The sequence below is a fragment of the Miscanthus floridulus genome, chromosome 14 (assembly GCF_019320115.1).
Source record: "Miscanthus floridulus cultivar M001 chromosome 14, ASM1932011v1, whole genome shotgun sequence".
In the NCBI taxonomy this organism is placed as follows: Eukaryota; Viridiplantae; Streptophyta; class Magnoliopsida; order Poales; family Poaceae; genus Miscanthus; species Miscanthus floridulus.
In genome coordinates, this window is record NC_089593.1 from 53455334 (window position 1) to 53526965 (window position 71632).

General features: G+C 46.8%; 3 protein-coding genes across 4 annotated transcripts; 1 reads left to right on the top strand and 2 right to left on the bottom strand.

The window, feature by feature from the left end:
- The first annotated feature begins 6524 nt into the window (after positions 1 to 6524).
- On the top strand, positions 6525 to 18089 carry LOC136504803 (vacuolar protein sorting-associated protein 26A-like). Of its 2 annotated transcripts, XM_066499809.1 has the most exons (11): positions 6525 to 6691; positions 7493 to 7567; positions 7671 to 7745; positions 7827 to 7899; positions 8573 to 8617; positions 9304 to 9415; positions 10206 to 10272; positions 10467 to 10511; positions 16483 to 16538; positions 16637 to 16812; positions 17518 to 18089. In XM_066499809.1, the coding sequence occupies exons 1-11, from the start codon at positions 6689 to 6691 to the stop codon at positions 17703 to 17705; spliced, it is 915 nt and encodes a 304-aa protein (XP_066355906.1). In that variant the 5' UTR covers positions 6525 to 6688; the 3' UTR covers positions 17706 to 18089. The 2 variants fall into 2 exon arrangements, with proteins under 2 accessions (XP_066355906.1, XP_066355907.1); XM_066499810.1 differs by lacking the exon at positions 10467 to 10511.
- Positions 18090 to 18397: 308 nt separating this feature from the next.
- LOC136506086 (uncharacterized) lies at positions 18398 to 21049 on the bottom strand. The gene is made up of 3 exons (XM_066501211.1): positions 20659 to 21049; positions 20454 to 20527; positions 18398 to 18900 (listed from the first exon to the last, which is right to left on the bottom strand). Exons 1-3 carry the CDS (start codon positions 21005 to 21007, stop codon positions 18589 to 18591), a joined length of 735 nt encoding a protein of 244 aa, XP_066357308.1. The 5' UTR covers positions 21008 to 21049; the 3' UTR covers positions 18398 to 18588.
- A 4138-nt stretch (positions 21050 to 25187) lies between these two features.
- On the bottom strand, positions 25188 to 49146 carry LOC136502614 (MADS-box transcription factor 20-like). Its single transcript, XM_066497873.1, has 8 exons — positions 48956 to 49146; positions 46896 to 46980; positions 46705 to 46769; positions 26393 to 26492; positions 26242 to 26283; positions 25984 to 26022; positions 25388 to 25482; positions 25188 to 25274 (listed from the first exon to the last, which is right to left on the bottom strand). The coding sequence occupies exons 1-8, from the start codon at positions 49144 to 49146 to the stop codon at positions 25244 to 25246; spliced, it is 648 nt and encodes a 215-aa protein (XP_066353970.1). The 3' UTR covers positions 25188 to 25243.
- Between the last annotated feature and the right edge of the window lie 22486 nt (positions 49147 to 71632).

The following is a 71632-nucleotide window of genomic DNA, read 5'->3' on the forward strand; positions in this document are numbered from 1 at the left end:
TAGAGTACTCCTTTCTATGGCATTAGCATGGCTAAGTAGATACAATAGAGAAACAATTCCTAAGTCATTATTAACTACAAGTCAAAGCATACTATGATTAGTGCAATTATACTTAATAATCATGGCTAAGATCAACTCCATATCTACACATAAGGGATATTACTAAGTAAGATCAAGAACAGAGCATGACTTCCTTCGTAACTAGATCCTACTTGACCTATATTCTGGGAGTGGCCTACAAAGGACTCAATGAGAGTGTCACACTCTTGATCTACCACATGGCCTGAAATATAGGGTGCATCCATAGGTAAACAATGTATAAGCACCACACTTACACAATGTCAACCACTCACCCCGTGTACTTTAGAGCGAGCGCTATACGAACTTATGCTTGAACATAAAGACAATCTAGCTATACTAAGCATATAATCAAAGTAGACGATGAACATGATAACTAGGAACATGAATAATATTGAGAATAATATCATATCAATTGTAGCAAACACATGAAATATGAAAGATACAAGAGAGGATACAAGTGCTATACCGAGCCACACTCTTGACAAGATCAGGAATCCAAGCAAAGCTTGCCTCTCTCTAGATCTAACTTAGCTAGCTACGCCCTAGAATATTTGTGGAGCTCTAAGGTTCTTCTCTTCTGACTAGGGTTTCTAGATGAGATAATGATTAGGGTTATGCCTGTGGGGTGGTAGGGCCTAGTATATATAGGGGGAACCATCAATCTTAAGCCCTCGGATCAAACAGACTTAAAGCAATGGCGTAGATGCAATCCTTAAGGCGGTGGACAACCGACGTAACGAAACAGAGGCTAACTGGTGGGCCTAGGGGCCGACTGGCCCTACCTAGCAGCCACCTGCCCTCTGCCACGGTGAGTTGCTTTCTAGTGTCTTCTATAGTCTTCTGGAGTTGGTTTCGTCGCGTATAAGCGCAATTAAATCTGACAATTAGGTTCACCTTGACGGTTTTCTGGATAACCCTTGCAAAAAATATAGATTCACCAAAACTCATGGAATTTGTTAGCTTAAACCCCTAAACCTATGTTGGTGATCACTTTCATGCATTATATTGGTTTTTTATGGTTATTAACTACCGTCAACAGCGAGATCTAGCGCTGCTTCACGAAGAAGGTGCTGTTGTGCGACCTTGATCGCCCGCTCTATTGGACTCGCCTGGGGGATCGCCAATCCTTGTTGGTATGCGAGGCCTGGGAGCTAGCTCCAGGTCATGGTTTTGTGACGCGAGGCAGAGCTGGTCATGGCTTGGCCTCGGTTGATGGGATCGCTTGGACCCGGCTCTGTGCTCCCCTTGTCACCATTTCTAACCCTTGGGGGTCGTACTGCCTTGTCATGGGTAGGTTTAGTTTTTGCCCCACGTAGGGAGAGGCTTGTCCACCATAACCACATGGTCAAAGCGGTGCGCCTCGTTGGGGTCGATGGGTAATTCGAGCGGGACCTGATATCCTCCCTAATTGATGTGGAGTTCGGTTGTGCCTCGTCGAGAGATGTCCCATAAATCATCGGCCGTCAAACCTGTTGGTCCCCGACTGCCTCCGCAATGGCCAAAGGGCAAGATGCCTCCCCAGAGGGGGTCAACCTAGGTGACTTCGAAGTGGACGACTCAAACACAAGGAGAGGCGGTCGTGTGGCTCCGCACCACCGATAAGAGCCGTGGGGGACCATCTCACCCTGCCCCTATCCCTTTGTGGCCTCAAGCCCATCTAAGGATCGGCCCAAGAGTAAACTTCCTAAGCATGACGTGAGGTCATGTTCGCGGTGGGTTGCTCTGTGCCCGGATTCAAGGGTGTGTGGCCTCCTTAATCATGTCATGTTTACGACGCCTACTTGTGAGCAATAATGCACCCTTTGAACGAGGGTGCATAAACCAAAATGATATGGACAATGGGAATGCTCAGGGCTTACCTAGTTCAGGTTGTTGTGTGAGTGGCCATTGCACCGCCTTCCGTCCGATCGCCACACCTATTCTGCGAGATTATCAAAGTGGTTAGCAATGGTCACAGAGCGCATGTGGGCCTGGATCGCTTGCCAGGGTTATCTTTGTGGCTACAAATCTGCTGGGTCAGTGTGCAGTGGGAGGCATTCACTTCTGATCTCTCGCATCGCCTTCCTCTCTTTCCTACTCACATGCTTGTAGTTGTCCTTTTTGGTCATGGTGATGGGTCATAGGAGGCGCCAGCGGGAGGAGTCACCTGAGATCGATAAACCGCTATCGCACCTTCTTCCTTCCCTGTGAGATCAAGGGCAAGTGACTTTACATTATTTCCGAACCTGGTTGTGTTTGTATTGACTGGTTACGTGTTTTAGGATTATTCCCCTGCGGTGACGCTAGAGATTAGAGATTCTACCGACGTCGCCTACCTCGGGTCTGTTCCACCTCTGGAGCCAGCGAGCCCCCATTCCCTATCCTTTTCCACCAGTCAGCGGGGGGTATGGAACTTTATGCTCAAGAGGGACGAGGCTCGCCGGTTGCACTCAAACTCTTCTCATGAGGTAGTTCAGCTGAAGGCCCACCTAGACTATCTCTAGGCAGCCCTCTCGGTGGCGAAAGAAGAAGTTGCCGAGGCATGAGCGTTAGTTTCCAAGGTGTGAGCATTGGCTACCGCTGCTCGAGTGTGAGCATGTGGTAGGTTTTCTACTACCGTTAATTCCTTCTATCTGGTTTTTGTTCTTGGGCCTTAGTGGGATCCTCTTGGTTATAGTTCTGGAGGAGCAGCTCGCAATGTCCCGACGTGAGGTGGAGGAGGCTCATCTCCAAGAAGGCCTCTTGGGCGAGGATCACCGTCGAGGCGTGGCTCCTAGAGCCTGGCCAGAGGCTGGCTCTAGTGGATGATCTTGTCGCCGTTGCAGAAGCCGCTGCGGCGATTGTGAATATGGAGTGTGGTTTCTGTAGCTATAGCTAGGTTTCCTACATTGCGTTGGGCATTCCTTCTCTGCAAGCTTATGTGTTTCACCGATGGGCGAGGTTGTGAAGACTAAGTTTCCCATGTGCATGGCCTACCGATGATCTCATTGCTGGTTTTTGGTTCCCTTTTATTCATGCTAATGTGGTGCTCTTACTCTCTCTTGGTCCAGTGTTGGTAGGCATGTGACCCTCTCTTAATTTAGGGGTTGATTCCTCATGATGCGTAGACGTTGGCTAGAGGTCGCATGTCGTGCTGTGCTATAGGGTGCAGGCGATGAGGGCATGCAGGTAGCGAGTATGGCTTCCTATGGTGCCAGTGCATGCTGGTGGGGAGTCTCACATGCGCTCCCCCCACGGGTCAACGATATTGGTCGTGTGTGAAAAATGGGTCAAGCTGTCCGGAAGGTGGATACCTTCAAAATGAGCTGTGTGGATTTCGTGCCCCTTCATTCGTTCTACGCTTTGTTTTAGCCATTTAGGATTGTTGATGTATCTATGCACGTATGCAAATGCGATTGAGTAATGAAGAGAGAGATAGGATTGACATCACCGGTGGTCGTTCAGGGGGTAGATGTTCCTTCTGCTATTGTTGCTCGAGTTGCGGCGAGCCCCCAAGCACTTGCCTATGGCAGAGTTGTTGTAGTCCCTAGGCCATGAGCTGGTAAGGGTGCTTCTTTATTGCTCAGAGTGGTCATATCTAGTGTGGGTCGACCTCTCAGGCTGCCTTGGATCGATCCTTGCTGGCCCGTCATCCTCGGTGGGCTCGCAAGCCCCCAGGGATGGTTTCTTCGTATCCAGCTCGTTGAATTCCATGGCCGGGAGGGCTCGTGCATTCTAGTGAGCGAGCCCTCGTGGCACGACGACGTCATAGTCATCGTGTCTCTGCTTTTGGATGTGATTGCCGCTCTTGAGGAAGAGCCAGCATGACTTGTCGCTGTGGAAGTGGGTTCTAAGGGTGACACAGTTCAACCCGCTTGGCGCAGTGTATCGTGTGCTTAGGGGGCGCTTTCTCATATGCACGTGCCTCCATGTGAAAGCTAGCAGTTCATGGTGACATGATGGACAGCTAGTCCGTCATGAGGGATTTGTCCCTGGTTCCAGGATCGGCCTTGCTAGGCGTGGCGTCGGATAGCCACCTGATCACTAGCGACGATGCCGTGTGGCAGCGGGTGGTTTCGTCGCTCGTGTGCACCCTAATTTGCCATGTTCCACTGGGTGGCAGCATTGCTTAGGGCGTGGCTCAACTATAGGATCTAGGCCTCCCACGTGGTGGCCTAGACATGGTAGAGGCTAGTGATGGGTGTTAACCCATGGATGCGGATGATCTCGTGGTTTCCCAAAAGGATGTGCCTGTCGAGGGCCATTTCGTGGGTGAGCTCGCCATGAGCCATAGGCTTGTGGTTTCCCTAGTGGGAAACCTGGCCAATGCCGGTGATGAGAGAGGGTATTGGCCCCCCTATGTAGGTAAACTCTAGAATGCAGCCGCTGAGGGCAGTTTCCGAGAGTGTGTTCGTTGTAGGCCATGCGGTCTAGGTCTCTAGGGCAGAGGACCTGGCTATGGCCGAAGATAGACATGAGCACTGACCCTTCAACGCTGATGGATTTGGGGTTCCCGTGATGGATGTGGCCACCGTGGGCCATTCCGCGGGTGAATCCACCAATGGTGCGAGGAGCCATCGCTTCCTTCTCAACAATCAAGAGTGCGCGACTATCTCCTACCTGCGCGCTAACTGTCAGTGCTTTATAAACTGACTAGTGAATTTATACAAATATTGCACTGCTCCAAAAAGATGATGGTAGCATCCAAAAGACATAAGGAATTATACTGGTTCAGGCCGGAACCCTATGTCCAGTCTCTGAGATGATCGAGTGCGCATTCCTTGCTTGAATGCTATGAAGTTCTTACAATAGGGAGGTGCAAGAATGGTGGAAGAGGTAGGAGAGCTAGAGCTAAGAGATGGGCTGCCTGAAGGAAAGCTTCGAGAGCCTAAAAAGTGTGAAGATATCAAGATTGATCTTGAGAACGGTGCCCTGACTGTCCTTATATAGAGTCCGGGGCCAGATCATATACAAAGAAGAAGGTTCTCCTGGCCGAGGGGTTGTGAGCCTAAGGGAGGAGGCCTAGCTAACTTGGCTTGCAAGTAACGTCGTCTTGTGGTGCACGTCCGGGCGTGGCCATCGTCATGGTCTTATGCCCACGTCGCGACGTGGTGTGACATGGTGCCACAGTGCCAGTCATTGCAGCACTGTGGGCATGGTGGTGTTTTGCTAGCCGTCCTATACGATGTGGTCTCGTCGTGGCCTTCGTCATCACCTCCTAATCATCTAGGAGCGTCGTACAAGAGTCGGTAGCCGCCTCGAGTCGTCGACCGCCTTGCTGTTGGTGGAGTTAGTGGCCACGATCCTGGGCTCCGGGGTCATGGTCCTTGCTGGCTTAGGTAACCTCTAAGTTAAGGCCACTGTCATGGATCCCATCTCGTGGTGGGTGGAGTCGTACATATGTCTCGTCGGGCCGTATTTGGACGGTGGGTCTCCGTACTGGCTACCACCGCTTGGCAATGTTGTCTTGTCTCTACTGCGTGGTGCAGGGATGACGTCTGACCGGGCTGAGGTGACTGTTGTCCCCTCGGTCCTTGTGGGGTTAGTGCGGTGTGCCTGCTCCTGTTAGAGCAGGCGTGCTTGGTGGGCTCGATCTCTCCCCGTTCCTCCTAGGAGTCGAGACGGTGAGAGGTCATGAGTTATTGCGTAGCGTGCGGCTAAGGCAGAGGGAAAGGTGTCGTGTTGGACCCCGGCCTTAGTGTTTGGCCTGGTCCGCTCAGCTTAGCTGGGCCTCGATCGTTTGGCTTATACTAGCTGGCGTATCGTGGGCCGTCCGAGCGGCTATCTAATCGGTGACTTAAGATACCTGGGGTATCATAACCCTAACATTAGATGACCCAGAACCAAAGTAGCATTTAAACTATATCAACTAATGTGAAATATATTTTAATACTTTATTTATTTAATGTTATAGGTGTTAGTATATTTTATAAACTTGGTTAAAGTTAGACAATTTTGATTTATAATAAAATCAAAACAACGTATAATTTGAAACCTACAAACTAGGAGGAGAAATCATCCACCTCCATTGTCCATCCTTTTTCAAGTATATATATAATGAAGTAATTCCTCATTAATTCGATGCAAAACGTGCCAAGGAGAATTCACAGTAAAGCTAATGGTCAGTTTGGATCTCTTATACTATATAAGAAAAATAATGGGATCTACCCCCAAACCTATTATTTAGAGCTTTTATTATGCAAAAAGGAATAATTATTATAAGAATAAGAGCTAAGCATCTCATATTTTTTTCCTCTAGAATCCAGATTTTACAGACTACAGTCACTATCTAGAACCCAGAATCTAAACTAGAAGATCCAAAAAGACCCTAAATCAGAGTTGAAGACTCATCAGGACTGTGCAAAGTCCACGTCAGACACAGACGCTGGCCTGCCCTGCTGGCCTTCCCGTCCAGCTCAGATCGCGGAGTAGAAAGTCGGGCCCAGGAGTCAGCATCTCATACTCCACTTTCCTATGGCAGAGAAAGGGCAGGCGGCAGGCCCACCTCTGATCTCTCCCCTCGCCTCAGTGAGTTCGCGCGATCGATCTCCTCTGCCGCATCCGATCTCGATCCCCCCGACGCGGTGTCCTCCGGTCAGCGCCACCGCCTCCTCCCCTCGCCGGCCGCCGCTGCATCGCCGCAATCGCCATGGTTAGCAGCACCCCTCCCTTCCCTCCTCTTCCCTCCTTCGCCCACTTCCAACACCCTCGGATTAGCGATTTCATCGGAGCCGACCGAATTCGGCTCTCGGGGCGGCGCAACAGAGCCGCGGCTCGGCGGGGCGATCGGGACCACCCGTCTCGCTCCATATGGGCAGGGACCATGGGGGGGTTTGTTGTCCAACCTCGAACCTATAGTGGCTGTAGTTCTGGTGCGGCCGGTGCGATAAATTGCAGCGCGGGTCTCGTGCTGCGGGCTGCTGGATTCGGATGCTTGGCGCTCTGATTTCAGCGATAGCAGCGGCCTACGTTGAATCCAGCCGCTCAGTAAGGGAGGCTGCTGCTCGGTGGTGGGGGTCGCCCACGCTCATCAGTGGGCTGTAGCTCCTTTTTGTTTGCTAAATTTGATCTTAGTTCTGCCCTATGTGTGATCCTGGAACAACTTGTGCACCAGGGGGCCTCACCTATTTCACTCAAGATGATAAGTAGTTGTGGATTTTCACTTTTTCAGGTTCTGTTGTTTAGGCTGGGTACCTGAATTGCAAATGCAACTACTTCAGTTGCATCATAGAAAAGTTTGGCTCACATTCGCATGCCGGATACTTGACTATGACCTAGACAATATCCATGCTAATTTGTTTTTCCTTAGCATTGCTCTATAATTGATTGATTGTGACTAGACAATTATCTCATGAATAGTAATGCTCTGCATATAGAAGTTTCAGCTCTTAATCGTATTCCCATGTGGAAATGCTCCTCTGATCTTTTGTGATTTATGGGTGCGCCAATTCAGAATTATATCATTGGAGCATTCAAGCCACCATGTGACATCTCCATCACATTCTCTGACGCGAGGACCAGGAAGCAGGTTCAATTCTTCATATCCTTATATGCTGCTACCAGTTTGGGTTCAAACTTGAGTTCTGCTTATAGCTGACAAGTGGTCAGTTTCTGCTGTTATTATTTCACAGGTTTCGGTTAAGAAGGACAATGGGAAGACAACAATGGTCCCTGTTTTCCAGAGCCTGGAAACTATTTCTGGAGAAGTATGATTTCCTCATTCTCTTATTCTTTTCTATCTTGCTTGGTATCGAGCCTAGTACCAGCTTGGGTGAAATGGTTTTCAGGTATCAATAGCACCAGTCCCAGGTAAAAGGATTGAACACACAGGTGTCAAGATTGAGTTGCTCGGACAAATAGGTATGCTATGCTACCCTCTCTGCTGCTTGTTCTATCAGTTTCTGCAGCAAGTATTTATGAGAGAATGGTTTTTCTTCTACACATGCAATGGTTGCACTGGTATTCAGTTCTATAGATGCTGCTTAGGTTATATGACTTTACAATGCTAGTTATCTTTGTTTGAGTTCCTCATGAGCATTTACTTTCTTGTTATGGATTTATCTCATTTGGCTATTGTATTAAGATGCTGTTTATTCTGATGATTCTTACACACATTGGTAGTGCATACTGCATATGTGTTTTGCTATGGTGCTCTTAGATGGTTGTCATTCCCGATAATTTCTGATGCAAACTGGAAATTGTACTGCATGCACCAGTAGCTTTTATATTTGTGGTTGCTGAAATGTTGCTTTATACAGTTTTCTTTACATGTCCAGTTACAGCCTTCAGTTTTGCTTGACATATTTTTGCATTACATGTGGCTTCCATCCTGGTTGAAAGTACTGGATGTTTGTGCATTTATGGAATACATTTTACTGACTATTTACGAAATTACTTCCCATCTAGTTCCTCTGTTTTTAAATATGTGATGTTTAGGACAAGCATATATTTAAAAATCGGGTGGGAGTACTGTTTAATACTTGTTGCCCTCCTAGGCCCTGATAATTACAATGCATGACCATTTCTTTTACAGAGCTGTATTTCGACCGAGGGAACTTCTATGATTTCACTTCGTTAGGTGAGTTTCTGGTGCATGATATGCCAATAGCTCCTACACTGGATGTGTGCAATGTCTGGAGTTGTGATCTTTTCTTTTATGATAGGGGTCTTCAATTTCTGGGAACAGAGGCTAGTTAGTAATTATTATCAATTTTGCTGCTAAATGCTGTGTTCTCGTCCTTAGTTTCTGAGCTTTATATATTTCATTTGTTCTGTATCATTATCTTCTGTACCTTAATGCGTAAATGACTAAATCTTTAGCCCTCTTAGGTAAACCATTGTATCCTCCAAAGGGGTTGTGATGTGTCAATAGAATCCTATGAAGTCAAAGTGGCTGTTACAGTTTACAAGTTACATCAACATTTACATTCATTTTTGTCAATTAATCAAATGTTTACAGTTGTTGATTCTTTTTTTAACAAATGAAAGTAAAGTGAAGCTCTATGAAAGCTTACACGTTCAGATTTATGAAGGCAATGAGAAAAACAAATGAAAACCACTTCTTTTAGTTAGACTGCTGGTGTAAAACCGTCACCTGCCTTGGCTAGAAAATAGAAATCTTGATTAGTACCTAAGATGTCTCAAAAGGGTGTCCTCAACTTTGTGTTCTGCTAGTGCCAAGTTGATCAAGTGCTACTGATTGCATACATGTTATTATTGTGTGAGAAGCTATTATGACTTGAAATGCACTGTTTGTCTGTGCAGTACGTGAGTTAGATATTCCTGGTGAAATCTATGAAAGGAAGACATTTCCATTTGAGTTTTCAACTGTTGAAATGCCATACGAGTCTTACAATGGGACAAATGTCAGACTGAGGTAAGCAAGTGCTACGATTTAGCACTGGACTTTTATTATGTTTTGTTTTACATTTTACTGCTGCTAAAGATTTTAGTGATAAATTTGGGTTTTGCAAAAACTCCTGGACCATGTATGGTATTGGTTTATCTTACGGATAATTTGAAATGTTGAATTTAATTGCACTTTTGAATTTGCTCTGTCTAAATACTGTTATTCACTTAAAATCTTTATTTAAATGTTCCAAGGCCAAGATTTTTATATTCCCAGTATATAGTATGAAAACTAGTTACCAGTGGAATTGGGAGGTTGCTATCTTGTCTGTCACTATGTCTAATATCTTCTTTCCAACGACTTATAAGTTGGAACATGTGGAAAGCTTCATAGAAAATCTGACGTCTAATACAGGCTTGACATAGGTTGGTGGTGTGCTGCCATTTGTGTAGTTCCATTGATTAGGGTTGTGCCTTTCTCTATGACAAGGATACATGGTTGAATTGCTGTTTTAGAACATATGTCTTCCTGTGAAAGATGCTAGGCTACAGTAAATTACAAATACACTTATTTTTTGGCTACTAAAATTTGAGAGAGCCATCATATTTTTCAAACTCATACTTGTCTATTTCGGCTGCAGAGATCAGATGACTAGTCCATTGTTAACCATATCGCATATAAATTTTACATCTGTATACTGTCGACTTGGGCCCCTCTTATGTCATTTCACTTGTTTGAAATGTCCTGCATAAAATGTTCATATGCTAGCAAAGAACTGAAGCACCTGTGAATACCAAGTACCCTTTATGTGTTGCAGGTACATTTTGAAGGTGACAATTGGCAGAAACTATGTTGGGAATATTGTCGAGTACCGGGATTTTTGTGTAAGTTGTTAACTGCTATTATACTTATCAGATTTTTTTGTTATGTTTATCACTATGCTATATACGTGCACTATTCTAGTTTTGCCATCATTAAGATGAACTAACTCATTAAAGACAATTCTTAATTTAATGTGTTTCAGCAATTAGCAAATTGCAGAGTTTATTCAGAACAATGATTTCTATTTCGTTTTCAGGTGAGAAACTACTCACCTGTCCCTACAATCAATAACAGCATTAAGGTGAGGTCTTATTTTCTTATTAATGGGAACTTTTCATTTGATGCTTGTAAGATACCCTAGCAACTTAGCATATAACTTGACCATGTTAGATTGAACTGGTACAATCTCCCATACGGCATTGTGTGTGCTTGGGGCCTTAACAATGTTGGCAAAATTTCTTTTCACAGTTCATGTTAGCTGTGGTCAGTGGTCACAGCAGGTTCTAGAAACCCCTGAAGTGTCAAGGGCCTCGAACCCCTGACTGGCCGGACCTCGGCTACGTAGCTCGTAGCCGCCGTCCGTCACGCCGCCGAGGTTATGCCCCTCAGCCGTCGGTTTACAGAGAAGAGAGGTAGATTAGAGATAACTTCTTCCTTCCCTCAATTGGTTTCCCGTACAAGCATATATGGCTCTCGGCCAAACAGAAGGAGAAGGCTCTCCTTAATTGTAGGACTAATCTTAACAAAGAAATAACTAACAAAGGAAACAACTAATCAGGTGGCTAACTTTCCTCCTAGCCACTCGCCTGCCCTTCCTGCGTCCTGGTTGCGCGCTCGGCCTCCCGGCGCACGTCGCGGGCTCGCCTGCGCCTGGCGTACGTGCGCCCGCACATGACATCTCTCCCGCCGTCGAAGACCAGCTCGTCCTCGAGCTGAAAATCAGGGAACCGAGCACGGAAGTCGTCGTAGTCCTCCCAGCTTGCCGATGCAGCCGGCTCATCTTGCCACTGGACCAACACCTGCCGTACCCCGCGAGCCAGCCGGCCGGCGGTGACCGCCGCAGGCACCGGCACCATAGCGCCGTTGTGGGTTGGTGGCAGTGCCGGGGGTGTTGCAGGCGGCGTGCCAACGAACTTCTTGAGCACCCCAACGTGGAACACATCATGGAGGCGGGCCCCTGGTGGAAGATCGAGCCGGACAGCCACGGCGTTGATGACCTCCCTGACGCGATACGGCCCGACGAACCGGGGCTTGAGCTTGCCGGTGGTGGTACGTGGCAGTGACGCTGCTGGGCGCTGCCGGAGCCGGAGGAGTGCCCAGTCACCAACTTGGAAAGCCACTGGACGATGGTGCTGGTCGTAGACACGCTTCTGGACCGCCTGGGCCTGTTCGAGGCGGTAGCGGACGTCGTCGAGGAAGGCCGCGCGGTCCTCCATCTCCTGGGCAACAGCAGCCACGCGCGTCTCGCCAGGCTCATAAGAGCGGATGGTTGGCGGATCGCGGCCATAGACCACGCGGAACGGCGTCTCCCGGAGCGACGATTGGAAGGCCGTGTTGTAGGTGTATTCGGCCCACGGGAGCCAGCGAAGCCACTGTCGAGGACGGTCGCCGGTGAAGCAGCGGAGGTACATGACGATCACCCTATTGGCGGCCTCCGTCTGGCCATCCGTTTGCGGGTGAAAGGCCGACGACATGAAGAGCTTGGTGCCAGTGAGGCGCATGAGCTCGGTCCAGAACGCCGACGTGAACACCGGGTCGCGGTCCGAGACGATGGACTGGGGAATGCCATGAAGGCGGACGATGTCGCCGAAGAACGCTTGGGCGACGGATTCGGCGGTGTAGGGGTGCGCCAGCGGAATGAAGTGGCCGTACTTGCTGAAGCGGTCGACGACGGAGAGGATGACTGTCTTGCCCTGCACCCGGGGCAGCGCTTCAATGAAATCGATGCCGATGTCGGCCCAAACGCTGGACGGAATGGGCAGCGGTTGGAGCAGCCCGGCCGGCCTCAGGTGGTCCGTCTTGTACTTCTGGCACGTGGCGCACGCCTTCACAAAATCCTGCACCAAACGACGCATGTTGGGGAAATGAAAATCACGCCGTAGGCGGTGCAGCGTGCGATGAACGCCTTCATGGCCGTCGTCGTGGACCGCGGCCAGGATCTCCTGAAGGAGTGGCGACGCGGGCGGGATGTAGAGGCGGCCCGCCAGGGTGACCATGCCATCGATGATGGCCCACGGCGCGGCGCGGGTGCCCGCACGGAGTTCGTCGTGGACGGCGACCAGCGCTGGGTCGGTGGCCTGGGCATGGCGGAGGCGCTCGATGAAGTCGAACCGGGGCGCTGAAATGGCCAGCAGCTCGCCCGCATCGTTGTCGCGGCGGGATAGAGCGTCGGCGACAATGTTCGTAGCCCCGGAGCGGTACTCCACTGTGAAGTCAAAGCCCAAGAGCTTGCCGACCCAGTGGTGCTGCGGAATCGTGGCGAGGCGCTGAACGAGGAGGTATTTCAAGCTGTAGTGGTCCGTCTTGACGAGGAAGCGGCGCCCCCATAGGTAGGGCCTCCAATGCCGGACCGCCTGAACTAGGCCAATGAGCTCGCGCTCGTAGGCAGCCAGGGCGCGGTGGCGCGGTGCCACTGGCCGGCTGAAGTACGCCACCGGGTGTCCCGCCTGGACTAGTACCGCCCCAAAGCCGACCGTGGACGCGTCACACTCGACGACGAACAGCTTGGCGAAGTCGGGCATGGCGAGGACGGGGGCCGACATGACTGCCGCTTTGAGCGCCGAGAACGCCGCGGCTGCTGCGTCGTCCCATGCGAAGCCATCCTTCTTGAGCAACGCCGTCAGGGGCGCGGCCACCGTGCCATAGTTATGCACGAACTTGCGGTAGTACCCCGCGAGTCCGAGGAAGCCACGAACAGCACGGGCGGAGCGTGGTGCCGGCCAATCATGGATGGCTTGCACCTTGGCCGGATCCATGGCGACGCCCGCAGCGGAGATAACGTGGCCGAGGTAGGCGACGGCGGAGGCACCGAAGGAGCATTTGGTGCGCTTGACGAAGAGCTGATGGCGGCTGAGCTCGTCGAAGACAGCACGCAGGTGCCGCAGGTGATCCACCCATGTCCTGCTGTAAATCAAGATATCGTCAAAAAATACGAGGACGAAGCGACGGAGGAACGGCCACAAAACGTCGTTCATCAAGGCTTGGAACGTGGCCGGTGCGTTGCAGAGTCCGAACGCCATGACCAGGAACTTGTACAGGCCGTCATGCGTGCGGAACGCCGTCTTGTGGATGTCCTCGGGCCGCATGCGGACCTGGTGGTACCCCGACCGCAGGTCGAGCTTGGAGAAGAATTTGGCGCCGTTGAGCTCATCCAGCAGCTCATCCACCACCGGGATTGGGAAGGCGTCTTTGACCGTCACGGCGTTCAGGGCCCGGTAGTCGACGCAGAAGCGCCAGGAACCGTCGGGCTTCTTCACAAGGAGGACCGGCGACGAGAACGGGGAGTCGCTGCGGCGGACGATCCCTTGTTCCATCATGGCGGCACATTGCCGCTCCAACTCATCCTTGTGGGCAGCTGGGTACCGATAGGGGCGTACGGCTACCGGCTGTGCAGCGGGCTTCAGCAGGATGCGGTGATCATGGGCGCGCTTGGGGGGCAGGCCAGTCGGAGTGGCGAAGACCCCTGCAAACGCGTCGAGGAGAGCCTCCAGGAGCGGCTCGCCAGTGGACAAGGCGCGCGCCGCCGGCCCCGCCGCCGTGGCCAGTCCAGCCCAGGAGATGGTGCTGCCCCCATGCTGGAAAGACATGCGCCGATTGGCCAAGTCCCAGACAATGGGCCCCAACGCGCCGAGCCACTTGGTGCCGAGGACGATGTCATACCCGGCCAGGGGCATGACGAAGAGATCCGCCGGGAACGCAGCACCGGCGATGAGCAGCGGCGCGTCGCGGATGACGCCGGCGCAGGTGATCTTCTCGCCATTGGCGACCATGGCCGTGAGACGGGGACGTTGCCGGAGAGGAAGTGCCGAGCGCCGCGCGGCCTCCTCGGAGATGAAATTGTGGGTGCTGCCGGAGTCGAGGAGGGCGACGAGCGAGGCGGCCCCCAGTGTCACCGCGAGCTGCATGGTGTCCGTCATGGACACACCGGCTACCGCCTGCAGCGAGAAGCAGGGGGCGTCCTTGTCCCCGGCATCAGCGGCGTCTTCGGTGTCATCAATCTCCACACCGTCCACGAAGAAAATCCGCTTGCAAAACCTGTTATGGCCACGAGAGTACTTTTCATCACAGTTAAAACAGAGGCCAAGGCGACGACGTTCCGCCTGCTCCGCCGTGGAGAGGCGCCGCTGGTTGCCCTCGCGGCGTCCCTGGTCGGCACCCGCCGGCGGCGCGGGAAGTGCCAGCTGCTGGGGCGGTGCGGGAAGAGCTTGGCGAGGCGGCGGCGGCGGAAGCAGACTGCGCGCGCCAGGCCGGACCGGGGCCTGAGGTGGCCTGTCGATCTCCATGAGCTCCACTTGACGCGCCAGGCTCATCGCGGCGGCGAGCGTGTCAGGATTGTGGATGCGCACCGCGTGACTCAGAGGCGGAAGGAGGCCGCCGGTGAAGAGTTGCACCCGCTGAGCCTCGTCAAGCCGACCGGCGCGAGGCAGGAGTGCCTGGAAGCGGTTGGAGTACTCCTCGACTGTTCCGGTGCGCCGGCACTCGGAAAGCTCGAACATCGGGGCGGAACGGAGAGGAGGCCCGAACCTCTCGTTCAGGAGGTCTTTGAATCGGCCCCAGGACGGGGCGCCATCATCTTCTTCGAGCTGGTTGTACCACAGCTGCGCGACGTCGTCCAGATGGTAAGATGCCATCCGAACACGTTCCTCTCCCATGGTGCGGTGGTGACGGAAGTACGACTCGCATTTGTTGATGAACAGCATCGGATCGACGGTGCCATCAAAGCGGGGGAAGTCCCACTTTTTGTGCTTGATGAACGGATCTTGGTTGCGCTGCCCGTCGCCGGGGCGACGGCCCCCTCCGTTGTCCGAGGACGACGAGGACTTGTCCTTCATGGCCGCCATATCGGACTTCAGAGACGACACCTCCGTGCTGAGGGACCTCAGTTCGGCGAGCACGTCGGCAAGGGTGGGGTCGGCCATGGCTGCGGTAGGGGTTGGCGGCGATGGCGGCGGCGGCGGCGGCTGGTGGGCTGCGGTGGAAGAGTGGGTGGAGCGGGTGGGCGAGGATCGACGAGACCGTGATACCAGGTTGTCAATGGCCTCGAACCCCTGACTGGCCGGACCTCGGCTACGTAGCTCGTAGCCGCCGTCCGTCATGCCGGCAAGGTTATGCCCCTCAGCCGTCGGTTTACAGAGAAGAGAGGTAGATTAGAGATAACTTCTTCCTTCCCGCAATTGGTTTCCCGTACAAGCATATATGGCTCTCGGCCAAACAGAAGGAGAAGGCTCTCCTTAATTGTAGGACTAATCTTAACAAAGAAATAACTAACAAAGGAAACAACTAATCAGGTGGCTAACTTTCCTCCTAGCCACTCGCCTGCCCTTCCTGCGTCCTGGTTGCGCGCTCGGCCTCCCGGCGCACGTCGCGGGCTCGCCTGCGCCTGGCGTACGTGCGCCCGCACATGACATGAAGGCTGTCCGTTTTCTTTCTTTCTGAAAGCTCTGAATTTTGGTCAGTCTTGTTTTGATAAAATGGGATACTTCATAGCCCAATAAACACTTTTGTCTCCTTTTAAGAATGGATACTTTTTTTTTAACTTGGACATGATCCAGGTATCAAATCTTGAAAATATCAGATTTGGAAGTTTGGAAGCAAGAAAAGAGATAAATTAGCTTGTTGTTGGTTACCACCCCAGGTCCTTTTCTTTTTGCGGAACACACAGTTCTTGATCTCTGAGTAACTAAGCTGTCTGATACTCTGATATGATATTACCATTCTGACCTCTGACGTAATTGGATCGTAGATTCTGAGATCGTTATATACATATGGCTGTCTATTCTGTGACTTGTGTTATAATGTAAATGAGCAATGCTGTCCTGATGGTTTTAATTTGATAATCTGATTGCTCCAAGTATATAGATTGAACTGCTCTGATGTGTTGAAGTTCATTAGAGTTACTTGACACTTTGTTATGATTTTAAACAGAGAAACTTAACTGCATGTGTTTTTGCTTTGATGTGGTAAAACTATTACGTAAGAATGACCTTTCTCAAAAGGGTGAATGATTATTTATTTCATTGTGCAATTCATGCTACTGATATTCCCCTTTTCAGATGGAAGTAGGAATTGAAGATTGCTTACATATTGAGTTTGAATACAGCAAAAGCAAGTAAGACCATAGCCAGTCTGCCTATCTGCTTCGTCTATTCTGAGAAGTTGGTCACTTTAGAAACCTGCATGTTACTCATATTCCCCATTTATGTCCAGGTACCATCTCAATGATGTGATTATTGGGAAGATATATTTTCTTCTTGTCAGAATAAAGATAAAAAATATGGAGCTGGAGATTCGGCGTCGGGAATCAACAGGATCAGGCTCTAACACATATGTTGAAACTGAGACTCTTGCAAAGTTTGAGTTGATGGATGGTGCTCCTGTGAGAGGTATGATAGCCATTTTGTTGCCACTTTTTCATTTTTCAAATTCTAAATGTTTGTCCTGTGCCCTCAAGTTTAGACAATGTAGTGAGTGCTTCCTTCTTTGTTGTGGAGTATTCATGTCCATTCTTGACCTCATGGGTGCACTCTTTTTCACTTGTACCTTTCTCAATACCTCGATTTCAAAGTAAAAAAGTACCTAAATACCTCAACTTGTGAGCAATTTGAAACATATATGAAGAACTGACAAGCTAGTTCATTTTGAGTTTACTACTGGTGCTCTTGGTTTTAAATAGTCACGTGGATGCTGATAACAGGAGATCTCTCAGTTAGCTTCAGCAGTCCCTTGTACAACTTGTGCCACTTTGCTGGGAACTATAGATACTGCATGGATGCTCATCTCGGCAAACGGACCATGATGCATAAATTGATAACTTTTCTTCAGATGTTCACTGTCATGATTTGTTATTGTCCAATACCACCTACGGTTCGAAGCCTGAATCTGATGCTGTTGTTGCTTACCTGCCTGTCCACATTGGAACCATTTGGTTGAGCTGGTATTGGACTAAATTATGATCTGTCCTTGAATTACACATTGATGGAACCAGGATTTGGTCTAATTCTAGCCTGTAGCCTGCCCAAACTAGGTCCTAACATGTTTCAATGATGTTGGTGTCGGTTTGCTGCATACCTAATCAAATTCCTTTGCAGGTGAATCTATTCCAGTGAGGCTGTTCCTGACACCTTATGAGTTGACCCCGACTTACCGCAACATAAATAACAAGTTCAGTGTCAAGTATTACCTGAATCTGGTCCTTGTGGACGAGGAAGATCGGAGGTACTTCAAGCAGCAAGAGATCACAATGTACCACCTCCTAGAATCTCCCCCGGCCTCCTAGATCCCAACCTGTAGCAGCATGTTCGCCTCTCAGGTTTTGTACAAGTGGGCGCTGAGGTTAGAGCAATGTCCTGTATATAAACTCCAGAAGAGCGCCACAGCTGACTCCTGCTAGTCTGATGTGGCCATGCACGCTGCACTGTCGTGTTAATTTGTTTGTCTCGTTTTCCTTTCTACTCCTTCCCTTGATTACGACACCACCTTGATAGCCAGGTGTAGAATTACCTGCATGTTTATTTATCATCCTTGTGGTCTGCAAGAATCATATTGATATTATTATTTCAGCATTAGTTCATCTTAGCTGGAGCCTGGAAGCGATGTAATTTGTTTTGGTAAGTCGAACAATCTAGATTTATCTGTTTTTCATTCATGCAAACTCCCACTTAATATTGGTCCTTGAACAATTCATCAGCTGTTCTCTGCCCGTCTACACCTAGTTAGCAAGCTGTTCATCAAGGTATCCAATTCTTCGTCCCTTGACTGTTAGGATGCTATCAGATCTCTTACTTATTGAGCAAGTAGAAGGAAAGTAATATGCACCATGTTCGTTTGATCGTATCAGCCATGCTTATCAGTCATGATACAGTGTTTTTTTCTCACAGAAAAACAGTATCAGTCGACTTATAAGGCACAGAAACGATCGCGAACAGGGTGATGGATGTCACAACTCTAAATGCTTGCCGCTTGATTCTTATTGCAATCCACGATTCCATGTCAGTTCTAAAACAGCAACAAAACAGATAGCCCACTGCAATCCGCATCACACCAATCTACTGCATTATTCCCCGGCCCCTAAATATGTCTATAAACCTCGGTACCTTAATTTCTTGTGCCACTCCACTATTGTCACCAGCACACCTACAACACCTAGACGACTGAGGACCTCAAGCCAGGAGCCAGAAATCCCTCTGCCTCCTGGTGGTGATGAGGTATCCGCCGCCTCGCCGGCTCTTGCGCCGGACGGCTAGCGCCATGCACGCTGCGTGCTGCACGCAGTAGTCGGCGGCGCTGGCGCAGCCGGCCCCGGCCCCACCCTTGACGCCGGCGATCCACATGGACAGCAGCCGCCACGTGACGGACGACCGCTTCTTCTGCCCCACGACGAGGAGCGACACGCCCTGCTTCCTCGCGGCCTCCACTATCGCCGGCCCGCGGTCCTTGCCGCCGCCCTCCGCCAGGGAAAGCTCCACGCGCACCTGGCAGAACAAACACATTACACGCGCGTCAGTCAGCTGCTTGCATTGGGCAGGAGGAGCCAGGAGGGAGGCACCAAAGTCAAGCTGGAAATGGAGGGCCATGATCCTGTCTGGGACGACATGCATGATGATGATGGTCAGCACATGCTGCCCCAGCCCCAACACCCCCGCTGTTAGCTGTGTGATCTTTGCTTGCAATTGCAGCTCTGTGCTGTTGGCATCTTTCTTTCCCTTTGATCTGACAGTAATGGGGCCCTCGTTTCTTTGCACTGTTTGACATAGAATACCATGTCTCATGGGCGTGCTGACAGTTGGAAGGGAAAGACTTTAAGTAGCCAGGGAACTGTTTTTATTTGTCTGATTATCTACCAGTTGTATGTGTTATTCGAGTGCTGATGTTAATTATATGGGAATTTTCATCTATATCACTAGTTCACTGCTTGAGGGACACTTTTTCGTCTATGCCACCAAAGGTTAAAAAAAATGCCATAGAGTGACCACTGAGGTGTCGGCAAAGAGTTTTACAGCATCAGAAAAATCTGTGATGTCACTTCACATTATTCCAGCAACGAAAGGTACAATCTTTTGGACATTTCCATGTTCCATGAATTGCACGAATCAGTAAACAATGGTCCTTGTTTAGAAGACTGAATTCGACAGTATCTTTGGAGAGAAGTTGAATTTATCGGGGGAAAAAAAGAATGTTCCGACACTATAAAATTCTTACGTTGCCACGCTACTGGGTGATAAGATCTCTGTTAAGACCACTTGTTATCACAGGGACGTACACATGCATGCTTGATTTCCATTGAGCCAAATTTGGGGATTATATATGAGCTGTTGCGCTTTGCATTTCGGCAGACACAAATCTATGGCGCAGCGCAAACAACAGAAAAATGCATCTTCGTGAGCAATTGAATCCTACTATTGTACATTCAATGGATTCTGTTGCATGTACGTACCAAAGAGAACACGAACGCAGCAGGAGATGACCTGTTCAACAGATACTTGTACCATCCCAAATATGTCAATTATTTAGGAGGAAGGACCAGGCTATAGTTATGAGCTATCAGCTATGGATGGCATCAGATCAGGGACTCCTCTTTATAGACCATCACTAAGACACTGAATGCATACCATACCAGTTCTACCTTTGAAACACCAACATCAATGCCAATCTTAATCTTTCATGTTGCAGTTAGTTAGTTGTGAGAGGAAATTAATGTTGCAATTAGTGTCCCCTTACAAATCTTGAGGTTCGGTTATAGATTGTGCCAATGATGTGTTTAGATGTAGATACAGAACTTTGTTCAAATACAGCTAACAAGGCCAACCGATTTGAATCAAAAGTAACCCACAAAAGAATTTAGTAATAATCAGGATTAGCAACACAAGCACAAGCACTAGAAAGTAGTAATATATCATCAAGTTCACTTTCATCCTTTTGTCCATATAATTCCACTTGCTAAATTAATGCTGCTTGGAGGAGCTACTACTATCAAAAAGAACGATTATGGCCTGTTTTCTTTTGTATCATTTGTGATTGCAGTTACCTCTGGTCTCTTGGCCTGGCAGATGCTCCTCATTGCCTCCAGGTGCTGACTGCTACTCCCTCTTGGATCGCGTCCTAATTTAATTGAGATGATTATGCACCAAACAAGAAAGGCAAACCCATCTTCCTAGTTTTTCAAACACGTAATGATCGAAGTGTGTAATTAATCAGGACGCGAATACTAGATGATTATGCAGCTTACGCACGGTTCTTGCCGTTGCCGCCGCCGCCCCTGATGACGTCGAGCAGGACCACCGTGTCGCAGGGCCGGACGGCGTGCGACAGCGCCCACTGCAGCGCCGTCCGGGCCTCCTCGCTGCCGCCGTCCGCCGCCACCATCACCTTCCTCCCCACGACGACGGCCTCCACGCCACCCTTCTTATTAGCCTCCTCTCGATCGCCTTCCTGCTTTTCATCCTTCAGCGACTTGCATATCTCACCGCCGTCGCCGGAGGAGGCCTCCTTGTTGGCGCATATCAACGGCGGTGCGGCAGTGGACGCAGTACCGCCGGACCTGATCCGGTGGAGGCAGAAGGAAGAGAGCGGCCTGGGCATGGCGGGATGTTGTTCGTTTGCCGGGGTTTATTTCTAGTTCTAGCTGCAGTCTGCAGGGCGAGTGAGGTTATTCAGAGCTCAGAGGAGTGAACTGAAGGGAGGGGGCAGAGTGTCAGCCTGGGCGTTCGGTTTTAACCGATGGTTTGGTTCGGTTTTTTCGGTTTTCCAAAATTTCGGTTTCTAGAAAATGACTCTTGATTGGTTTGCTAAAATTTCAAAAACCGACCAATTTTGGTTCGGTTTTTTAGTTCGGTTTTTCGGTTAAAACCGAATAAACCGATGTAAGAAAACATCAGACAGGATTCAATGCTCAAATCAAATATTACAAATTTGCAGTTCATTCTTGATAATAAACCACAGTACTCCATCAGTTTTGCAGTTCATTCTTGATAATAAACCACAGTACTCCATCAGTTTTGATAAACAACAGGAAAAAAAATCACAGTACTCCACCAATTTCGGTTTCTCGGTACTTCGGTTTGCAGTTCACAGAAACCGAAACCGAACCAAAACGCCGAACTTCACATAACTGAAAACCGAAACCGAATCGAAAAACCGAATTACCAACTATTCGGTTCGGTTTGGTTCGGTGTTCGGTTTTCGGTGAAAAACTGCCCAGGCTGAGCAGAGTGGCATGGTTGAGAACTTGAGATCAACAATCAATTAGTACTGGCTGGCATGTGGGTCCCACCGGAAGTGTAGGGGCAAAACCATAAAAAGTTCATAGTGATGCGTTTGTGTAGTTGCGCTTGTCCCATGCACATGCGGATGGTTTTGTAGGTCGGCTGCCGGCAACCTACACGCGCCTTTTTCTTTCTTCTACCTATAATATCTATATATATCCTATGTATTTTACCTTTCTGGTGAACTTCTAATTTTTAAATTGAACTGCTATAGTTTTAGCAATGGACTAATCGCAAAAAAAATAGAGGATTAATAAACACATTTCTTACAACTTACTCCAATTTGATTAGTGACTCTCTGAACGTCAAACCTTGCATTCTCTCTCAGTTCCAAATTAAATTAACTTTTAAAGTATTTATAAGTTAAACTATTTTAATTTTGATCAAATTTATGGAAAAGAACACACATCAAATTAGTATCACTAGGTACATTATAAAATATATTTTCGAAATGTGTGTATTTGATAGCAAAGACGGGCTATTTTTTCTTGTAAAGTTGGCCAAACTTAAGATACTTTAACTTAGGATGATTCTAGGCATTAATTTATTTTAGGATGGAGAGAGTATAAGTAGAGACGGTCTGTGGCTATGAATGGCTATGGGAAAGGGGCATGATGAATATTTGCAGCATCAGTTCTTACTTTCATGTTTATATGGTTCTAGTTCTCGAACTTAATTTGTTCCCTCTGCTGGACTTTCTTCTTTATCTTAATATAATTTGTACTCCTACTTGGTTTCTGCTTGAATCGTTTTAAAAAGATACTCCTAAACATAAATGTCTGCTTTTAAATTCCCTAAATCAGTCTATATTCATGCCTATCTAATTTTAGGCGAAGTGAACTGGTTTTCACAGGACGGCTTGCAGAGGTACGAAGCTTATAAATTCGAAACCGGACATGTTGCTTCTGGTGCATGAATGCGGTGTTAAATAGTAATTTCAGTCAACCGCAGTGGAATTAGCATAATTTCAGTTTGATGAAACGAGGATGGGCGGATGACCCTGTCTGTAAATTGTGTGGGAGTCATCAGGAAACACAGACCCATCTGTAAAGATTGCCTGTTTGCGAAGGAGGTCTGTGAGCTTGTAAAACAATGGACGGTTACAACGGATATTAGCACAGTTAGCTCATCTGGTTCTCTGTATAAATTCTGGAGGAGATGCAGAATGAAGGTGGACAAAAATCTGAGAAGAAATTTTGACGGAGTCATAATTTACTTCTGGTGGAACATCTGGACTTCCAACATCAAGCTCTAAGTCCATGACAAGTTGCAACCCTATGCAAAGATGATATCCTCCAATACTGCATGGCAATGGCACCAAGGAGTGATGGAGCAAGTCGACAGTAGGGCACACAAATTTTTTCCCTTTCCCTGTTTTGTTTTTCAGGGCCTTTGGTGTTCCAGTTGTGCACAGTTGTTGTCTTTTCAGTTTGTGCAAGTAGAGGTGGTGTGCTTTCTTGTTTTGTAAAGTTGAGTATGTAATTTTCGCCTTTTATCTTTTTATCGTCTAATAAAATCCGCGGCAAAGCTTTTGCCGTCCTTTCTAAAAAAGAATGCGGTGTTAAATATCCATGTCCAGACAACGCCAGATGCAGATAACTCGATCGCTTTCTATTTTATATTACATAATTAACAGATCTACCATCACACACGTTATTTAAATTCAAAGATTCAAACATGTGTTGTTTATGGTTCTTTGGGGTAATCCCTATATCAAACAAATCATTGCATTTGATTAAGAACAGGGTGATCCAAAGAAAGAGGAACAAAGAAAGGGCATTATTAATTTAGGACATTCTGTCAATCAATCATCATGGCCCGTGGATCTAGCTTGAAATCCTAGCCTTTTGTTTGGCCATAAAGGCTGACATTGTAGCATGATTTGGTGACCAAAATGCAGGCATGTGTTTGACAAATGTGTGTCCTTTTCTGCTGGCTCATGGCCATCTACATCAATATATATGTACACATATTCCCTTTGTTCGTGTTTCATCACCGACAAGGCCAGCACAGCTCTGGGTTTGTTGCTATGTGCACTCATGATAGCGCCACGTACGGGTCGTGAACTGGTGTTTTTTTTCTTTATTTGTGATAGCCGTCATACTGATAGTATGGTTTTCTTTTGCACGTTTGTGTGTAAGTAAGATGGGAACAGATTATTTGAACAAAAGTTGCCTTGAGTTTCTTGAGCTAGGTAGCTGCATCATGATGGCACTTCATATAAGAGTCAGATGTGTGGCACTAGAAGCTGGACATTTGAATTCCAAAATTGTGGCAGCTTTAGCATAAAATAGGGAGCCTAGGTTATCATCATCTATAGCCCCAGGGTTCCACGTACTTACATGAGTATGATGTAGAAGTCTTTCTAAGGCCCCGTTCGGCTTGCTGAAACTTGACTGAATTGGCTGAAAACACTGTTCTGTTTGAATTGTTATGAGAGAAAAACACTGTTCCAGCTGAAAAAAACAAGTTGAATAGTGCAAATTATAAGGTAAGCCGAACAGGGCCTAAAAGTCTATTCATAGCTTCGTAATAGAAAAATGACATGACATCTATGGCCCAACTAGGACTGGTCTAAGTCCGAATTTGGATTCATAGTAGTACATTGCTACAAAAATGCAAAATAATATTTGAAATGTATTTTTATAAGATCTAGCTGTATAATTTTATGTTATCTAGCTGTATACTTTTTATGTGCTCCAGTTGACAGTTGTTTATCAAAATGAAATATAAAACTTGCACACTTGAAATGGGTCATGGCCAAAGCCATCTATAAAAACAAACCCAATGTGTATTACTGCAAATAAACACCCAATTATTAAACGGTAGCATTTCCATCTCGACAGATTGCGTGAGAATCTAAAGTACAAGTCCAATACTAAGTTTCATTTTTCTTATAAAATGGAAAGCTAATAACATCTTCTTTTCAACTTCTGTGCATTGGGCAGCATTTTAGGGAACGGTAGCATTTTTTTTTTCTTTTCTTTTTGATGAGTAAGGGGAAGGGCCAGCATGAATAGGCGAATGAAAAGAGAGCCCACCCAGATGGTCCAGTTCGAATTTATACAAAGTTGGGCCATTGGAACCCATAATTGACCCATATGCCAAAGGCATCCTGGGCCTAATCGTCTGTCAGAGTGTCAGTGGAACTAATCATCTGACTGGCCTTCAGAGCTCAGGGTGGGAAAAAACAGCTGAAATAACAGGAAGGACTGCAGCAGATTTTACAAAACCAAATCAAACTAGAGACGCAGACTGGAGCATTTGCGACCAAAAACTACAACAAACGACAGACCAGAGGTTCAGATACTAAAAAGGGCATGATGAACTCTAGCAACCCAAGCAGAACGGTAGATCAGTAGACAGATCACAAATCCCCGTCCTATCTGAATCGAGTTCTAGTAGTAGTAGAAATTAGATCGAGCTCGAACCAACAGCATGCATCATCTGAAGAAATGCAGTTCAGTGCTGCTCGTGCCGTTGGCTGACGGCAGGTGGCTGGAGCATCCACCACTTCAAGCTGATCGCCGCTCCTGGTGGCGCCGCCGCCGCCCTAGCTTCCTGGCTCGTCGGAGTCGTCGGGACTGCAGTTTTTGCCGGTAAGTTCAGGTGGGGACTTAGCTTTTCTTGAGCTGAAGAAGGAACTGAACAAAGAACATGCGAAGCACAAGCACCCGATGGATGCTCTGTTGCTCACCAGATGTTCAGGTTTGGAAGGGCGGCTGCTACTGCCGTAGTAGAGGAAGCTGCGGTGTTGGTGGTGTGCAGGGATTCCCCCAGTGCAGCCTTCTCCTTCAAACATGAACACAGAAGCACTTCCAGGTCAGATCAGTTGCGCTGAGCTCAAACTCCATGAAAAATGCATTTGGGAGGTAATTAACTGATGAGAAACTAAAACAAAGACAACTTCCATTGAAATAGAGTGCATGGTTTCACTTTGAGAAGTACATGTGGGAATTGGAGATTATAAAAGAGTACTGAAAAGTGTGTGTTATGTGATTACCTGCACTACCAAGGATGTTTTTTTTTCGCAGTTTTTATTAGAAAGGAGAAAATAAAAAGCCAGTGCCGGCCAATTTTAATTCTGAGTGAAAACCAAGGCCGAAAACCATTTGGCTAGGGAGAGCGTGCCGCCCACCTGTACAACTTTGGTACAACGACCACTTAATTAACTTCACACCACTACTAGCTCATGTATGCTATGTATAGCCAACTTGGTGAAAACTGACCCAACTAGGAACTAAACCAATGATGCTTTGTTTGCTGTACAGGTGTAATAAGAAGATTTGTTACCTTCTCTAGAATGCTATTTTGTTCCATCAGAACAGCTTCCTGCAAGTAGGGATTAAAAATACAAAACTTCCAATTACTTCCACCACCTCTCACAAATAAAAACATGAGAACCGAAACAAGCAATAATAAAGAATTTGAAGAGCTACTTAAAAATCTAAAATTGATCAACATTCTAGCTACTTAATTTGCGATAGAATAAACAAGTTGTTTTTATTAACGATGTAAATTAAAGGTAATTGCTTTATTTGGCATATTTGCCTTGTTTCGGAGCTCCTCGATCGAGTTGAGCAAGATGTGGTCCTGAAATAGATAAAGTAGGCATCAAAAGGCACTGTGAGCACTGACGTGTGAGTAACAGTTGTAATATACATTATGTGTACAATCACCGTGCATGTGTCCTGCACTGTACCTTCCTGGATCTGATGTTCCTCAGAGCGCTGTCTATCTGGTGCTCAAGCTGCTGTACCTCTCTGAATGTCAGGGACTCAAGTTGCTCCCCCATGAGATTCCTGAAACAGGAGTACATGCATATGACAAGTGTCAGCAGATGAGGGCCCTATTATTCACATCTTCCTTAGACCCTGTTTAATTCCATTTGCCATGGCAAAAGTTTAGTCCCTAAATTTTTGCTGTTAAACTTTAATCTTGCTTGAGGTGTTTAGATCCATGGCAAAAGTTTGGGCTAAAAGTGCAAAATGAAGCATCCTTCACACCCCCAATGTTTTTAGCCTAGTTTTGCACCTCTTGAGGTGCAAATGTCAAAACTTTAGTCCCCCTTTTGCTACAACTGTTTAGATCCATTTGCCCAAAACATGGGCTAAAAGTGTTGGGCACAAGTTTTGCTAAAGGAAATAAACAGGGCCTTATATATGAGACATGATTGTTGGATATATTATGGGTTTGGCCATATAAAATTTAATAAATTAAATAAAACTCTATGTTCCATAACATTAAGTGTTGTATGGTTTAATATCATATGGGATTTTGACTGAACGTTGACTCAGCTTATTTGGTTGGAAATTATCCATCTTAATTGAGAAGCTGAAAAAAGGACACAGGAGTGACACACGCACGCGCGCGCCGCCGCTGCCGGCGACGGCCGGGCCAGGGCGTGGGCGTGGCAGGCAGGCGGCGAGCAAGCGAACGGGCAGGCGTGGCTAGGTTTTGTCACTTAATCCACATAATTACGGGAGTTTCTCTCTTTTATGGTGGAAGCGAGTTGATTGCGCTAGTTACCGTCTCTTCGTGTCTCCGTCTCCTGAGTTCCTCCGTTGGCCTTCTCCCTCCCCACCACATGCATAAATTAGATATTCTCCATTAGTCCAATTCTCCCTTCGCTTTCGAGAAACCACATCTCAACCGCCCTTGGGTTTCCCCGTCCCGTATCTCTACGCGCACGGAGCAACGGGAGAGTAGTTGCCTCCGGAACCCTTGTCTGCCTGCGAACCTTGCACGGGGTGTGCGGCGATTAGGTTTTTGGGGAGTGATTCCGCGACTGCGTGTCCACGTCGCAGACGTCTTCTTCCTGGTGATCGCTCGTGGAACAGCAAGGTGTCTTCTTTCCGACGACCGTTCGTGGGACTGCACTGCGAACATCTTCCTGCATCGACTATGGTCCACGACTTCGAGCAACGCACTATGTCTGGTGCGAATGGAGCCTCTGATGCCCTCGGCATGGGACCCTCCGCTGGGTACACTCTTAACTCTCTGATTACCGTACTTTGCGTACTTACTATATCGATCGATATGTCATACTTGCATGCTGTAGCGTTTGTTAGTGATATACACATACACATATTTGCTGTCACGAACCTGCTGATGTTTTATTTCTGGATTAAATTGACCCTGAAAATGCCTAATTATCTAACAATCCAAAAACCTAATTTTAGGCAATTTTCTGTCAGTGGTTTTGCTGCTGCTTTGAAGCCGAATAATTTTGATGGCAATAATTTCATGATATGGCGTGCCAAGATGGTGTTGTGGTTGACTGCTATGAACTGCTATCACGCAGCACAGGGGAAGCCTGAACAATTTACTCCGAAGGAGGAGAAAAAGTTCTTGGCTTCCGATAATCTATTTCGAGGCGCCGTGATTAGTGCACTTCATAGTAAGTATGAGAAAACTACATATCTTGCACACCAGACAAAGAATTATGGGATGCTCTTGAGGCAAAGTTTGGAGTTTCTGATGCTGGTAGTGAGTTGTACCTTATGGAGCAGCTGTATGACTACAAAATGGTTGAAAACCGTTCTGTAGTGGAACAGGTTCATGAAATACAGGCGCTAGCAAAGGAACTAGAATATTTTCTATGTTTGTTGCCCGACAAGTTTGTGGCTAGCGGTATAATCGCTAAGCTGCCATCTTCTTAGAGAGATTTTGCTACCTCTCTAAAACACAAGAGATAAGAGTTTAGCGTGGCTGAGCTTATTGGATCTCTTGATGTTGAGGAGAGGGCGAGAGCAAAAGACAACCATGGAAAATGAGTTGAGTCTTTCGCTACCAATATGGTGCAGAAGAAAAACTCATTTGCATCCCGTAATAAAAAGAAGAAGAAGATGCAAGAGAACAACAATACAAAGCCTAAGCAAACTGCTCAGTTTAAGAAGAAAAACAACAAGAAAGGTAGAGGTTGCTTTGTTTGCGGGAGTGATGAACATTGGGCAAGTGCGTGCCCAGACCGCAAATATAAGCAAGAAAAGAAATTAGCAAACGTGGTGATTAGTGAGACTGGAGGAGGAACATCTGGGTATGGTAATTCTTTACCTTTTATTCTTTCAGTTTGTCTGTCACCTGAGTGGTGGATGGATAGCGGTGCTAATATTCATATGTGTGCTGATGTTTCTTTATTTACTTCCTATCAGGCCGGCGGGACTAGAGCCTTGCTGATAGGAAATGGTTCGCATGCGCGTGTTCTTGGTGTTGGTACAGTCGTTCTGAAGTTTACTTCGGAAAAGATGGTGCTATTAAAGAACGTGCAGCATGTCCCCTCCATCAAGAAGAATCTTGTTAGCGGTTCTCAAATGTGTCACGATGGCTTTAAAATTGTGCTTGAGTCCAATAAGTGTGTTGTGTCGAGACATGGAACATTTGTTAGAAAATGTTATGATTGCGGAGGCTTGTTCCACTTATCTTTGCTTGATGATGTGTGTAATAAAGTAGTGAATAATGTTAATGTTTCGGATGAGTCGAATATATGGCATTCACGACTTTGTCATATTAATTTTGGCTATCTCACGCGGCTTGCAAATCTGAATTTAATCCCGAAATTTAACTTAGTCAAAGATTCTAAATGCCAGGTGTGTGTGCAATCGAAGCAACCGCGCAAGCCTCACAAGGCTGCTGAGGCGAGGAACTTGGCACCATTAGAACTCGTTCATTCTGATTTATGCGAAATGAATGGCGAATTGACTAAAGGCAGTAAACGATACTTCATAACATTTATAGATGATTGTACTAGATTTTGCTACGTGTACTTATTGAAAACTAAAAATGAAGCGTTGTATTATTTTAAAGTCTATAAAGCTGAGGTAGAAAATCAACTTGAGAAGAAAATCAAACGTTTGTAGTCTGATCACGGGAGAGAATATTTCTTAAATGAATTTTCTGAGTTTTGCGCGGTGCATTGAATTATTCATGAGAGGACGCCATTATACTCACCACAGTCCAATGGGATAGCAGAGAAAAAGAACCGCACTCTAACTGATTTGGTTAATGCCATGTTAGAGACTGCGGGACTATCTAAGGAATGGTAGGGTGAGGCTATATTAAAAGCATGTCATGTCCTGAATAGGGTGCCCATAAAGAACAAAGAAATTACACCATTTGAGGAATAAGAGAAGAAGAGATTAAATCTCTCTTACCTGTGAACTTGGGGTTGTTTGGCAAAGGTGAATGTGCCAATAAACAAAAAGTGAAAGCTTGGACCAAAGACTATTGATTGTGTTTTTCTTAGTTATGCTATTCACAGCATGGGTTATAGATTTTTAATTATAAATTCTAGTGTTCCTGAGATGGCTGTTGATACAATCATGGAATCTAGAGACGCTATATTTTTTAGAATAAATTTCCCATGAAAAATGCACCTAGCACGACTGGTCATGAATTTATAAATTCCCATGAGCATGAAAATTTTACTCCGATAGAACAAATTGAGGAACCCTATATGCAAAATCCTAAGGAGGATGACACTATAGTCACTAGAAAAAGTAAGAGACATAGGACTACAAAGTCTTTTGGTGATGACTATATTGTGTACCTTGTGGATGACACACCAACAACCATTGAAGAGGCATATTCCTCTCCTGATGCTGACTTATGGAAGGAAGCAGTACGGAGTGAGATGGATTCTATTATGTCTAATGGAACTTGGGAAATAGTTGATCGTCCTTATGGGTGCAAGCCTAAAGGGTGCAAATGGGTGTTCAAGAAAAAGCTTAGGCCTGATGGTACTATCGAGAGGTACAAGGCAAGACTTGTGGACAAGGGTTATACTCAAAAGGAAGGTGAGGATTTCTTTGATACTTATTCACCGATTGCCCGATTGACTACAATTCAAGTTTTGCTTTCCCTAGCAGCCTCTTATGGTCTTATCGTTCATCAAATGGACGTTAAGACAGCTTTCCTAAATGGAGAGTTAGAGGAGGAGATCTATATGGATCAGCCGGATGGGTTTATAGCAAATGGTCAAGAAGGCAAGGTGTGTAAATTATTAAAGTCATTATATGGCCTAAAACAAGCTCCTAAGCAGTGGCATGAGAAGTTCGACAGAACTCTAACAGTTGCTGGCTTTGTTGTGAATGAAGCTGACAAATGTGTGTACTATCGGTATGGTGGTGGTGAAGGAGTTATTTTGTGCTTATATGTTGATGACATACTGATCTTTGGATCTAGCCTCAAAGTGATTGAGGAGGTGAAGGAATTTTTATCTAATAATTTTGAAATGAAAGATTTGGGAGAGGCTGATGTTATTCTTAATATCAAGCTTCTGAGAGAAAATGATGGTGGGGTAACTCTATTACAATCCCACTATGTGGAAAAAGTGTTGAGTCACTTTGGGTTTAGTGACTGTGAACCTGCTCCTACACCTTATGACCCTAGTGTGCTATTGAGGAAAAATCGGAGAATATCAAGGGATCAATTGAGATATTCCTAGATCATTGGTTCGCTCATGTATCTTGCTAGTGCAACAAGGCCTGACATCTCATTTGTTGTGTGCAAGCTGAGCCAGTTTGTGTCAAACCTAGAAGATGATCACTAGCGTGCTCTTGAGAGAGTGATGCGCTATCTAAAAGGCACTATGAGCTATGGTATTCGTTATACCGGACACCCGAAGGTGCTGGAAGGCTATTGTGATGCCAACTGGATCTCTGATACTGATGAGCTTTATGCCACAAGTGGATATGTGTTTTCGCTTGGAGGTGGTGCTGTTTCCTGGAAGTCTTGCAAGCAGACTATCTTGACGAAGTCTACAATGGAAGCAGAACTCACAGCATTAGACACTGCTAGCTCTGAGGCTGAGTGGCTTCGTGATCTCCTTATGGATTTACCAGTTGTTGAAAAAACCATACCGGCAATTTCTATGAACTACAATAACCAGACTATGATTATGAAGGTTAATAGTTCTAAGGATAACATGAAGTCCATAAGGCATGTTAAGAGACGACTAAAATCTATCAGAAAATTGAGAAACTCTAGAGTAATAGAGTTGGACTATATTCACACGTCTAACAATCTGGCAGATCAATTCACTAAGGGTTTGTCACGCAATGTGATAGAAAGTGCATCGAGAGAGATGAGTTTGAGACCCACATGAAATTTACTATAGCGGTAACCTATTCTATGTGATCGGAGATCCCATGAAGTAGGATGGTGAAACAAGCTAGTAGTAAATTGTGAGGAAAGATCCTTAGTAAGACTCATTTCTAATGCATATCTTTCCTTTCTATAAGGCAGGTTAGTTTTTACCTTAATGTATTTCAAGTGGCTTGCTAAAGCAAAGATATTGTCCTACAGAACATCTTTTGAGGAACACACCTATATGAGTCAGACTGCTGGTCACAGTTTATGAGATTTGGGTGATCTCTAAATACTCATAAAAGGACTGGAGTATGACTTATATGCTTCAAATAGAGGGGATGCCTTTTGCAGCCTAGTATCAGCTAATGACTTTAGTGACATTCACCTCACACAAAATTATCAATTCAAGGCTTAGTCCATTGTCCAGTTGTGACTGAGTGAAACTATTGCTCTAGATGGATGTTCAACTTAACAGTCTCCATTGAAACACTGGTATATAAAATAAATGTGGTTCTGAGACTACTTTGTTACAAACCCTAGAGTTTGGTGGGGATTGTTGGATATATTATGGGCCTAACCCATATAATATTTAATAAATCAAATAAAACTCTATGGTCCGTAACATTAAGTGTTGTATGGTTTAATACCGTATGAGATTTTGACTGAATGTTGACTCAGCTTATTTGGTTGGAAATTATCCATCTTAATTGAGAAGCTGAGAAAAGGACACAAGAGTGCCACACGCGCACGCGCACGCGCCGTGGCCGTGGCCGTGGGCGTGGGCCGGGCCGATGCTGTGGCCGTGAGCGTGGTCATGGCAGGCAGGCGGCGAGCGAACGGATGGGCGAGCATGGCCAGGTTTTGTCACTTAATCCACATAATTATAGGAGTTTCTCTCTTTTATGGTGGAAGCGAGTTGATTGCGCTAGTTACCATCTTTTTGTGTCTCCATCTCCTGAGTTCCTCTGCTGGCCTTCTCTGTCCCTGCCATAGGCATAAATTAGATATTCTTAGTCAGTCCAATTCTCCCTTCACTTCCAAGAAACCACATCTCATCCGCCCTTTGGTTTCCCCATCCCGTACCTCTGCGCGCACGAAACAACGGGAGAGCAGGTGCCTCCGGAACCCTCATCCGCCTACGAACCTTGCACGGGGTGTGCGACGATTAGGTTTTTAGGGAGCGATTCCACGACTGCTCGTCCATGTCGTAGACGTCTTCTTCCTGGTGATTGCTCGTGGAACAGCAAGGTGTCTTCTTCCCAGTGACCGTTCATAGGACTGCACTGCGAACACCTTTGTCGGGTTCATAAACCCGGGGTCCCTCGGGGACTAGCTTCCATACCAGGGCTCGGCCCAGGAGAACGGCCTTTCTTTCTTCTAGATCGGCCCAAGAGTCTAAACTCAATAGACCAGAGCACTCGCTTCAGGCCCTGGCCGCCTTTGGCCCATCTTTCCGACCGGAGCACTAGCTTAGGCTCAGGCCAACTTCGAACGGCCTCTCCGATCGGAGCGCTAGCGTCAGGCCCCGGCTGCCTTCGCACGGCCTCCACTCAGAAAGCCTGACCCAAGGACCACCTCCGACTCCGACCTCGTGTCTCCGACCGGGGTTCATAGAAGAACCCTACCCATCGCTATTCTCCGACTGGCGCGCCAGAACCGACTGGGGCCATCTAACCAGGGACGCCCGCTCGGAAGGAACCAGAAGGCGTACAAAGGAAGGCAAGACAGGGCTCGCAAGTCAAACCACGGCACCAGAGACCATACCCTGTGGAACAGTACTTTACAGCCGCCCTACCACAAACAGTATTGTAGGCGCCAACAATTATCTCTACAGTATTGTAGGCGTCGGTCAAAACGCCCGTACGGTATGACCCTCATGTGCCTCTAGGCATCAACAGTATTGTGGGCGCCAGAATTCACCGTACCAGGTGAACGTGGTAAAGTCATGCCTCCAGTCGGTGAGACAACATTTTTTGCAGGTACCGATGTCCTCCAGTCTTGAAGAAAGCAGCTCAACCTCCCACGTGTACCTAACATTCTATAGTGATATCAACAGTATTGTGGGCGCCCACCATTATCCTGTCCCCGTCGGCGTGGGCAAAAAGGCTTAGAAACATCCATACTCTCTCTCTCCTTTTCACTTGTAAAGCCATCCCCTTCTTCTATAAAAAGGGATGTGCTCCTTCCAAACACAGGCAGTTAACCCAAGTGGACTTCTTCAAGTTCAGGTTCATTAGATCGATAGCTCGCAACCCCTCAAGCACACGCTAGGACAATTCGTTCATAGCATAGCTCCTGTCGATCTCACACCAACCCCTATGAAGGCCCGACAAGGCTTGGGGGCTCAAATGCCAAGGGACTACGACTCCGAACTCACGTCGACAGGATTGACGACATCCAGCTATGGCGCTTGGGACCGTGACTCCAAACTCACGTTGACAGGATAGGCGACATCCGGCTACGACTCTTGGGACGACGACTCCTAAACTCACGTCGATAGGATCGGCGACATCAGGCTATGGCTCTTGGGACCGTGACTCCTAAACTCGCATCGACAGGATCTATGACATCCGGCTACGGCTCTTGGGACCGCGACTCCTAAACTCGCATTGACAGGATCTATGATATCTAGCTACGGCTCTTGGGACCACAACTCCTAAACTCGTGTAACGGCTTCACTTAGGATCCAACGAGCTCTGGCTCGTCCGATTCCTAAAAACTAACTAAGCTAACTCTCTCGATCCACGGTGTGCACCGACGCCTGGGTCCATTCGCAAACTCTGCCTCACCCGATCCCGCGGCGCGCATTGACACCAAAAGATCAGTGAGCTCTAACACAACCGAACCGAGCTATCTCCACCCATGGCATGCACCGACGCTAGGGTCCGTTCATGACTTCGACTCACCCGATCCCACGGCGCGCAACGACATCGTGGTTAAACAAAATTCCATCTCAAACTAAAAAACACATGCATACACACCTGCTGAGACAACACCCCCAGCCGGTTTGGCCGGAACCGGCTGGGGCTCGGAGGCTACACCCGCGGGTGCGCTCGTGCGCACCTGCCGACAAAATAGAAAAACATCCCCTGTTGACAAACTCAGAAACACCCTCCAGCCGGTTTGGCACGAACCGCCCGGGGGCTACACCCGTGGGTGCGCTCGCGCGCACCCGCCAGCAAGACAAAAATCCCCTAAACGATTCTGCCCGAATCACCCGAGGGCTCGGGGGCTCCTGTCGGGTTCATAAACCCGGGGTCCCTTGGGGACCGGCTTCCACGCTAGGGCTTGGCCCAAGAGAATGGCCTTTCTTTCTTCTAGACCAGCCCAAGAGTCTAAACTCAACAGACCGGAGCACTCGCTTCTGGCCCTGGTCGCCTTCGGTCCATCTTTCCGACCGGAGCACTAGCTCAGGCTCAGGCCAACTCCGAATGGCCTCTCCGATCGGAGCGCTAGCGTCTGGCCCTGGCTGCCTTCACACGGCCTCCACTCAGAAAGCCTAACCCGAGGACCGCCTCTGACTCTAACCCCGTGTCTCCGACTGGGGTTCATAGAAGAACCCTACCCATCGCTATTCTCTGACTGGTGCGCCAGAACCGACTAGGGCCATCTGACCAGGGACGCCCGCTCGGAAGGAACCAGAAGGCGTAAAAAGGAAGGCAAAATAGGGCTCGCAAGTCAAACCACGGCACTAGGGACCATACCCTACGGAACAGTACATTATAGCCGCCCTACCACAAACAGTATTGTAGGCGCCAACAATTATCTCTACAGTAATGTAGGCGCCGGTCAAAACACCCATACGGTAAGACCCCCCATGTGCCTCTGGGCATCAACAGTATTGTGGGCGCCGAAATTCACCGTACCAGGTGAACGTGGTAAAGTCATGCCTCCAGTCGGCGAGACAGCATTTTTTGCAGGTATCGATGTCCTCCAGTCTTGAAGAAAGCAGCTCAACCTCCCATGTGTACCTGACATTCTACAGTGACATCAATAGTATTGCGGGCGCCCACCATTATCCTGTCCCCGTCGGCGTGGACAACAAGGCTTAGAAACATCCATACTCTCTCTCTCCCTTTCACTTGTAAAGCCATCCCCTTCTTCTATAAAAGGGGATGTGCTCCCACCAAACACAGGTAGTTAACCCAAGTCGACTTCTTCAAGTTCAGGTTCATTAGATCGATAGCTCGCAACCCCTCAAGCACATGCTAGGACACTTCGTTCATAGCATAGCTCCTGTCGATCTCAGCCCTTCCGACCGGACCGAATGAACACCCCATCTCTCTCTCTCGTTTGTAACCCCACTACAGACTTCAAGCACCTAGGCTCAGAAATAAAGTCACCGACCGACCCACATTGGACGTAGGGCACGTTGCCTGAACCAGTATAAATCTTGTGTCATTGAGTGTTAGGCCACCTCTGATCACAACGTACAGCAAAACTCAAATATTTACTAGTTGGTCAGTTTCTGTACCGACAGTTGGCGCCGTCCATGGGGAAGACGCTGTACGTTCAACACTTTTTTGGTAATCGGATGGCCCATTTCTCCGCCACCCCTGCCGTGACGGGCTCGGGCGATATGATTTGCTTTGGCTCGATGGAATTTCCCGCACTCTCGACCGCCGAGATGCGGGTTCCACCCGTCTTCGAGCCTTCCCAGGCCTTCCACTTCAGAAGCCTGGACTTCACCGCCGACCGGCTCGGCGTACTCCACCTCTGCGAGGAGACTCGTGACCCGGCACTTGTCGGAGGGACGTCCTCCATCAACTCCAGGACACGCGACATCGACGGCGTGGAATCTGCGCTTCTATCCGAGCAAACTCTCTGCTCAAACCCCGCTATAAGTAATACGGGTACTGTTACTTACTCTTCATTTACTATCCCCAGTCGAGCACCTAGAGAGACTATGTCGTCCACGCCACAAACACCACACGATCGTTCCCCTATGGCCTCGCGTCCTCTGCGGATATGTACGCTTGGGGACTCTGAAGGGTGCTGGTGCCTTTCCCCCTCACATCTGAATTCGTGGGAATGGCAGGCTGCGCTCCTACCGCTTCCCATGAACCCTTGGATGGTAAGGGTGTGAGCGATGATTCCAGCGTCGGCGACGTGGCACCACACCACCGTTCGTCCCGAGAGTACGCCATGGTGGACGCTCCGGGACAGCCACCAGTGGTTGTGGAATCTACACAGACTCACACCCCTCCGGTATGGAGGCCCTCGCGTCTACGCAAGCACACGCCGAGGAATTGCGACAACGGCGGCAGAACCAGCCGCCGCCTGTGCCAGCTCAGTCAGCCCAGCACGTCACGCCCCATGCACATGCCCTGGCAGGTGGCGCCCGGGGTCGCGCCCGTCAGGTCCAATGCGACATCGTGAACGAGGGAAACGATGTCCCCACAATTCGCCCGGGCTGGCCAGAATATTGCTGCTGCAGCGATGCTTCTACGCGGTGTTCCCGAGCCCATCGACCCTCAGGAGCGGGCTGTCTATCGGAACCTCCGGGTTTTAGTAGAAGCCGCCGCCGTCCAACAGGCGGAAAGCTCCGCATCAAGACTCCGACGCATGCCCTCTCTCCCCACTAGGGGAACGGGGACGCGCCAGACGGATCACTCCATTCGCTCGCCGCTACAGCCGCCAGGACCGGCTCAGAGTGCGATAGTTGCGCCACGGTCCGACCGGGCGCCTGCTCCACACCTACCATCAGTACACGGGCGGCCCGATCCACACCAGGACGCCCGTAGCACCATTGGCAACTGGCATCGGTCCCAACGTAATAACGCTATCCACCATACGGCGGTAGGTGCCACGAATCCTGGCCAAACCATCGAAGGAACTGGCGAAACGCGCCCCAGGCGTAGTCGCCGGCCGGACGACCGAAGCCATAGCCCCAAGGGCCTAGGGCCTCGGGCCTTCAGCTGACACATCCGGAAAGCATCGTTCCCACGGCATTTCTGGCCCCCCACCAACATCACCAAATACAGTGGGGAGACAAACCCAGGCATTTGGCTCAAAGACTTCCGGCTTGCCTGTCGGGCCAGAGGAGTGGATGATGCCTTCTTCATCATTCAATATCTTCCCATTTGCGTGGGCGAACATGTTCAGGCATGGCTCGAATTTCTTCCGCACGACAGCATCCATGACTGGGCGGACCTCAAGAGGGTCTTTCTCAGGAATTTCTAGGGGATGTACATTCGACCGGGGAACTCCTAGGACCTCAAGAGCTATCAGCAAGAGCCCAGCAAGTCCCTACGGGATTACATCCGTAGGTTCTCCCAACGATGCAACTCCCTCCCTGATGTCATCGACGTAGACGTCATCAGCACATTCCTCTCCAAGACAAACTGCGAGTCCCTTATCCACAAGCTTGGCTGCTTGAAACCCCGTACCACCCGTGACCTACTTGACATAGCCACCAACCATGCCTCTGGCGAGGAGGCGGTCGAAGCAGTCTTGAGCGGAGGCCAGGATAAGGTCAAAGCCAAACGCATGGACCCGGACGAGGGCCCCTCCACGCAGAGGGGCAAGAAAAATAAAAAGGATCGACGTCAGACAGACAGTGCCCCGTTGGTCGCCATGACCGATCGTGCAGTCAAGCAGCCCCATCAGGGACTGCCTGACCACTTCAACAAACTCATGGACGGTCCATGCCCTAACCACGCCTACCCTGTCAAACACCTCTACAAGGAGTGTGAGCTCCTCAAATGTTTCCTCTAACAGGCCAGCGGGCCAAAGGATGGAGATGGCAAAGAGGCAGCACCCAAGAAGGGAGGTATGGCAGGCAAAGACATAGACAACTTCCTCGATGCTGAAGAATGTATCATGATCTTTGGCGGATCCGACGCCATCTGGACCAAGCGACAGCATAAGGTTTGCTATCGAGAGTCATGCACCGCTGAGTCGGCCATCCCCTCCTTCCTCAGCTGGTCGGAGTCTCCGATCACCTGCGATCAGAGGGACCATCCCTCCCATATCGCAAGACCAGGACGCTATCCACTCGTTGTCGACCCCATCATCCGCAAGAAGCGACTTATGAAGGTGCTGATGGATGGCGACAGCGGCCTCAACATCCTATACATTAACACCCTCGATGCCATGCACATCCCTCGATCGGAACTCTGCCCGACGGGCTCCCCCTTCCATGGGGTAATCCCAGGAGCGCAGGCATACCCGCTCGGGCAGATCGATCTGCCCGTCACATTCGGCAGCCGAGCCAACTTCCGCTCGGAAGTCCTCACCTTTGAGGTGGTGGACTTTCTAGGGTCCTACCACGCCATCTTGGGGCGGCCATGCTATGCAAGATTCATGGCAATCCCCAACTACACCTACCTCAAGCTGAAGATGCCGGGACCAAACGGCGTCATCACTGTGAGCAGCACGTTCTCGCACTCCTTCACGTGCGACCACGAACACTATGAGCTCGCCACTGCGGTCGTCAACTCATCTGAACTCCCATGGCTCGGGGAGTCATCGGTCCCGGCAGCCTCGGACTGTAACCAACCAACTTCCTCGTTGGCCTTCCGCCCGCTCAAAGAAACCAAGACAGTGGGAATCAACCCCACCAACCCAATCAAGATAGTTCGGATCGGGACCCAGCTCCCGGCCAAATAGGAATGCGAGCTCGTCGACTTCCTATGCGACAATCGCGATGTCTTCGCATGGCAACCATCTAACATGCTAGGGATACCCCGGGAGGTCGCCGAGCATGCACTATGCCTTACCCCGAGCTCTAAGCCCACCAAACAACGCCTACGTCACTTCGACAATGAAAGGCGTAGGGCCATAGGCGAGGAAATCGCCAAACTCCTAGCAGCCGGGTTCATCAGGGAGGTCTTCCATTCCAACTGGCCCACCAATCCCGTCCTGGTCAGAAAGAAGACCAAGAAGTGGAGAATGTGCGTTGATTATACTAGACTTAACAAAGCATGCCCGAAGGATCATTTCCCATTACCACGCATAGACCAGATAGTTGACTCCACCTCGGGTTGCAAAATCCTCTCCTTTCTGGATGCCTACTCAGGCTATCACCAGATCACGATGAAAGAGTCCGATCAGCTTGCAACCTCGTTCATCACCCCGTATGGTTCATACTGCTACGTGACCATGCCTTTCGTCCTGAAGAACGTTGGCGCCACCTACCAAAGGTGCATGCAGCAATGCTTCGCTGACCAAATTGACCCGCACGACCAGCCCGATCAGGCCGAGCGGCCGAAACCAACAATCGCCGTCTATGTTGATGACATAGTGGTCAAAATGGCTCAAGCTTGCGACCTAATCGTAGACTTGGCCGCGACGTTCGCAAACCTCCGAAGGTTCAACATCAAGCTAAATCCCGAAAAGTGCATTTTCAGGGTTCTAAAGGGGAAACTGCTTGGATACATCATATCTGAGCACGGCATCGAAGCCAACCCTGAAAAGATCACGGCCATCTCCAACATGGGCCCCATATGCAATGTCAAGGGCGTGCAAAGGCTCACCGGTTGCCTGGTTGCCTTAAGCCGCTTCATCTCCCGGCTCGGTGAACGGGGGATGCCGCTCTACAAGCTCCTCAAAAGGACGGACGCCTTCGTCTAGACTGAAGAAGCCAAGTAGGCTCTCGAAAGCCTCAAAACGTCCCTAACGTTGGTCCCAATCCTCGTTGCTCCTGAGCGGGGAGAACCCCTCCTCCTTTATGTCACGGCAAGTAACCACGTGGTGAGCGCCGCCCTAGTCGTAGAGAGGGAGGAACTGGGACACTAGCTCAAAGTGCAGTGACCCATGTACTTCATCGGAGAAGTGCTTACCAACCCCAAGGTCTAGTACCCCCAAGTGCAGAAACTCCTATATGCCGTACTAATGGCGACCAGGAAGCTCCTACACTACTTTACCGACCACGAAGTCACGGTCATCACTTCATACCCACTCGGAGACATCGTCCACAACCGCAACGCCGTAGGATAAATCTCCAAGTGGGCTCTTAAACTCATGGGCCATAGCATCAGATATATCCCTGCATTGCTATTAAGTCTTAGGCTCTCACGGATTTTGTCACCGAATGGACGGAGGTCCAGGTACCAATCCCGGATGTCACCCACGAATACTGGACAATGTACTTCGACGGGTCCGTAATGACGCCCGGCTCAGGAGCTGGAGTGGTTCTGATCTCCTCGGATGGGAGTAGGCTCCGTTACGCCATCTACCTCCACTTCTCATCTTCAAACAACACCGTGGAGTATGAGGCCCTTATCAACGGACTCCGCATCACCATCGAGCTCGGCGCTACACAACTCTACGTCCGTGGCGACTCAGAACTAGTCGTTGATCAGGTCATGAAGGAGTCCTCCTATAAAAGCCCCCTCATGACAGCATACTACCAAGTGGTGCGCAAGCTCGAGGACAAATTCCAGGGGATTGAACTACATCACATCCCTCGAAGGGACAACGATGCCACCGATTTCCTCGCAAAACTGGCCGCCAGGAGGGATCCATCCCCAATCGGGGTCTTCATCAATGACATCCACGAGCCATCTGCTCGCATCTTGGAAGATCCGACCCTAATGCACCCCGATGCCTAGTCGGTGGTCAGGGGCTCTGACCCCGACGCCCAACTAGCGCCTAGGGTCTCCGACCCCAGTACCTCTACACCACCCACAAGCGTCGCTGTATTGGCGCCTGGTCGAACCAATTGGCAAGTACCGCTACTCGCCTACATCCTTGAAGAGGTTCTCTGCCCGAAAGGATGGAGACCCGACAAATCGCTCGATGCGCCAAAACCTTCTTCGCACTCGGTAACAAGCTCTACAAATGGAGCCCATCAGGGGTACTCATGAAGTGTATCCTCACTAGCCAAGGGAGGGATCTCCTCCTCGAGGTTCATGACGGCATTTGCGGGCATCACACGGCCCTAAGGTCGCTGGTCGGAAAAGCCTTCGCCAAGGTTTTTACTGGCCCACCGCACTACGAGATGTAGAGGAAGTCGTTTGTAGGTGTGAGGGATGCCAGTTCTATGCCCGGCAAACAGATTTGCCAGCATAAGAGCTCCAAACCATCCCTATCACCTGACCATTCGTGGTCTGGGGCCTCAACATGGTAGGACCCCTCAAAAAGGCCCCGGGCGGTTTCACTCACCTACTCATAGCGGTCGACAAATTCACCAAGTGGATAGAGTCCAAACCCATCACCAACATCCGGTCGGAAGAGGCAGTCAAATTCTTCCTTGACATCATCTACCGATTCGGCGTTCCCAATTGTATCATCACTGACCATGAGACTAACTTCACCGGGAAAAAGTTCCTAAACTTCAGCAATGGATACGGCATCAGGATCGACTGGGCCTCGGTCGGACATCCATGAACTAACGGCCAGGTTGAACGTGCTAATGGCATGGTCCTCCAAAGACTTAAGTCACACATCTTCGACCGACTCAACAAATACACCGGGCGATGGGTTGTGGAGGTCCCAGCGATCCTCTGGAGCCTAAGAACGACCCCAAACTGATCCACGGGATTCACACCCTTCTTCCCGACCTACGGAGCTGAGGCAGTGTTGCCCTCCGACCTCGGCCACGGCGCACCAAGAGTGAAGGCTTTCGACCACGACCGAGCCACGGAGGCCCAACAAGACGCAGTCGACCTACTCGAAGAGGCCCGTGAAGCAACCGTCATCCGCTCCGCTCGCTACCAACAAACCCTCCACAGGTACCACAAAAGGAAGATCAGAGGAAGGATTCTCGAAGTTGGCGACCTTGTACTCCGGAGGACCCAATCAATGAAGGAAAAACACAAGCTCTCTCCACCATGGGAAGGACCCTATATGGTAACCGAAGTAGTCTGAATGGGCACCTACCGACTAGAGGACAACAACGACAACCTTCTCAACAACACTTGGAACATTGAACAGCTACGTCGTTTTCCCCTAAATTTGGTCTAAACCACTTTTTAGCTAGAACATGCTCCCGTAAGAGCACCCCTGCCCGAAACACTTTCAGCCCGGGTCGCTCGGGGGCTCCATAAGGGTACAATATTAAAATATTGCCTCTCTTTTTACTATCGCACAATAAAACAACTGTGTCCCCAAATAGAAACACATTCCATTCCCTGTGTTTACCTTACGTAACTCTGTTCTTACTCCCAACCCAACGCACCCCGCCTTTTCCTATGGTTATGAACAGCTGAGCCTCGCGGGCCATGCCCCGGGCTCACAAGGTCGCAGCCTACGGAACAAACAACCAGGTACGAGAAAGAAAGGATAAAAAACAAAAGTTATGCTAAGATAAACACAGGGAACGAATATCGTGGTTCTGTCACAAGGACAACACGGATGTGTTCATTAATACAAAAATGTTCACATGAGGGCTAACCCACGATTGACAAGCGCAGGTACCGGTCGGACGTTTCCGACTGGAGCTCTTCGAACCCCGTCACTCTAGTCGTGTAGGCACCACCACACGAAATCTCCTCCGAGAGACCAACCGCCCCCCTGAGTCGATCGAATCGCTCAGTATCCACACCGGAGATATAGGTAGGAAGTGAAAGGGCGCCCCATGCAGGCCACGCCGACTCCGTCTCGAATGACGAGCACGGGTCCTGGTCGGACATTTCTGACTAAAGCTCTCCAAACCCCGTCTCTCAGGTCATCAAGGTGAGCATGTGTTCATTAATACAAAACTATTCACATGAGGGCTAACCCATGATTGACAAGCGCAGGTACTGGTCGGACATTTCCGATTGGAGCTCTTCGAACCCCATCACTCCAGTCGACAAGGTAAAACACTATCAAAGCCCCTCTATTTCAATTTAAAACATTCATACATACATACACGCATTTCATTCCATATGCCTGAACCCCCCAGACGGTTAGGGCACGAACTGCCCCGGGCTCGGGAACTAAGCATCGCACGTGCAGCGAAATGCATCAGAACACTCCGTGTTGCACCACGAAGCGGCGGCTTGCCTCATTCGATATGAGCAACCGAACAGAGCCAGGGGAGAAAACCATAGATGAGCACCATGCGGCCTTGCCCGGTCTGGCAAACCGGGTCATCTCAACCTTCTCATTCGATCCTGAACCTCTCGCCAAGCCCACAGAATCTCCATCGAGGGGAGGCCATTAGGCCACCCGGGTTAGTCTCTGGAACGACCTAGACATCTGCCGGGCTATAGGTAAAGGAGTAGTGGAATGCCACAAGACGGCTATGCGGACCCCGTCACGAACGACAAACCTAGATTCCGCTCGATCACACCCGTTAGCGAGCTCACCGAACTAGTCTTCAAGCCCGAGCGATCGGGACAGGCGATGAAACTCAGCCCCTCCGGTTGTGAGGAACTGGATGGGGCAGCGCAAAATGACTCACACCAACCCCTACGAAGTCCCGACAAGGCTCGGGGGCTCAAATGCCAAGGGACCGCGACTCCGAACTCACGTCGATAGGATCAGCGACATCCGGCTATGGCTCTTGGGACCGCGACTCCGAACTCACGTTGATAAGATAGGCGACATCTGGCTTAGACTCTTGGGACCGTGACTCCTAAACTCGCGTCGATAGGATCGGCGACATCCGACTATGGCTCTTGGGACCATGACTCCTAAACTCACGTCGACGGGATCTATGACATCTGGCTATGGCTCTTGGGACCGTGACTCCTAAACTCACGTCGACGGGATCTATGATATCCAGCTACGGCTCCTGGGACCGCGACTCCTAAACTCGTGTAACGGCTTCACTTAGGATCCAACGAGCTCTGGCTCGTCTGATTCCTAAAAACTAACTAAGCTAACTCTCTCGATCCATGGCGTGCACCGACGCCTGGGTCCATTCGCAAACTCCGCCTCACCCGATCCCGCGGCGCGCATTGACGCCAAAAGATCAGTGAGCTCTGACACAACCGAACTGAGCTATCTCTACCCATGGCGCGCACCGACACCAGGGTCCGTTCACGACTCCGACTCACCCGATCCCACGACGCGCAACGACATCGTGGTTAAACAAAATTCCGTCTCAAACTAAAAAAACACATGCATACACGCCTGCTGAGACAACAACCCCAGCCGGTTCGGCCCGAACCGCCTGGGGCTTGGGGGCTACACCCGCGGGTGCGCTCGCGCGCACCCACCGACAAAACAGAAAAACATCCCCCGTTGACAAACTCAGAAACACCCTCTAGTCGGTTCAGCACGAACCGCCCGGGGGCTCGGGGGCTACACTCGCGGGTGCGCTCGCGTGCACCCACCAGCAAGACAAAAATCCCCCGGATGATTCTGCCCAAATCACCCGAGGGCTTGGGGGCTCCTGTCGGGTTCATAAACCCGGTGTCCCTCGGGACCGGCTTCCACGCTAGGGCTCGGCCCAGGAGAACGGCCTTTCTTTCTTCTGGACCGGCCCAAGAGTCTAAACTCAATAGACCGGAGCACTCACTTCAGGCCCTAGCCGCCTTCGGTCCATCTTTCCGACCGGAGCACTAGCTCAGGCTCAGGCCAACTCCGAACGGCCTCTCCGATCGGAGCGCTAGCGTCAGGCCCCAGCTGCCTTCGCATGGCCTCCACTCGGAAAGCCTGACCTGAGGACCGCCTCCGACTCCGACCCCGTGTCTCCGACCGGGGTTCGTAGAAGAACCCTGCCCATCGCTATTCTCCAACTGGCGCGCTAGAACCGACTGGGGCCATCCGACCGGGGACGCCCGCTCGGAAGGAACTAGAAGGCGTACAAAGGAAGGCAAGACAGGGCTCGCAAGTCAAACCACGGCACCAGTGACCATACCCTGCGGAACAGTACTTTACAGCCGCCCTGCCACAAATAGTATTGTAGGCGCCAACAATTATCTCTACAGTATTGTAGGCGCCGGTCAAAACACCCTTACGGTATGACCCCCCATGTGCCTCTGGGCATCAACAGTATTGTGGGCGCCGGAATTCACCGTACCAGGTGAACGTGGTAAAGTCATGCCTCTAGTCGGCGAGACAACATTTTTTGCAGGTACCGATGTCCTCCAGTCTTGAAGAAAGCAGCTCAACCTCCCACGTGTACCTGACATTCTACAGTGACATCAATAGTATTGCGGGTGCCCACCATTATCATGTCCCCATCGGCGTGGACAACAAGGCTTAGAAACGTCCGTACTCTCTCTCTCCCTTTCACTTGTAAAGCCATCCCCTTCTTCTATAAAAGGGGATATGCTCCCTCCAAACACAGGCAGTTAACCCAAGTCGACCTTTTCAAGTTCAGGTTCATTAGATCGATAGCTCGCAACCCCTCAAGCACACGCTAGGACACTTCGTTCATAGCATAGCTCCTGTCGATCTCGGCCCTTCCGACCGGACACTCCGTCTCTGTCTCTCGTTTGTAACCCCACTACAGACTTTGAGCACCTAGGCTCGGGAATAAAGTCACCGACCGACCCACACTAGACGTAGGGCACGTTGCCTGAACCAATATAAATCCCATGTCATTGAATGCTAGACCACCTCCGATCACAACATACAGCAAAACTACAAATATTTACTAGTTGATCACTTTCTGTACCGACAACCTTTCTACATCGACTGTGGTCTATGACTTCGAGCAACGCACTATGTCTGGTGCGAATGGAGCCTCCGCTGCCCCCGGCATGGGACCCTCCGCTGGGTACACTCTTAACTCTCTGATTACCGTACTTTGTGTACTTATTGTATCGATCGGTATGTCGTACTTGCATGCTGTAGCGTTTGTTAGTGATATACACATACACATATATGTTGTCACGAACCTGCTGATGTGTTATTTCTGGATTAAATTGACCATGAAAATGCCTAATTATCTAACAATAACGAGTGAGCAAGAGTTTTTATCTGACAAATGCACATGTTTTTTTTTTCAGAGAGTGCTTGGTTAATTTGATATATATATCCAAATTGATTGAGCTTCTGTTTTTAATAGCTGTTTTTTGTCCGACAATATTTGCAACTTGTTACCTTTGACTCTTCTGTAGAGCTTCAAGTTTGGACCTCAACTTGATGTGATCATAGCTCATGTTCTCCTAATAAAAGTTACAAATGAAAGTGGTAGTAAGATCAAGAACACAATGAATGCACAGCTGTTCCACATAGGTTAAATAAACTTTTAGTCACATAGAAATATTCATACAGTATTCCAGTTTCCGTACCTGCGATTCTTCAGGGTAATCCTCCGTCACATCCCTATCTTCACATAGTAAGTACCTCTCATATCGGTCAAGGATTTGTTCCATGCTGTTATTTGTAAGAACAAGAAAAAAAGGGAAATGTTTATTTGATACATAATATATCACCCTATTATCAATTTACAAGTTTCTCTCTATCCTCATCCCGTGCAACACATCGTATTAATAATATTATATCTTTCAATCAAAAAGGAGAAAATTGTTAACTTGATGAGCTCTATCTGTAACATCATTTATATAAAATTTAGTTCTACACTCTCCACTTAATTAGAGTATAGAATAATGCACTCCTTTCGTGCCAAAAAGAGTGCAATTCTAGATTTTCCATAAGTCAATCAGCTTGAAGTTTGTCCAAACCTATAAAAATTGTACTGATATTACTACTGAATAGGTATTATTAGATGAACTCAAGAAATATTTTTTAAAACCTATTCAAAGATATAAATATTAATACTATTTTCTATAATGTGGTCAAGCTTAAGGAAAAAAAAAATGATTTAGTGTAAAAACCTAGAATTACACTCCTTTAGTTTTGGGATGGAGGGATTATTATATCACATATGCATGCATAAAGATCACTGGCGATCAAAATTGTGGACAGAAGATCTATCATATGGATAATGCATGGAGTACATGTAAGAGTACAAGCAATTCACGTCCAATAATTAGATCAATCAACGGTTGAGTGATCCACAAATGTATAACTAGCAAGCACGCCTCTGTTCTTTTGGACTCCAGAAACAGCTCATTCACATGCACCATGTGGATATGTAAGTAAAGAAGAGTTTTAAGGCCTATTTGGTTGCACTGAAGCTAGCCTAAGATTGCCACGTCAACCTTATTAGTATTAGGCAAATTTATTGTAGCGCGCAACAAACGTGGTGGAGAAATCGGTGACCACAAAGTTTGTTGCACTGGTTAGAAACTAGCTAGGGACAATGGCAGTGCACAATCTTTATTTATAGCTCATGTTTCCGACGCATGGTTTCTGTTTAGACTCTTTAAACTGATTAGTTTTCTTATATACTGTAGCTAATTAAACTTTTTCTTTTCTCCCATAAATATCTCACCTCTCGTTGCATATCAGCTTCTTAATCTCTTTTTTTTTTCTTGCATGAACGAATGGTCATAGATATTTCTGATTAGTTGTTCATCCTCTTGATTAGTTTCTTTGCATGGTTGATGGGCTTTATTCATTCGCTGTTAACACTAGCAAAACAAGAGTGAGTCCGGAACCTCAACCTAGCTTCCGTAACAATAGCTTGTTAATTGGACACCACTTTCACAGAGATTGATGCCGTTTCCTTGGAGAAATGGCTTAGACGGCGATGGAGCGAGTAATTGTTATCGTTATTAATTAGTCAAGTCAATGTCCTAAACAGAACGATGCGGCTGAAAGCAAAGCGCCAGTCCGAGTCCGTAGCGTCACGTTTTGTGAACAGGACATGTTTTTTCGTCGACGGAATCTCGGTGTCAATTCGTCCAATGGCGGCCAATGGGTGGTGAGGTCCGGGGTGCATGCATATCTGTGCCGGACACACACCGGTCACCAGAGGCGGCCAGGGCCCAACAGCAACACCGACCTTTCCTCATCTGAACAGGAGCTGAGCTTTTTTGGAACATGGCATGCATGTCCCGGATCGGAGCTAAATAAAGCTGGTGTGGCTGGTCTCGAGAGCTAGCTAGCAGTGCACATAGCACGGTGGTGGCAGCACAGTGCCGTACACGGCCCTGAACAGGAGTGTACTATACTTCCATAAATAGCGCGTGTACGTAGGGTGCCCGTGCCTGCCTCCGGCCGGCCAAATAATGAGATGCCTGCCGTGCGTGTACGACTGTAGTAGTACGTACGTGCCACCACTCACGGATTCACCTCACCACACCACACCACACCACTACCAGATAAGAAATGGTGGGCGTAGTCCTGCAGGAGTACCACCATGCAAATATATATGCAATGCATTCTGCATGCACGCGATCGATCGAACGCGCGCGAGCACGTATGTAGCATCGTACGTACGTACCTGCCGTGCGCGGCGAAGTGGTGCATCCTGCCCTTGTCGGAGAAGATAAGCAGAGCGACGTCGGCGTCGCACAGCACGGCCAGCTCCCGCGCCTTCTTCGCCAGCCCGCGCCGCCGCTTCGAGAAGGTCACCTGCCGGCTCACGCTGTTCTCGATCCGGCGCACCTCCACCTTGCCGCGCCCGCGACCCATTGATCTTCTTCGATCTCTATATCTATCTATACGCCGGTGTTCGTTTATTTGGAAGGCACAGGCACAGGCACAGGCACAGCAGCCGGCCGGCGGCGAGCTGGAGACGAGATTATATAAAAGAAAGAAACACGCACTACGAATAAGCCGCCGAGGCCGAGCGCTGTGCTAGCCAATGCAAGCCTTGCTATTTTTATAGCACGCAGGGCGCCGGGGAGGGGACTGGATCGACTACTGGACATCGGAGTACAGTAGCGTCTGCGCGCTCACTGGCTGTCGACCGCCGGTTGGCTGCGGCGGTGGGCGACCACGTACAAGAGGGGCCGGATGCCGGAGCCGCCGGGACCCGCGGAGGAACAGCCAGATTCCCGTCCTTAGGACCCTGGGCTAGTTAGCTGCCTGGGAGTTGCCTGTATTTATTTGCAAGAATGCCTGATCAGGCAAAGCTAAAACATGCATGATGTGCTGTTTGGTTGATGCCCTGGAAGTCAGCTTGGGCTGGTAAAGAAGCCAGGCATCGTTTGGTTGTTTAGCTTGCCTGGGTTATACTCACCATTCTGTACGAGTGCAAAGATTACTTTCACATGAAGTGTATTTCTTTGATAAAGTAATTGTTGATATATGGAGCATTTCACATCGTGAGAATAAATAAACCAAATATCTCATATAAAATAAGTTTATATTTTCAGATGGGAACAACACATTATTATGAAACAAATAAACCATGAACTCATGTTCCAGACAATGAGCCCTATTCATAATCTCTCGCTGAGTTTTCAAGCTATAGGCTGACAAATATTGCAACTTAAGATTACATAATAATTCGCTGATACACAAAAGCATATCTCATAGGCTGTCCCAAGAGTCTGAAACTTCTCCATCAGCGTCAGCTACTGACTGTCAAGTTTGGCAGCACCTAATTAGCAGGTAGTCATACTGTACATACTGAATTCAAAAGGGCGCAACAAAAATAGACCCCATCAGCCATAATCAAAAGATCATGCAGCTACAATCAGCCATAGTCAGTCATAACCAGAGTCACTGCCAGATAGATATTTAAACACCCAACGCTCAAGATATTCTTGACCCATATTGATAAGGAAGCTGAGATGGACTTGCAAACAGTTTTTGGAGGCATCGTCAGCTTCTTCTCAATGTATACCAGTAACAAATTCAGATATAACTGCAGGCCAATTTGTAGCTTTTGCCCTTGGATTTGATCCTGCAGCATTTTCACCTCCCTTGCCCTTAGCATTCATGCTGCTTTCTCCTGTATCCATGTAGTGGACTACAGAAAAAAAAAATATATTGCAGTGAAGAAAACAGCAAGCAACAGTAAAGAAAAATATTGATAAATGATAAGACATTGAGCATCCGAGCTCCGTGCTGGATAACATAACTAGGAATCGGTTCTATATCCATCTGAGCATCATGTGAAAAAAAAAGTACGAAATAAATTCACATGTACAGATTTTTTTCATGTCTGTCATTTTGTACAACTGTTAGATAGGTTACTACTTTAATAAATTTATTAGATGGCAAGCGTTTAATTACTAATTCTTCCAAAAATGTAAGATGTAAAAATATAATAATGGAAGCTATTTCCACTGACAGGATAGCAGTACGCACATGCTAAAAGTAAGCCTAATTTCACATGCTGCAAGGCAAAAGAGCGATCTGTTTGTGTAGCAAGAAAATAGTGAATTGGAAGTTACATCTGTTTATCAACTATCACCAAGGAAACTAATAATTGCAGAGAAAAAATAGATCTGTATGGACCATTGCGTAAACTACAACCAAGACTAATCCAGCATATATAGAATAATGAAATAGCAAAAGGGATTTTGCTCCCACCATTGTTGCGGATCTGAGAACAAATCTTGAAATCAACCAAGACGAAAAAACGAAGTAAGAGAGGAGGCAACCAGATCCTTGCTGCACCAAGAGGATCACCCTGGAACATCGTCCATCTTTATGGATTCTATTGCTGCTTTTTGGCCTTCTCTGAGAAGAATGCAAGCACGGGGAGAATATGAAAGAGAGAATTCCTTATTTGACACTGGAAAAATGAGTCGTTCCTTTCTTGGCCCTGAAATTTTTTTCGTTCCCTATTTGACACTCACTTCAACTTTCGTTCCTAATTTGACACTGCCGTCAAATCCGTTAGCTAACGGTGTTAACTGGCCGTTAAAAAGACGTTTTTGCCCCTAGAAAAAAAACGGCGAAGCAAATTTGAGAGGAAAAAAAACATGCGCCCGCCTCTGATGCATGCGCCCAGCTAAAAAAAAGGCGCAGTTTTTTTTTTCTCTCAAATTTGCTTCGCCGCTTTTTTTTCTAGAGGCAAAAACGTCTTTTTAACGGCCAGTTAACACCGTTAGCTAACGGATTTGACGGCAGTGTCAAATTAGGAACGAAAGTTGAAGTGAGTGTCAAATAGGGAACGAAGAAAATTTCAGGGCCAAGAAAGGAACGACTCATTTTCCCAGTGTCAAATAAGGAATTCTCTCAATATGAAAAGGGGAAGAGAGAGGTGGCTACGGGAGAGAGAAAGGGGAAAATGAGGAGGGAAAAGATAAGACCGGGTCCGCTCCGTGATTATAGCCAGGCAAGTTCGTGGGAGGCCCAGGCGCTCGATTTCTTACGCCTGGTGCCCGGCAACCGGTCCAGGCAGCTCCCACCAGCGATAGTCAGGGTTCCAACAAGAGACTTTTCCTGTGTGTCATTATAAAAGATCGTAATTCTCTGTGTGCTTCTAAAAAAATTTAGCGGTTTTCAGCGCCACTACTCCAACTTTTTTATGTCATCCATGCCACGTCCGTCAGTTTGGACTCTAACGCCATCAAACTGCAGGTGTGAAAAGACGAAAATGCCCTTAAGTTCAAATATATTATTAATTTTTTTTGAGCATCTTAACGACTTCAAATGAAAAAACTCAAAACTAGAAAGTTGTAGATCTTGTCGAGATCTATAATTTTTATATAAAAATTATTTTCATTTAATTCCGCAAAAAAAATATGATTTGATATGATTAATATATCTTAGAAAAATCATATTATTTTTTTTGCGGAATTAAATGAAAAAAAAATTATATAAAAATTATAGATCTCGACGAGATCTACAACTTTCTAGTTTTGAGTTTTTTCATTTGAAGTCGTTAAGATGATAAAAAAATTAATAACATATTTGAACTTAAGGGCATTTTCGTCTTTTCACACCTGCGGTTTGACGGCGTGAGAGCCCACACTGACAGAAGTGGCATGAAGGACACGAAAAAGTTGGAGTAGTGGCGTTGAAGACCGCCGAATTTTTTCAGGGACACACAAGAAATTACGATCTTTTATAATGGTACACAGGAAAAAGTCTCTCCAACCAAACAGAGTCCAGGCAACTTCCAGGCAGGGGTTCAAGCCAGGCAACTTTGGCCAGGGTACTATCCAAAAAGCCCCCCAATGCGCGGGATCGTCGCCTCATAGTCATAGGAGGGATTCCTGAGCAGAGAGGATGACTTTCCCTTTCCGGTCTGTCCAAATGTGCATGCGATGGGACGTGAAATCTATTTTTATAATAAATTTAACCGTAAATGTAATTGTAGCAGTAAAAAAAGCTAGCATTACAACAACGAAGCAAGGTTCACTATCTAGTTAAACTAGTTTTTGATCATTTTTTATGTTTTACTCCGGCAATATAATGGTTTTTTTACCATTAGTTAGACGTTCCTATCACGTATCAAGGGGAAGAAGAAGGCTTGCTTGTGAACAAGGACAGATTCATCAGCATGATGTTCCTCATGGGCCAACTTGTCATCACTGATTCTCTGGACAATTTGCTAACAAAAACTTTAACTTACCTCTGTTAAATACTTTAGCCTATCTCTATTGAAAATTTTAATTAGAATATGTACTTAGCTCCTAGCATGTACTGTATTTTTGCCCCTAAATATTGAGCTTCCATGTGTTTTCTGATTATAGCTTTGTTTCACTATGTTAATTCTTTTTTTTTGTTGATACCTTAAGTAATCCTTCCAGGAACGTGCACATCCAATTGTTATAGATCCTCTAGGGCTGTGAATTTTTTTTTAATTTTAACACTTTTTCGAACTTAATTTTAAATCTAACACTCTCGGTTTTTTTAAACTAACACTTTTGGCCGCGCCTATTGCCCTGGCACGGTCAAATGCCTGTGCCGCGCCATGCATGGTGGCGCGGCAGAGGGCTGACGTGGCGGCGACCAGAAACGCTGACCGGTGACGTGGCAGGGCTCTGCCGCGCCACCGATCTTGGCGCGGCAGTGTTGCGCCCTGATCCATGGCGCGGCAGAGCCAAATATAACCTCCGTCGTGGCCCTCTGCCCGAGCAGTCTCCATTCTCCGAGTAGCGCAGCAATGCTGGCCGCCGCGCCCGCCTTCGCCCGCGCCTGCCCGCCGCCGTGCACGCCGTCTGCCGCGGCCGCGTCCGCCCACGCCACCCAGCCCGCCCGCGCCAGCAAGCCAGCCGCGTCCGCCCGCCCGCGCCAGCCAGGCAGCCAGGCCGCTGGCCGCCAGGTGCGGCCACCGCGCCCACACGCCGGCGCGCCTCTCCCTCCGGCCAGAACCTCCGGTCACGCACGGCGGCTGCCCTGCGCCCGCGCCTCCTGGCCCGGTCTTACGCGCTGCAACGAGATACTCCACTAATATAGTTAGCACAGTTAATAAAGTTAGTAAAATTATTAAAGTATAGTTAGTATAGTTAGTAAAGTTAGATAGTTTAGTTAGTATACGTAATATAATAAGTTAGTATAGGTAGTTTAGTTAATATAGTTATAGTATGCCTTGTATAGATGTTAATATTTGATTAGTTAGTATAGTTATAGTTAGAAAATATATTAATGTTAGTATGGACATTATGTACGATGATTTCGACGACTTAATGAAGTTTCTTGAAATGCTTCTGTAGATGGATTGTTGTGTTAGAGTTTTGTACGGAGGAAGTGTTAGGAGAGAGGATGGTATGTGTTGAGGATATGGAAGAAGAATTGGAATGGTTTGATGAACCTCCTAGCTTCAATGACCTTTGTGTCCGTTTGAATATAAAGTTTGGTGGTGATTTCACACTAAAGGGGAGGTTTGATACTGGGAAGACTAGGGCACACTATGTCCTCATGCCCTTGCGCGACCCTGCTCACTGGTCCCGCTACACTAGGGTTCTCCAAGGTTCTAATATGCCCATGGCTAAGGTGGTGGTGGAGAATGGGTACATGATGCATGGTGTTCAGGACAGCCCGTCCAGTGATGGTTTCGGAGGCAATGAAAAAGAATTAGGGGTCGAAGGAGAAGCATCTCAGGATAATATGGATTTGGATGGTCAGTTGACGCAGGAGCAGTTTTATTCAACTGCAGTAGGCTGTATAAGCAATGATTTCGATGTGAATGAGTTCGAACGGGAAGAGGAGGAGCAGGAGGAGGAGGATAGGATCGGTGATGTTGTTAGCAGTGATTCAGACGATTCTGATGATGACCAAGGAGGTACAGATGCTATGGCAACAACGGCTGATGTCATGCCAGTACCTGTACATACTATGCCATTACCAGTACCAACTGAGGTTTTGCAAGGTGTCCATGCTCAGGGTAGACTAGTCACAGATTTGGCTACAGATGATATCCCCTATGATTCATGGGCCAGAATTAGCGAAGCGCAGCAGTATCTTCCACCACCACCTTACACAGCGACTGAGCTTGAGCAACTAAGGTCCAAGAACGTACCTTTCAGGGGCGTTTCGAACTATAGGGATGTCAGCATGACGGATATGGCAGTTTGTGATACCGGTCTCTAGATGTGTAGGAATTCATTATATAACCATGAGACAGAAACCCTTAGGAAGGGGATGATATTCAACACAATATCAGAGATGAAACTCTTCCTTCAGAACTATGCTATGTACCACCATAGACCGTACACCGTCACTCATTTGGACCAGGAGTTGAGGTACCACTTGATATGCAAAAACGGTTGTCTGTGGAGGTTAAATGCACGTAGAAGATAGAGTGATGGCAAGTGGAGGATAACTAAAGTTGTTGAACCCCACACTTGCCTAGACAATAGGGGGAAGGAAAATCATTAGCAGCTCACTGCACGTTACCTTGCCCATCGTATATTAGGGCTCGTTGATGACAACAACAATATCTTGGTGTCTTCTTTACAACAGTCCATATCTAGATTTGTTAGGTATGATGTGACGTATGGAAAGGCTTGGCGTGCTAAGCAAATTGCTCTAGCGATTCGATGGGGTACTTGGGAGGAAGCGTACAACAGGGTGCCCTGCATTTTATGTGCAATGCATTATTACAACCCTGGCTTGACATGGTTTGTGGACACCGGAGGGATGTTTTTTTTGGGACCCATTGAGGCATGTCCTCTATCGTGTGCTCTGATCATTTGCGCAAACAGAACATGTATTCCAATTTTGTCGGCCAATCGTACTTGTTGATGGCACTTTCCTAACAGGAAAGTACAGGGGCACCTTGATGATGGCTGCTGTTGTTGATCCTGAGGACCAGATAGTACCCATGGCATTTGCTTTGGCAGAGGGAGAGAACAATGAATCATGGTCATGGTTCATGCGGCTTCTACGTGTGCAAGTGCTTGGTCCAACTTGCACTATATGTTTGATCTCCGACCGTCACGCAGGGCTTCTTAATGCTGCAGCTGAGCATATAGATGGGTTCCCGCCTCTAGTACATAGATGGTGCATGAGACACTTTGCCGCTAATTTCTGGCGGCGTTAGCGGAAGTAGGAGGTATGTGACAAGGTAAAGGCTCTATGTTGTGTACGTACAGAGCACCAATTTAAGGAGACAAAGAGAGAACTAGACAAGATGTTAAATGCAGCGGGAAAGGCCTGGTTAGAGGCGTAGATGGAACAGAAGGCTAAGTGGGCGTTAGCATATGACGAGGGGGGTTTCAGGTATGGCATCATGACCACTAACTCCTCGGAGTCCTTCAATCGTGTATTCGTCGGAGTTCGATCATTGCCTGTGTCTGGAATTGTTGAGTTCTCCTTTCATAAGTGCAACGAATATTTTGTGAAGAGGTGAGAGCTTGCGCAGAGGAATATAGCTGAGCAGGGGCGTTTTGAAAAGGCCGGAGCTGAACATTTGAAGGAGGCCGAGGAATTGGCCAAGCAGCACACCACCGAGCCGTATGGACCCCGCCGCCATATCTTTAGTGTACGGGGCAAGGGTGGCACAAGCCTGGGTGGCGAACGTTGTGGTGGACGAAACTACCAAATTGATCTTGAAAAGGTAGAGTGCAGTTGCAACGTCCCTCAGATCATGCATGCCCCTTGCTCTAATATGATCACGGCCTGCAGGGTTCGCGGGTACAACTATGAGGATCTGCCATATATGTCACCCTTGTATCTCCGTTCGAACACCATTAGTATTTCGAAGATGAGCTTCGAGCCATACCTTGACCCAACATAGTGGCCACCTTATAATGGTTATGACTACGTGCCGCATCCAGATCTAATGAAGGTAGGGAAGGGTAGGAGGAAGAAGAAGCAACTGAAGGGGGACATAGACGCTATGAGAGGGTACGGCGAAGACATGTACGGCGGGGGAGACTTCAATGAGACCCGTGGTAGGAATCTTTGCTCCGTTTGCAAATAATCTGGCCACAAGGCTAGCCGGCATAGAAGACAGCAGGTGATTTCATATTGTGTTCGAATTGCATAACAAGTAGTTCAAATTTTGCAATGCTACATAATGTTAATATGAAAATTATTAATTTGAATACTCCAACCCTTTGTTTATCATTTTGTAACAGGATGGCCCCTCCCAAGCCGCACCAGCTGATCCCCCTTCTTGATGTGGAGTACGACGACCCCCTTCTTGTACCGGACGATGAGGTTCATTACGTCGTGGGACTTAGTTCATTACGTCGAACTTATGTCGAACGAATATTGTCGTCGAAAACTTGTAGACTCATAAACCAATAAAAATGTTGTATGGCAACTTATCGTCCATTTATTTGCTTCATGTTCGTTTTGTACAATACTTGTAGTTTTGTATAGTACCTCCGCTTGTAGTTCTGTACTTTTGTACAGCACAGCCACGCCGTGGGCTATGGCGCGACAAATGATTACGTTCGTTTTAGAAATTTTTAACACATGATACAAACAGATGTGATCACTTAAGATCGATCATGGGTAATCCGAGTACATGATACATGGGTACAATACATCAGTAGTTCAAATGGAATATAAGACATCACAATAGAATTTCTACTACATGGCTACATTGATCATTAATAAAGCATGGAACTAACAGACGACGCAATCAAAAACCCTCAGTCAGAAACATACTGAGTAAGCAACTCATCGTCTGAGTACCAATCCTCAACCACAACCCTATTGCTGTGGCTAGGCTCACCTGTGTTGCCCTGACCTGCCTGTCGCCTGTAGTAAGCGGCCTCCACTTCATCTGCGGCCGCTGCGGCCTAAGTGAAGAACACGTCGTCATCCTCCTCCGCCTGTAAGCCCACCTCTTAGAGCGATGAGCTCGCTCAGTCTGCCAGTGTCGTCCTCATCCTCCTTCGCCTGCAAGCCCTTCTCTGCTAGAGCGATGAGGTCGCTCAGTCTGCCAGTGTCGTTCTCATCCTCCACCGCCTGCAAGCCCGCCTCTGCTAGAGTAATTAGCTCACTAAGTCTGCCAGTGTCGTCCTTATCCTCGTCCCCCTCATCAGACAACACAATCGGGGATTGAACGATGCGACCAGCTCGCGATCTATGCTCATCTAACTTCTTCTCCTCATACCTTGCACGAGCCACCTCTGCGGCATGTTCCTCGCTGCAACCAGTCCCTTCATGTATAAAATGCAATCAGTTAGCAACGTGATTATATTACATTTAAAATCAGGCAACGAAAATAGGCGTTCAAGCACTCACTGGCACATAATGTAGCAACATGCTCGTTCAAGACCTGCATCTTTACTCTTGTCTCCTCCCTTGCCTCCTTCCTTACCCTCTCCTCCTCTAACGTCATCCATCTCTCCAACCCCTATTTGTTAAGCCCAACATCGATCGGGTTATAAATACCGTGCTGTCTAGCAAACTCACGCATCTTTTCTTTGTGATGTTTAACGAATAGGTTGACGTAGTCAGGTCCATATCCCCTCTTTCTTGCAATTAGTTGCCTCTTCTTCAGTTCATCCAAGAACTTAGCTTGACCATCGTAACGTTACCACCTGTATTTCCTAGTGCTCTGTTCAAAAGAAATATTATATCATATATGGAAGAAGAAAAATATACGAAAACAATAACTTACATTAAAACGACTGCACGTGTAGAAGCAACAAGCCGCTGTGTCCGGATGTCTTGATTGAAACACGTTGGCCGGATGACCACAGTCACAGTTAGGGACAGTGAGTTCAGGAGGGACGGGGGCATCTTTTCTAGACTCGTCGGGGTACATTTCTCTAGGACGACCTCGTTTTCGCCATAACTGCTCCCGAAACATGTCTTCCATCTAATAAAATGGTTCAAATTAAACACCAATCAAAACAACACAAATTAATATAAAATGTAATCATTTGCAATGCAACTAAAATATTATAAACAACAATTATAACAACAAAAATATATATGGCAAACATACTTCTAACTAAATAATTAACCTTAACATCAATAAACTCATACTAATATCTTCACCATAGTTCCCAAACATAATTTTCCTACTTACCTTAACTCCCATTCATAATATCCTATCCACCATTTAAACGAAAATAAAATATGCGTCATTATCTTGAACTAGGACGAGGAGGGAGGGAGGCGGCCGGGGAATGGAAGGGAAGGGAAGGGAGGGAGGCGGCCGGGGAATGGAAGGGAAGGGAAGGGAGGGAGGCGGCAATGGAGGCCCGGGCTGCCGCCGTTCGTGGCGCGGCGGCCGGCGTGCTTGGCGACGGTCGAGAGCGGGAGCGACGCCTAGGCCATTTTGCTACTCGGCCAGCGGGACTGGCCGCGGCGGAGGTTATATTTGGCTCTGCCGCGCCATGGATCAGGGCGTGGCACTGCCGCACCAAGATCGGTGGCGCGGCAGAGCCCTGCCACGTCAGCAGTCAGCGTTTCTGGTCGTCGCCACGTCAGCCCTCTGCCGCGCCATCATGCATGGCGCGGCACAAGCATTTGGCCGCGCCAGGGCAATAGGCGCGGCAAAAAGTGTTAGTTTAAAAAAAACCAAGAGTGTTAGATTTAAAATTAAGTTCGAAAAAGTGTTAAAATTAAAAAAAAAATTCAGGGCTGTTTGGTTGTTAGGGATTGCTAGGCTGGAACAATTTCTTCCTAGATTGTTTGACTAATTTATATAGCCTTTATCACCTGGAACTATTCCTGGTTGCATTCTATCCTAACCGAACAGGCCCTTATGTGATACATGGTGTCATCCCTCTAGCCTAAGGTGTCAACCGGCTGGGTGCACCGTGCAGGGCCAGAACAACTGGTCTTGGCTGAAATTATTTGAATGAATAGACTGGACTAGATTAACTCGTTGTTGGACTGGATTGGGTTGGATGTTTCGAAAACATTTTTTTCTTAATCTCTAAAAGAGGATTAAGAAAAAAATGTTTGCTTGATCATGATATGCATAACTTTTTTACATCCGATAAAAATTTGTATTTATAGAGAGATAGCGTATCTTTATTTAAAATAGACTAAAATAATAGTTACATGTTATATTAAAAATAAAAGAGCCGTGAACGAGCTGTTAGCTCGGTGGTTTAGTCGCTAGCGCTCACGTGAATTGCTGACGTGCCCCTAGTCTACGAGGCCTGTGCAGCTTCGATGATCTCTAGAAGAACGTTGATAATGCATAGGTTGTTGATATAGGGTGTGCGTGCTTGTAGTGTGAGTGCGTTGTGTGGAGTTTATACCACAACTTATATATGGGGTGTTTAGGACTGCTCCACTCTCGTTTTTGCAGCTCCGCTCCACCAACTTTATCATGGAAAGTAGCTCTACCATAAAGTTTGTAGAGCAGGTGGTACTGTTTGGTACACAACCAAACTCTAGCTCCAGGAATAGATTGTTTTCATGTAAATGGCCTATTATGCTTCTGATTAAAATGTCACTTAATATTTTATGAGAAGAATAGAAAACAAATGATAGAAAAAACGTGGGAAGCAAAAACTGGAGTCACGGCAGTCAAGCCATGGGGCAAGCGAAATCAAATATTTTCCGTCGTGGCAAAAACGGGAAAGAAAAAACGTGGGAAGCACAAAAAAAAACGTAGAAAACAAATATTTCCGTACAGGGAAGAAAAAACGTGAGAAGCAAAAAAATATGTAGAAAACAAATATTTTCCGTAGCCGCAGTCAAGCGCACGGGAAAGCGAGTCGAATGGATGGAAACTAGCGGTGGTTAAGGAGTGGCAAAGGTGAGTAATTATCTCTCAACTGTACGTGGGAGTATAAGCCTTTAAAAACTAGAGTACCTCTTGAGATGTTTCAGAAAAAAATGAGGAGTTGGCGCTCAGCTCTATTTTTTTCTTGGAGCTGAAGATGTTTAGCAACACAGAGTTGGAATAGAGCTGTAAAAAACAGGAGCGGATCAGTCCCAAACACCACATACTTAGGACTTAGGAGTCCAGGCTAAAAAAAAAGAAAGAGAGCCTAGTATGGTCAGAAGGTAACAACTTTATGTAGGCTTGGCTCCAGGGAAACAAAATTCTTACACCCAAAATTAAAAAGGCTACACAAAGGTGAGATTAGCATCTCAGAAGAAGAGACGCAAAAGATGGTTAATATAACAGAAATGCTATAGGACACATGTGTGTTTTGCGGTTTGTTGGCACATGAATTGTGAGCCGTCCAATCTGACGCGTGGTGTTTGTTTTTGCCGCCCGATCTTGTGTCCGATCTCTCTGCGCCGATGTGGTTTGTTTGGTTCTCTATGTTGTGGGTCCCGATTATTAGTGCTACTGTTTGAGTTTGTTTGGGACTCGCGCCCGAATGTGGAGCGTCACTTCCCCTTTTCCTCATTTTCATTTCCTCTCGTCTTCCTCGCGTTCTCCTCAGCAGCGACTAGCGATTTCTCTAGGGTTTGGCTCACAGGCAGCGTCCCCGACGACCTGTGGCGGTGCCGCCGCCTCGCCGTGCTTGATATCAGCGGAGCGCTCACAGGCCCCATCCCGCCGGCGCTCGAGACCCTGGCGCTCAACTCCAACCAGCTCTCTGAGCCCATCCCACCGGAGCTCGCGTCGCTCGCGCCCACGCTTAGGGACTTGCTCCTCTTCGACAACCGCCTCTCGGGCGAGCTCCCGCCATCTCTCGACGACCTACGCCTGCACCAGTCGCTGCGCACCGGGGCCAATCACGACCTCGCAGGCATGATACTGGACTCCTTCTCCTGGCTGTCCAGCCTCGTCGCGCTCGGTTGGTTTTGCTCCAGTGCGTATGTGGTCTCCATGTCGTCATGTTCTGCGGATGCGCCTTCCTCATTCTGGATTTTGTCGTCGTTGTTTTCATTCTGGGCGGATGGGTGCTCTCTGCCTCCATGGTCTGCGTATGTTGATATACGGTAATGAGATCTGGTTCATAGGTCTGTTTGTTGATTGAGTGATGCACGCATGGTTGATTGAGTGTTGCCTTGGCTGTGTGCAGAACATTGTGCTGGGAGTGGGCGGGCAGGCCAAGCTGCGGCACCCTGGTCAGGTTTCCACTGCTGTGGGTTGATGGCTGCCGCGTCCATGCTTTTTTAGCTTGATTTAGTAATTTTTTTGTTTGTTCATTTTTTTTTCTTTGCTAGATGGTTTGGAAAAGGCCTGGTGGTGTAGTTGATTTATCTAGCTCTAGTGATTCTAAAAATGATGACTTTGATGTCCATTCTCAGCTTCCTTTTGTTCTCAGCTTCCTTGCTTAATTTCTGCTCTAGATGTGTGATTGTTTTTAACTCCTGTTATATAAATTGTACTTTTGTACATGTACTATTTGATATCAGCCTGTGTTGGTAGTATGGAGGTATGCTTTGACTATTGAGTGCCATGTACTTGTGGCATGGTGCCATGATCCCTGTGTTTGTATTTTCCTTTGTAAAATTGGATGTTTCTGATAGCTTTATCTTGCTTTTGACTGACAGGTTTGTCGATCGAGGTTGTTATCTGTGTTTTAAGGAAAAGATGGACCCAAGTTTGTTGATTGTGTCAATTAGTGCAAGTACACCTCTGAATTCTCGGGTGTATGCATCTGCATGCACTGGTTCCCTAGGCTGACCCTGAGTTGTTGGATGCTTTCTTGTGTATGTATTTTTAGGACTCTGCATTTATCAGTTTGTGGTCTCAGTTCTATCTACCTTTGTCTTTTTACTATTTTTGCATTGATTTCCTCATGGTCATTTTGTTGACAGAGTCATGTAATTTTGGGACAACACATCTTCTATCAGTTGGTGTTGGATGCTCACAATTTTATGGAGTGTCACTATGTGTAAGTTTAATTGTCATCATTTCTATTACACAGAACCTATAGAGCACTTGGTTGTTTTGGGAGCGATTTTTTGTGGTTGCTGAGTCAAGAATGCATTGTCTGATATGTTTTGGTTGTTTTTTGCCTGAGTTGCAGGGCCTACTTTTAGTGTTACTGTTCTAAATTTGGAATTGCGCCTGGTTTCTGTGGTTGTTTTATTAGTACATTATCTTCTTCCCTATGATGCTTTACATTGGTCAGAGGTCATTTCATCAGGGTGCAAGGTTTGTTCCTTTTGCTTCCTTGTAATTTTCGTTGTTTAGGTTTGTTCATGTGTTCTTCCTCATTTTAGAGGTTAGGGTTCTAGTTTATTTGAATGATTTGTTCTCTACTGTATTTGGGTGGGTTGCATTTGGGTGCTGATTATAAGCATCCCAGACCTTTGTCTGTTGGTGATTATAATATCTATTGTGATTATTGGGTTGCAGTAGTTTGATTGTTTTAACTCTTGTTATATGAATTGTAATATTGTAGATTGACTATTTGATAACAGGTATTTAAGTTATCACTGGTAATTTCTCTTTTGGGTGTTGAGCAATTTTCCTTAACTAGCATTGTGTGTTTTCTTCTCCAGAATATGGCTTTTCATTTGTGAACAATTTAGGATGTTGCTCTTTGTTTTCTGTAGCCATAGAATTTTTTTTCTAAAGAATTTATTTTTTCGTTTGTGAAAAATGTGGCATATTTGTCTCTGTTATCTGCCTTCCATAGAAAATATTTGGATTTTTAAGAAATTTGATCTATCTTTTAATGGTGAGCTCTTTCTGTCAATCCTAGTCTCTATGCAATTATGGCAATATATCCTAGTCCTAGAATTCCTTCATTTATCTCAGAATTGCATTTATCTTTGAAAATATTGTTTCATAGTTTGATTTTATGCACTATTGTGGGTGTGTGCTCTGTTCATCTAGTCAATAGAGCAAATCAGTGACATATTTTTTGGTAAAGCAAGAAGCGGGTGCAATAACAAGTATTTTGGATAGATAATAAGAGATGAATTGGATGAGTGTAAGAAAAATATCTTCAGGGATCATGGATTTGGGATCTTGCTTGAGTATGATGGATGTTCAGTGCCTAGAAATTTTGTCCAATGGATTACGGATCAAGTCGATGTCAACTATTGTGATATACTTGTTGGATGCAAAGTAGTCCCTTTTTCTGCAAAATCAGTTCACCTTTTCTTAGGGATTCCAGTTGGTGGTGAAGACATCAGGCAGCAGAAAGATGAGTCTGGAAAGGCCAATTTTCTTAAAGAAATCAATGAGACTTCTTTGCCGCTCATCAAGACCTTTGCCAAGAAGTTGGTAGGCAACACTTTGTCTGATGATGACATCTTCCGATACTTCATGGTTGTTGCATTGTCAACTTTTCTATCTCCAAACTCAAGTACTCTTCCTAGCCCCATGTATCCAGGTGCTTTGATTGATGTTTTGACTATGAAAGATTGGGACTAGTCCAAGTTTGTATTTGAATGGCTGTTCGCTTCAATATCATTATCGAGAAAAAGCATAGAAGGACAATTGGTGGCTGCATATACTTCTTTGTGGTATATCTTTTTCCATTGCTTGTTTTCCTATCAATTACTTTTTATCATCTATATGTAATGTATTTACTGACCACTTTGTAATTTCTTGTAGGCTTACTATCTAGACTTCCTGAACTTCGGATCTCGTCACCAACTTCCCCCAAATTTACCAAGAATTCTATGTTGGAAAGGTTCTATGATAAAAAAATATGCTTCATATGATTGTGTCTCTGCTGATAAGTTTGGAAACCATCCGATAAGTCTTGGTTTGAGGTTTTATGAGTGTTGTCATGTTTGTTTTGTTCTTGTTTGGATTACTGACCGACTAACTGTAATATATTTTGTGTAGATCTATTGAGGAAACTTGTTATGCTGAATCTTTGTTACCGGTTGATGCTTGTGCTTCTTTTAGGGATTCTCTATATACTGATTGTAGATTATTTGATGAACAAGTAGGTGCCTTGTTCAGTATGTTTATGAGTATTTTATTTAGTTTAATATTTGTGAATAAATTACTGGTTTAGTTCATTGCTATTTTAATATGTAGAATACGCAATATTTAGTTCGCCCTCAGAGGTGGAACTCTTATCAGGAGCAGCAACCTATTGTCAGCGTAAAAACGTGTCGATGCGTCTGGCACACAACAAGTCGGAAGGATCTGCTTGATGGAGCAAGGCTAGAGATCCGCTTGCCTTCAACGCACAGTCGACCCTAAGAATTCTCAAAGATGTGCTAGTCAATTTGACCTACAATTAACAAGGATAGAAAATTTATCAGTAATTTAAGGTGGAACATGTCGGTTTTGCTCAGATAGTTCTAAGTGTGCCGCTTCGGGAGCAGCCAGACAGGAAAATCGACTAAATAGCCGATACGTGAAGAAATCGGCTGTTAAGGACTACGATGTTTGTGGGTCGCGATTGATTTTATGATAACAAGTACAATGCATCCAGATATAAGTAAAATCATCAGCTTGGTGGATATTAACAGTGTAAAGCGTCGAGCCGATGAGTTTAACGAGAAAGGATATAACATGCGAAAAATCGATTGTCTAGTATGAATGGATATACAAACGCTCTGAATCTAATCTGTTACCATCAACAGTGAGGTTCGACCGGATCGATGGCAACTATGATGATGATAACAAACTAAAATCGAAGAATCTATAAAACCATCTATACATTGATAGGTTTTCTAAAAGGCATGCTATATGTGTGGAAGCATAGGCGAATCGGCTGAAATAGCCGATTTAAGTAGAAAAGGGATTACAGCATATGAACATCGATTATTTAACTTGGATAGATCTATAAACTCATCAGACCTAACCTGTTATCCTTAACAGTGGGGTTCGACCGGATTGATGACAGCCATGATAAAGATGACAAATCAAACCTTTGAAATAAACAGATCTATCCACATTTGACAGACTCATAAAGACACACTGTAAGTGTTAAAGTGTAGGCGAATCGGCTATTTAGCCGATGCAGGCATAGCAAACAGCCAGGGTCATGCCTGGTCGAAAGCAAATCTACCAGCTAGCATCCTCCGATCTAAAGTACTAATAGTGGGGATTGATCGGATCGATACATCCATAATAGCGAGTTATAGACCAGATTCAACTAGCTAGTAAACCTTCTCAAGATCAGACATGCCCTAACCGCGTACTATGCACGATCAAGATCAAAGTAGAACAGCTGATGAAACATAATATGTCGTTTATAGTAAGAACCATCATAATGTAATAAAATAAACGATGGACTAAAAGGATGTGAGGCCGATCTAGATCGATCTCGATCGGGTAGGTTGATGTTGCTAAAACTAATGATAATAAGAACAGCAGCAAGATCGGTAACTTAATGAATCTACCCAAAGGATGCCATCCTTGGGTGGAGCCGATAACTTGACCTTAATCTAATTCGAGCAGTGGAGGTCGAACTTAACCGATGCAGCCGTACTTGAACAAGATAAGGATCGATAACTAGCTTATACTAGAGTTCACAAGAGGTCAGCCGGACCGATGCAGCCTTACAAACAGAAGCATAAGCCATGACGGTACTTACAGACAAGCCAGAGGTCGATCGGACCGATGCAGCCCTGCTTGTTGAAGAACTCACCGAGATATACACTACTCCTACTCCTAAGGGTTGGCATAAAGCCAAAAAAAGTAATTGGTATTGATTGATTGGATATCCTTTTACAACAGCTGGGGTCCAATATTTATACCTAGAATCTAAGCATGAATCCTACTCAAGTATGACTCATTACAATCTTGGTATAAGAGAAAACATTCCTAACTTAAGATAACTTGGACCCTAATCTTTCCCTTTTTATAGAGTCCTACATGTCTTTCCCGACGCCAACCGTAGCTCATTGACATTGTCTGCTGATGTCATCCGAAGAGAGCCAATCCTAGTGCCGTATCTAAATCAGCTGATATCGATCCTTATGCAATCGACTCCTTGATGACACAATCTTGGAAGCTTTGAGTTCCCGCGTTCTTCTTCCCAAATTTTTGTGTAAACACATGCCCCCAATTTTAGGATAAAAATGATTTTATTCCAAAATTTCTATTTACCTATTCACCATGTCGCAACCGTTTATTTCGAGATATACACATGACTCTTGATATTCTCAGTCCGAATTTTATATAATACCCCAATAGTATCATTTTTTATTCATTCGGTCCATCTACTTTCCCCTTCTTCGAGCGAGCCTCAACAACAAAAGCCATCGTTACTAGAGCTCTAACCCAAACAGTTTCTCCTCTGCTCGAGCTGCTCATCAAGTCATTCCTCTGCAACCTTTTCTGGATTCAAATCTATTCTAACTAAAATGGCGACCAGTGACTATATTCCTGAGGTACATCTCAAAATCTACGCCCTTCAATTATCAGTCGCTGCTCTGTATTTTTTCTCTTCCTTAAGTCTATTTCATCTGGCTTTCCAGGGGATGGAAAATGAAATTTTGATCCCTTCGTCTATTGTTCCAAACTCTTATTACCTTGGACCCATGGGGGATGTTGATCCTTTGGATTTTATCAAACAAGAAACCAATCAAATTCCTTTTAAGCAGTCCTTGGTAGATCTATCTTCTTGGAATACCAAAAATCCCTTTAGGAATTGGCCCAAAATACCTAAGGGATGGAGAGACTGGTTCCGTAGAGTGTTAGAAAAAAGGGCGGAGACTGGGAAGTTCATGATTTAAACCAATGCCTAACTCTTTCATTGTCTAGAATGAAGAGAAACGATTCACTCCTAATTGTTGCTTCTTACTTCTGGTCCAACACCTTGAATGCTTTCGTCTTTCGTCATGGTCCAATGACTATTACCTTGGCCGATGTTTATATGTTGACTGACCTTATAATAACAAGACCAACGCAGCCATATGACCTCTTAGGTGCTGGGTCAAAGAAACTAGCCAAAATATCATACTGCATAGGATGGGCAAGCTATATCTAGAACCATATCAGGAATAAATCGACTATCAGTGAAAGAGAACATGTGGCTTTTCTGAACATGTGGTTAGAAAGATTCATCTTCTGCGGGTCATCTTATGGTCTGACTTACAATCATAAACTCATGGCAAATCATCTAGAAGTAGGCATTGAGATCCCTCTTGGAAAGTATCTGTTGGGATCAGCTTACCATTTGATGTATCAGGTGCCCGCTCAGCTGCTGAAGAATGAAGCAGTGCACACTATCAGCGACCCTTGGTGGTTAATTCAAATATGGTTAAATCTATATATACATAAGATTGTAATGCCAACTCTCTAGAATTTGAGCTTTCCCTCCTCCAACTTTGATGAGGAATACATAGGTGAAGAAGAAAGAACCCGTCAGTGCATGAACCACGGTGAAGCTGCATCGGCCATAACAGTTGTTGTCGATGTTGGTCATCTCTTCAAGAAGTATTATAGAGGGTTTGATGCAGCTGTTCTAACTTGGCTACCCTATGATGAGGATGAGAATAATGAGTTGGTTTTGCAATTCAAATTTCAATTTGAATTAGGCTGTTCAGACGAAACGACAGCTGCAATCTTCAATTCCTTCATCAAACCTTGCGTTCTTCCAGCCGAATTTTGTCATGGCCTCGGTAAAATGTCTATAGGTTCCTTCCTTCTAGGCAACCTTCCAATCTATGAGTTTTACAATCCTTTTTTTGTAGCTCGTCAGTTTGGTCTTGGCCAACTGCCCCCCAGACAATTCTTCAAAGATATACTAAAACCGAGAGAAGGCATCAGTGAGGCACTGGAAGCTTCTAGAGTTTTCAGTTAGAATCATATCTCCCTTCCCTCTATTTGTATGAATGGACTAGAGCCTCTTTCACTTTCCATTTATATGATCTCTAGTGGCAAGAATGGCACTCCCACCTCTTCTACGGGCCAGTTCATCCTAGCTGCATAGCTCTGGATGAAGGTTTTGCTTCTAACAGTGAGGTAACTAGCTATCTCCTTTGCTTTCATAAAGGTCATCTACCAAAGTCCCTCAGTCAATTCATCTAATAGAACTCCCTTGTAGGATGCTGAATTCAATCCCCCAATTATGGATAGAAAAGGGCATGTCATAGAGTATTATCTACCATGTCCAACCACGAGACTGGGATCAACTACACCTCCACTGAAGAAGCTAATGAAAACCCATGCTGCTTCTTCCATTGTAACATACCAATCTTCAAAATGCAAGGCAGTTGAGGGGACAACCCAGAAAATCATTACTAGGAAAAGGCTTCACAGAACGAGACCATCAACTACTCAGGTAAAGTATTTCATCTTCTTCCCAAAATGATATTCAATCTCTAATTCTAATTCTTTCCTTGCAGTTATCGATCATTGCATCCCAACCTGCTTTGGGTGCTCAACTTTTATCCTAGGCTTTTAAATTAGCACCAACCAATCCTTCATCGGCCGATCCTCAAAAGGGGCTGATTTTGGTTGAAACAACCGATGCTTCTAAGATAGCAGAAGATGAAAATCCTTCCACTTTACTTCCTGATGTTGTCAAGGTATCTCCTCCAAACTCTTAATTTTTATTCAATTTCCACCCTTCATCCAACTATTTATTACGCCAGACACTCCCTGAGGAAACACCCATGCAAGAGCAGGAGTCTGACAGTCTACCCATGGAAAATGATCCTATTGTTGTTGTCACCTAGACTATCGATCCCCTAGTTCAGCACACAACTGATGGTAAGAAAATCATATATCTATTTTATCCTTCTGCAACAATCATGGGCTAAAAAAATCTTCCTCGATGTTTGCAGATACCAATGTTGGAAGTTCAGAGCTGATTCAACCAGATACCATTGGTGCATCATCAGCCATTCCTTCTTCTCAGATAGAAGCTATCTTAGAAAAGGTACCATATTTACTTCACCATTTATCTTATTATCAACTTATTCAATCCTCCTAACAAGATTTTCTTATATATAGGTACTTAATTTTCTAGCTCCGAGCTACTCTTTCAATCTTGAAGAGTATCTAGATGAAGATGAAATCAGCTTATCAGCCACCTCTTCTAAAGAAGCTTTATCAGAAGAGACCAGAAATCAGCTAAGGGACATATTGCTAATGCTTGAGAAGAATATAGCCGATCTGGTCCAAGATACGGATTCAATGCAAAGAGTCTTCTTAGCCATTAAGGATAATTTATCCGCAGTTCTTATCAAAGTCCTATCACCTTTATCCATCATTGAAGATCAAGCCCCAAAGGTGAAAAAGGCTCAGAGGAACCTGTCTAATCATGGCGCTTTATTGGTCAAGAAGAACTCCAACAGACAAGAGGCCAAAGAGCTGACACAACTAATCGATAATTTGAAGAACTCCTCCCTCAGGATCGATCTAGAGCTAAACCAACTAGAAACCAAGCGTGCAGAACTTGAGAAGGAACTAGAGAACGTGAAGGCTGCCATCGATCGCCATAAGTCCAATCTGGCTCAAATACCCAATGCCATTAAGCAGAAGAAACAGGAACTATTGACCAAGGTCAGAGAAGGCAAGGCCATCTGTAGCAGCCTTGAGAATATTCCTGGTTCAGCCAAAGACTTTTCTTTACCTGACAGCATATTGTTGCGAGTATTTTGTTTAGGTATTGACATGGATGCTAACCTATGCCTAGACGTAAGTGCCAGAGGTCATTTTACACACGAAACTATGACGGAACAAGTAGAATTACTTGAGCACTTCATAGACAAACACTCTTCTTCCATCATAAGAACTGAATCCCTCCAAGAAAAAGTTACGTTGAGTGTTGAGGAGTCCTCACCAATCGAATCCAAACCTTTAGCATCCTTAGATTCGACTCATGAACCCTCACTCAAGCCACAAACACCGAATGAAAGATTAATTCACCCTTCGGAGTTCCCTATCAAATTCAAGGATTATGGTAATACCTTAGAATACTTTGGGCACAAAAAGCTTACACTTCCTTCTAAGAAACCTTCCCCCAAGGCCAAACCATCGAAGGAATGGCTAATGGAAGTGAAACATTCTTTTGAAGCAATTTGGATTCTTTCGCCTTCCATGACTATACCTCATTCATTAAGGTGGACTATCGTAGAATCCCTACACAACCCATGGTCAAGACTAATATCATGTCAAAATTCCTTGAGAAAACCCTTTTGGGCAAAATACCGCTAGTCTTGACCAACAAGCTCTTTAGAAATCCCACGGGACTAATCTTTGAGTGTTGTGGGATTGCTAGGGCCGTGCCAATCACAATTGATGAAACCAAGGTTCACTTGGATTTCCATATCTTTGCCATCCTTTAATTTGAACTTCTTATAGGCTACCCCTTTGAAAAACTTTTTCAAGAAAAACCTTCTCAAAGGAGCCTTAGTGAAGAGTTTCGGAAAACTACTTTTGCCACATCTAACTCTCACCCAGAAAATCCAATGGTGAAGCAGCATCCCAATCATGACCAGTTCGAGGAGGTGAAATTCACTTTCCCATTCGTTGCACATCCTTGTGAAATAGAACATTTATCACTACTCTCTCTTGAACCAAAACTTCATCCCTCTGGCCATCAAACATGTTGTTCTCGACAGTGGTTGAGATTCAACATTGATTCTGCATAATATATCTCTTAAGAAAGAAAATCGTTGTGCCATGGTACAATCTCGAAGCACCAACTCTAGAGCTCAAAAAGAATAATTCTAGTAACAAACATGAAGGTTTCTCTTTTGAGACCCCTCGTGTTTCATGCTCACTTTTGGAGTCTCTAGAGTTGATCACAGTTAGTGCCACACGCTTCTACTGAGGATCACAACCATCTCTTAGTCCCTGTTTACAAACTTTTTAGAAGAATGGTTGTGGATGCATATGTTTATCACAAATATTGCAAATCTTGTGGATACACTATGGTACTAACCTTGCAGCTTGAATGAAAATGCTCAATGCTTGGTGGTCAAGCTAGGAACTACACCACTTTCGATAGCTGTCAGGAGAAAGTTCCCATGGTCAAGCTTGCGACCATAAAATAAAGCACTG

Bases quoted from the DNA above. Each gene is read 5' to 3' on its own strand.
- LOC136504803 (XM_066499809.1), top strand. The intron at 8,618-9,303 runs GTGAGTTTCTGG...TTGTCTGTGCAG, and splicing joins CTATGATTTCACTTCGTTAG to TACGTGAGTTAGATATTCCT. The intron at 9,416-10,205 runs GTAAGCAAGTGC...TATGTGTTGCAG, and splicing joins GGGACAAATGTCAGACTGAG to GTACATTTTGAAGGTGACAA.
- LOC136506086 (XM_066501211.1), bottom strand. From the start codon at position 21,007: ATGCCCAGGCCGCTCTCTTCCTTCTGCCTCCACCGGATCAGGTCCGGC. The intron at 20,528-20,658 runs GTGCGTAAGCTG...CAATTAAATTAG, and splicing joins CGGCGGCAACGGCAAGAACC to GACGCGATCCAAGAGGGAGT. The intron at 18,901-20,453 runs GTAACTGCAATC...TTGTTCTGCCAG, and splicing joins GCCAGGCCAAGAGACCAGAG to GTGCGCGTGGAGCTTTCCCT.
- LOC136502614 (XM_066497873.1), bottom strand. From the start codon at position 49,146: ATGGGTCGCGGGCGCGGCAAGGTGGAGGTGCGCCGGATCGAGAACAGC. The intron at 46,981-48,955 runs GTACGTACGTAC...TACAAATAACAG, and splicing joins CACTTCGCCGCGCACGGCAG to CATGGAACAAATCCTTGACC. The intron at 26,284-26,392 runs GTACAGTGCAGG...TATCTATTTCAG, and splicing joins GGAACATCAGATCCAGGAAG to GACCACATCTTGCTCAACTC.